The sequence below is a fragment of the Zingiber officinale genome, chromosome 1A, assembly GCF_018446385.1.
Source record: "Zingiber officinale cultivar Zhangliang chromosome 1A, Zo_v1.1, whole genome shotgun sequence".
Classification (NCBI taxonomy): Eukaryota; Viridiplantae; Streptophyta; class Magnoliopsida; order Zingiberales; family Zingiberaceae; genus Zingiber; species Zingiber officinale.
Genome location: NC_055987.1, coordinates 192,159,642 through 192,222,080, shown reverse-complemented (window position 1 = coordinate 192,222,080; position 62,439 = coordinate 192,159,642). Strand labels below are relative to the sequence as shown.

The following is a 62,439-nucleotide window of genomic DNA, read 5'->3' as shown; positions in this document are numbered from 1 at the left end:
AATAAAATAACAACAAATAGATTTCTCAATAAAATTAAACTGTGCTTTAGTTATAACTTCTAACAACTATAATTCTACTAAATTCTAGAAAAAGAATATTTTGGAAGATTGTGCATGGAATTTTCATGCCGTTTTCTGAATAATAGTTAGGACTCGATCGATAACCAAATGTGAACACATCCACTGGTTTTATGATTATTGAAATGCTGTGCGCCACTAATGATATTGAGAGTAACCACGTCAATTATTCTATGTAAAAAAATTTATCATAAAATTTAGATAAAATAATTAAAAAAATCTTTACATCACATATTCTATTCATTCCTTAAACTTATATTTGATAAGTGACCCGATGATAAGGACGTGGGATCACTCATTACCGGGAGGTCAACGATACATGGATGTCAAGGGTCAACACCAAGATCATACCGAGCGGACTGGCGGACCATCCCCGGACATCCGGCCAACCGGGTCTCCCAGACGGCCGGACGAAAGACAACCTGACCATGGGGCGGGTTTCCGATGCTCAAGGTAAAAGAGTCTTTAGGCCGAGCGGCCAGGACGCTCGGCCGAGCTGCAGGACAGTAATCCGCAATCCCAGCCGAGCACGTGAATAGAGCTTTTTGGAGGACATGAGCGCCAAGCGGCCGTTCCGCTCGGCCCGGGAACAGATAAGAGCGCTAGGGGACAAAAAGGACAGCTGGTAGCTTCATCCTCGAGACACATGCCGCCGACAAACAGCATGGTCGGCGGCCGGAGCGGACAGAGTATTGTATGGTAGAAGCTTCCACGGTCACATCTGGGATATGCTCGGACGATTGCGGAATGGCGTCATGCGTGCTTTTCAGACACAACTCTACTGAGGTATATTTGGGGAAGTGTGCATGCATCGGGAAGCGTGCATGCATCGGAAAGCATGCACGCATCGAGAAGCGTGGCCACGCCTCCCCGGGGTCTTATATAAGGACCCCCAGACTTCGACGAAGGTATGCAATCTAGATCACTGTAGCCACAGTAACGTTACTCTGCTTCTTCGTTGCCTGACTTGAGCGTCGGAGGGTCATCGCCGGGAAACCCCTCCCGACTCGGCTTCTTTGCAGGTCCGCCAAAGATCCACACCACCAGTCGAAGACAGCGGAGAGTGTCACGTTCCCCAGCGTCCGTCGACTCAGCGCTCTGACATTATCAATAAGTAATGATTCTTTAAATTTAGGGAATAAAATCTCTATCCTAAAAATAAAATAAGATTTTTTAAAAAATTTATCTCGTTCCACTCACTTTTCCAATCTCTCTTTCCACTCATTCTATAAATATAATAATTAAGAAAAAGAAGAAAATAATAAAAACATTAAAAGTGATAGAAATTTTATGATAGTTAATATAGTGTGTAGTGAAAAATGATTATCTAAATTTAATAAAAAGAATTATTTATTTTAAATTTTAAATATAGTGATAGAAAAATTGACGTGGATCTCTGATAATTTCAGTTGAGCCAATAAGTGAATCTTTAGAAATGATCCAGATCCAATTTAAGTGAGAGAAATGAAAATGATTTTTCAAAACTTATTATATATTTTCTATATCATATAATTAAATTTATTTTTTAGGAGTTGATTTGCCTAATAATTTGTGTTACAATATGATAATAATTGTAATTTTAATATTTTTTTAGTTTATATTTTAATATAATTATTGTAAATTATAGGTTTGTATTCAGTTAGAAGATTTGTAAGGAGAGTTTTAACAAAATAACTGTAAATGTTGGTTGATATATTTTTCTCCTTTTTGAATATATCTATTTATAAAATGTTCAGACCATCGTTCATCAGTTGAGATGGCCGAGTTGGTCTAAGGCGCCAGATTAAGGTTCTGGTCCGAAAGGGCGTGGGTTCAAATCCCACTCTCAACAAGAATATTGAATCATTAATTTTTTTTTCTGTTTTAGAAATTTAAAATATAATAAAAAACTCATGCTTGGCTACGGTTGGTTACTCTCAATAACCAATTAATTACCGTTGATCCGTTTACTATCTGAATACCCAATTACACTAGGGCCGCTTTGTGGATTATGACATAATTAATAAATTGTGTATATATATATATAAGAATAAATAATTTATTTTCAAGTCTGTAACCTTGGTCTATACCACTGCGATTTAAAAATGAGAAGAATTGAGCCGGACCGGTTGTAAAGAAGACAGTGGTCGGATCTACCGATGGGCTGTGCGTAATTCCCATAAAAGTTTTTTTATTTTATAATGCCATATTAAAAATCTATCAAAAAAAATAAAATAATTTTTTCAACAATTTACTTTAGGGGCATCCAAATGGGTGCTTAAAGAGCTATTATTTATAGGGGTGTAAATGAGTCAAGCCGCTCGTGAGCTATTCGAAGCTCGATTCGATAAAAACTCGTTTGAGCTCGTTTAATGAGGCTCGTTAAGATAAACAAACCAAGCTCAAGCTTCATAATATTCGGCTCGTTAGCTCGTGAACATGTTCGTTAAGCTCATAAATCAACTTTTAAATAAAAAAAATAATAGTTTTGATATTGAATTTATAGATTTTACACTCTACTTATGAAAAACATAGATAAATATATTAAATTTATTTATTAGAATAAAATTATAAATTTTAACAAGAATATTATAATTTTTTAAAAATATATAATTTAATTTTTAATGAATATTTAAATTTATAATTTATATTTATTAAGTTCGTTTAGGCTCGATAAAAACTCGAATAAGTTCGTGAGCCATGAATATATTCGTTAAATAAAGCTCAAGTTCGGTTCGATTATAAACGAGCCAAACTCAAACATCCAAGAGTTCGGCTCGGCTCGGCTCGATTACACCCCTAATTATTTGATGATGTTTATTATATAAAAGAAAATAAAAACAAATATATTTCTCAATAAAATTAATGATAAATCTATTTAGTCAAAATTTAATCGGTCAGAATTGAATTATAATACATACATATAAGAACGGAGACACATAATAAGGTGTCCGGGATTTTAAAAGTCTAGATGTATTCAATCTAGACTTTTATAAATTATATAGAAATCTAATGGTATCCAAATTAGATTTTTATAAAGTTTTAAAAATTAATGTGGTATTCAAACTCGATTTTTTAAAACTCTATGAAAGTCTTTGGGTATCCAAAATTTTAATAGATTTTCATGGATTCTTTTTGAATTTATTGGATATAAATTTTAACCAATGAGAGCTTTCCAAAATACTTGGTACAAGTTTAAATATAAAATAAAAAGTCTTCTCCTCACCCTTGAGATTTCTATAGACTTCAAATCATTTTAATTTTTTACGAATAAATCCTTTCTCTTTCCGCTTCTCGATTTTGATTATTTCTTTGAGCTCCGTCCAGAGCCTACCAATACAATAGTACACAGTCTAACTTGACACATATTCAACAAAAAATCTTTACCACCTTGATCAAATTTAACACTATTTTCGATGTCATTCCTTCACCACCTTGATCACATTGGTAGTCTATCATAGAGATTACTTTAGGGGTGTGTTACCCACGGTTACAAAACTAATTATACATATTTTTTTTAACTTTATTATTATTTTTTTTGAATTTTATGCTTTTCTCTTTTTTTTTTAGTTTAAGTTTTTTTTTCAAATTTATGTTCTTTTTTAGTTTAGGTTTTTTTTTTAAGTTTTTACTTTACGTCTTTTTAGTTTATGTTTTTTTTTACTTTTATATTTTTTACTTTATGGTTTTTTTTAGTTTAAGTTTTTTTTTTAAAGTTTATATTTTCTTCTTTATAATTTTTTTAAAGTTTATGATTTTTTTTAGTTTACCGTTTTTTTTTTAGTTTATGTTTTTTTACTTGACCGTTTTTTAATTTTTTTTAAATTTTTTTTAAAGTTTGTGGTCTTTTTTTAAAATAAACTTTTTATTATAAAAAGTTTGACTTATGCCGGATTTCATAATTTTCTTCGCAAGGAGTATCATTCTGATAAATTTATAGTTGAATCAAATAACGAAGTTTCATCATCCTTATCAGAACAAGTTCATGGTGTCGATTACTTTGATCAATTATCTAATACTCAAGAACAACAACGAACAAATGCCAACACATGGAGAGATACAATAGTGAATTGAATGTGGAGCGATGTTTATCATATTTACAATAACAAAACGAATTTTTCTTTCATATAAATCCACAAGTTTTCATGAAAAAGTTTATAAATGTCGGTAAAAGTTTTACAAAAAATTCTATATAACTCCATAGAATTCTTTTCACAACTACGCAAGATTCTGTACAATTCAATAAAAATCAATCAACTCCACAAAAGTCTATCATTAAAAAAAAATCAATGAAAGTCATTCAATCTCTTATTTTGTATATTAGTGTAGTTTTTAGTCCAGTAGCCCCTGCCTAATTTTAACTCATAACTCATGCCCTGTTTAATTTCTATCCAAATTCTCTTGTCCTGTTGTAGATGGCGGACAAAATAAGATTTGCCACCCAATTTATTTTCATATGACATTTTATTTTTTAAATAAATTTGAAAGGAAACTTAAAAAAAAATAAATTGCAATTAATGTCCCTAATCCCTCTACTCTTCGTCTATTTCTTTTTTCTCCTCATGTCTTTCTTGCCGCCGACTTATTGCTCTTACAATTCTCACGATTGCTCTTCCGTGACTCCAATTTCTTTTGAGTTTCATTGATCCCTCTTTTCCTCTTCGATGATTGCTAGTTTGCTTCGTGATTCTTGTTGCTCTCTCTCTCTTGATTGCTGCACAAATACGACATTGCAATTGCTCCACCGATCCTTATCCCTCCTTTTCTCTTCCGCTATTGCTTCACGATTACTACTTCTCTACAACTTCTGTAAGTATAAATAACTATTATCTCTATTTTAATCTTCAATTAAAATATCTCATATTTTGCTTTGATAGTTGATCCCAAGATTTTTTTTTATCACATCTAATTGAAATGCATGCCTAATCAATAACCTAATTATAAGATTAAAATGCATTCCTAAATCCATCACAGTTAAATGTTTAAGCGAATCAAACAACTAGTTTCAAATGTTACAACAAACACAAAACTGTTTGCTTTTATTTGTTTGCTTTTTTTCACTTTTTAATTTTTATTCTATTAATTATTTACTACCTACAATGGCAAAAAATAATAGTAATGAAATGCATACATATGCATGATTAAATGCTTAATCAAAGTTTTTAATACAATGTTGAAATTAATTAAAGATTCTTTTACTAGATATACGACCAAGTTTTAATTTTTAATATGTAGTTACACTTAGCAGAAAGGGACAACATATTTCTACTTCTTTTTATTAATCTTTTTCTTATATAGAATTTAAACTAATTGATTTCTTAAATGTTTTTTACTTTAAATAATGTTGAATTTTTAGCTATATATTGCGGTAAATTAGAGAAAAATCTCCAATGGTAATCATAACTTTGCATGCAATCCCCATGCCTAAAAAACTTTGTTTCCACTCCCTGTATGCAAAGTATTACTTGTTTCAACTCCCTCATGCAAATATTGATACCTAAATTGCCCCTCAGATTTTTTAGGTACAAAAAGTTCAAAATTGAGTACAAAAAGTATGAAAATGAGTATAATTCTTCTTAAAGTCAGTACTTTATATTAAAAATCGAGTATATTTTCTATCAAAATTGTCCCTCTTATTTTTTAGGTATAAAAAGTCTAAAAATAAGTATAATTCTTGTTAAATTCAACACTTTACACTATAATCTAGTACTCTATACTAGGATCGAGTATATTTTCTATTGAAATTAACCCATATTTTTTAGGTACAAAAAGTCAAAAATTGAGTACAAAAAGTCCGAAAATGAGTATAATTCTTCTTAAAATTAGTACTTTATATTAAAAATCGAGTATATTTTCTATTAAATTCAGCACATTAAACTAAAACAAGTATATTTTGAGGTGAAAAAAAGAATCGTACTCAATTTAATAGAAAATATACTTGATTCTAATTTAATATACTGAATTTAAGAGGATTTATACTGATTTTTGGACTTTTTGTACCTAAAAATATCATGGCAATTAGGTAAATATGTTTGAATGGAGAGTGAAAAGGAAGTTTTTCATGGATGGGGACTGCATGCAAAGTTGAGTTTATCAATGGGGAGTGCATGCAAATTTACCCATATTGAATCTATGTAAGAGAAAGTGAGATTTATATTAGAAATTGTATTAGAAATCATTATTTAAAATTCATAAGATTTTATCATGTCAAAATGTGTTTGTCCTAGGCTATTTTAATGTCAAATCAAGAGAGAAAAGGGGAAAAATAATATTCTATCATTCTTTAAGCCAATAATTGATAATTCTTCATCCTCCGAGAGGACCAAGACTAATACATCAATTTCTAACGAAGAGTTCGAACCTCCTAAATCTCAAAGAGTTGAGTTTGAAGAAACTTCACTTGAACGAGATTCTAGATTACGTATTTCCATGTTGAGACATCCTATTAATCATTGTGATGAAATTAGACAAGCTTATATCAAAATAGGGCCATATCAACCTAAATTTTAGAAGTACCCACTGTCTGAATCAGGAAAGCAACATCATTGATTTCAATATACATAGTTTAAAAATTTTCCATGGTTAGAGTACTCTCCTTCAAAGGATGCAGTATTTTGTTTTTCATGCTATCTTTTTGAATTAAGTGATGCACAATAATCTGCATTTACAATTGAAGGGTTTAAAAGTTGAAAGCGTGTTAATGAGGGAGATAATTGTGCCTTTTTGTCTCATATGGGAAGTTATAACTCAGTGCATAATAAATCTGCAAAATCTGTTATTGATGTGATGAATGTAACTCGACATATAGATAAAGTTATGAATCAAGAATTTTCTGAACAGATTCAAACGAATCGATTAAGACTTGCGGCAACAATTGAGAGCGTCCGTTGGCTTAGTTTGCAAGCATGTGGATTGAGAGGTCTTGATGAATCTTCAGCTTCCCAAAATTGTGATAATTTCATTGAGATGCTAAAACTTTTGGGAAAATGGAATGCTAGTATTGGCGATGTAATCTTAGAGAAAGCACCGAGAAATGCAAAATATACCTCACCAGAAGTTAAAAAAAAAGGAATCTTGCATATTATTAGTAATAGAGTCAGAAACAAAATTCGTGATGAAGGTGGATGAAGCGAAGGATATATCTAACAAAGAACATATGACTATAATTTTTAGATTTGTTGATACTCATGGTTTTTTTGCGGGAGCATTTTTTCCAAATTGTACATGTTCATGACACCACAGTTGCAACACTTAAGAAAGAAATATGTGATGTCCTCACCAAATATAATCTAGAAATACACAATATGCAGGGGTCAAGGGTATGATGGTGTTAGCAACATGTGTGATGCTTTTAATGGATTGCAAGCTTTATTTCTTAAAGATTGCCCCTATGCATATTATGTACATTGTTTTATCCATCGACTCCAGCTAGCGTTAGTTGCAACTGCTGAAAATGAGATCTCTATATGACTTTTCTTTTCAAATATGACAACTATTGTTAATCTTGTTACATCTTCATCCAAACGTAATGCCGAGTTACAATATGCTCAAGTTAATGAAATTGCATGTTCTGTTGTTGCTAGTGAATGCGAGACTAGACAAGGAGCTAATCAGATTGGCACTTTACATCGAGTAGAAACTACTCGTTGGAGCTCTCATTTTGACTCTATTTGCGACTTAATAGATAAGTATAATGCAACTCTTAATGTGTTTGAAAATATTATCACTGATAGTTCCTCTACTTCGATGCGTGGGGAAGCTGGTGGTTCCTTAATAGTGATGAAATCTTTTGATTTTATTTTTATTTTGCATTTGATGCATGAAATTATGGCGATCATAGGTTTACTTTGTCGTGCCTTACAACAAAAATCTCTTGATATCGTAAATGCAATTGATTTGGTCTCTACAACTAAAGCACTTCTTCTAACATTGAGAAATGATGATTTTGATATTCTTCTTTCATATGTCAAATCATTTTGCACAAGATTATATGTTGACATACCGGAGATGAGTGCTCGTTATAAGCATTCTAGTCGTTCATGCCAGCAAAAGGATGTCATTACAGTTGAGCATCACTTTCATTATGATATATTTAATGTTGCAATAAATTTTCAATTGGAAGAGTTAAACTCTAGATTCAATGATGTGACAGTAGAACTTCTTATGCTTAGCTCTGCTTTGGATCCAAAAGATAATTTTAATTGATTCAACATTGATAAGATTTGTACTCTCGCTGAGAAGTATTATCTTGAAAACTTCACTTAACAGGAAATGCATAATTTGAGGTGTCAGCTACAACATTATGAGCTCGATGTGGTTTGCCATGAAAATTTTCAAAAAATGTCCACTATCTCAGAATTGTGTCAAGGGTTATTTGAAACAAAAAAAAATTACAGTACTATAATTTGATCGACAAGTTGATTCGTCTAATTTTAACTTTGGCTGTTTCTACGACAACTACAAAGCGTGCATTTTCAGCTATGAAGCATGTTAAAATAGTTATTCGTAATAGAATGGGAGAGGATTTTCTAACAGATTCTATGATTATCTACATTGAAAGAGAGTTTGCTTCAAGTATTGATCAGATTCTATCATTGATGAATATTATACTTTGAAGAATCGTAGAGCACAACTTCGATAATGTGTATGTATATATGGATCATAAAATAATTTTTGTACTTTGTGAGTTATCTGTGCTAATTATTTTTTTTCTATTTTTATTTAAGAAGTTAATGGTGTGAAAGTTCTTCAACTGGAGCACAATTCAAGTAGTTGATTGATTAGAGACATTTTCATGTTTATCCCATTACCTGCTATATATTTCATTGGCCACTCAACCTTTCAAGACTTCTTATTTGTTTGTGTTTGCTACACTCCTAATATTTTGAATTAATGAGATGAGATTAGTTTTCCTTTTTATGTTATTGAACTTTATACCGCTACATTTTATACTTGCCCTCTCGTATTTTCCAGGATTCAACCTACAAATACTTCAAGGTTATCATTGTTGATGTAGCCTACAAATACTTCGAGGTCATCACTGTTGATGTAACTCATAGTATCATTACCGCAATGACCCAAGGATCAACTCCAGAGTTACCAACTTGCTTTTATAGTTACCTTTTGTCTATAATTTGATGTGATTTCAACTCAAAATTTTAGTTACCTATTTGATGTGCTTGTCTGGTCTATAAGTTTTGTGATTCTACTCAAACTTAGACTTCTATAAATCTTTTAATAATTTACATTATGTTATATTTTTAGTATCTATCATTTTTCTATCTAGTTGATGAATGAGACAATGAGTGTTTGTATGGATTTGGGTTAAAGTAATAGATACAAGTTATAGTTGTCCTATTGATCTTGTAAAAATTAGTTTCTAAAACATTTTTGTGGGAAAATATTACATGTTTTTCTTAATATTTGTTTTTTAAAAACTATTAAGAAAATTAATGACGGATATTAAATTTCATCGCTAAGCAACGAATATTAAATTTCACAACTAAATTTAGTGATGAAATCAAATTTCCTTCACAAAATACATTAATTATAAATTTTTTTACTACATATTAGTTTCTAATAATTATTTGTTCATGTATAATGCATATATAAAATTTTATTTTTCGTTAAAATGTTTTAGCCTGGATAGAGTATAAGTCCTGCTCTACCACTGCATACAATTAATATATAGAGATTATATTATTAAAATATTTTTAATAATAATTTATAAAATATATTTTAATTGATCAGATTGTAGCTATTTACTATTATCCTAAAATTAAACTGTGCTTTAGTTATAACTTCTAACCGCTATAATTCTAAATTCTAGCAAAAGAATATTTGGAAAGACTGTGAATGAATGAATTTTCGTGTCGTTTTCTGAATAGTAGTTAGGGCTCGATAACCGGAGGTGAACACGCTCGCCAATGTTATGATGCAGGTATACTGTGCGCCACTAATGACACTGACAATTTCAGTTGAGCCAAAAATTGAATCTATCGAAATGGTCCAGATTCAATTTAAGCGAGAGAGAAATGAAAATGATTTTTCAAAACTTATTATATATTTTTTCTATATCATATAATTAAATTTATTTTTTAGGTGTTGATTTGCCTAATAATTTGTGTTACAATATGATAATAAATTATTTAATATTTTTTTAGTTTATATTTTAATATAATTATTGTAAATTATAGGTTTGTATTCAGTTAGAAGATTTGTAAGGAGAGTTTTAACAAAATAACTATCTAAATGTTGATTGATATATTTTTCTCGTTTTTATATATATCATTTATAAAATGTTCAAACAATTGTTCATCAGTTGAGATGGCCGAGTTGGTCTAAGGCGCCAGATTAAGGTTCTGGTCCGAAAGGGCGTGGGTTCAAATCCCACTCTCAACAATAATATTTTATTATCACTTTTTAAAAAACGCATGCTTGGCTACGGTTGTTTACTATCTCAATAACGAATTGATTACCGTTGATCCGTTTTCAAGTCCGTACCCGTGCGATTTAAAAATGAGAAGATTTGAGCCGGACCAGTTTTAAACAGTGGTCGGATCTATCGATGGACCCTGTGCTATACCTAGAAGCACATAAACCCGTGGAAAGATTTACAATTGAGCCGGATCGGTTTGGACGTCGAACCGGCGATTTCGAATGGTCGGTTTCGAACTATGATAGGGTCTACCCGTGGGCTGTGTGTACCTGGAAGCAGGTAAACCCGCAGGGAGATTCACAGTTGAGCCGGTCCGGTTTGGAAGTTGAAATAACCAATTACTTATTTTTTTTAAAAAAAAAAACTCGGCTGAACAATAAATATAGGGACGCGATGACCGTGCCCGCTGCCTTGAGGAGAAGGAAGGCGGTAGCGTGGGCGACGCCGCCACCGCAAATCCCTCTCTCCTCTCCCCGTGTCTGCCGCTTCCGCCGATCGCTGACGCTCCCGTGTCCCTTCTCCTTTTGCTGGGGCCAGTACCTAGAATACGATCGCGAGCCGCCTGAATCTGGCCCAGTTCGTCACAGATCGAGACGGTTAATCGCCAGGTTAGGTGAGAGTTGACCCCCTTCGCCGCTGACTGTCGCTTCTTCCTGATATCGTGTTGTTGTTGCCGTCGTTGTTGTTTATCTGTTAAAATTAGTGTTGTTTTTTCGGACCGCACAATGGGGATCTTCGTGTTTATCTCCCTCGTTCTCAGGTTGAAAAAATATATTTATATTGTCCCAGAATTTGTGTATTCTCCGTCTTCTTGCTGTTTGGAAAACTGCGGTTGAAATTATTCCGCCCATCTTGTCAATTGTCGTCATAATTATCCAACCTCCTTATAAGCAATTCAGTGGTAAATACTCGTTCAGATTACAGTGGAGGGGCGTTCCCTGATACCATAAACCAGGGGAATGACTATTTTTTTCCCTTCAAAATTTGTATGCATTTTCACAAAAAAGTGAAAATTTTCTTTATATTCAGATGGCATTATTGCTGATTCTATTGTTTCAAGAACAGATCTTGCTGAGCACTGTTGTTCTCTTGGCATATGCTTTCATTATCTTGATATCTGACTTGTTACTTCATGCTTTGTTCTCCCAACTCAGCTACTTGAAAGGCTAATCAAATGTATTTTGTATGTCTTGCAGGAGGCAAACAAGATGGAGAGTCAGCCACTCAGACTCTCTGGGATTGGGCAGTTGTTTACTGAATTCTTGCCTGATGCAAGAGTTCCAAGAGTAGAAGTTATCTATCCTCAACCTCATCGAGCAGTGAAAGTACCTACCATGTTAGATTGCGTAGGCAGTTTGCCTTCCATGACGAAGTGGTGAGTTAAAGATTGCTGCATATGTTATTTTTTGCATGAAGATCATTTCATTATTTTCTTAAGCAATAATCATTTCTATAATTCTGTCATTCTTGATGGTTCTCATGCTTGTCATAACTTTGAACTGAGGACGAGTTTTACCTACGATGGCCATGCTTCTTTGTCGTGGTATCATTGGTAATAGGTTATGCAGGTGAAGATAGACTAGTTCTATTCTGTGTTTGTTAGTAGTGTCTCTTGATGAGACTTCCATTTATAAATGGATGAGATTGGCAAATATTTAAGCACAAAATCTGACAGATGACTGCACATCTCTAGAGCATCAAACGATATTAGACTATGCAGCATCAACTATCATGGGAATCCTTTCTACTAATGCGTATAACCACTGCGAATAACCACTTCTTTGTTGTAATGGTAGGCGATCTATATATATATATTTTTTTGCACAATATATGTAACTACATTGAATGTTATGTTTGTAGTTCTTATTTAATTTCCATGGAAACTATGGCTTATAATTATTCTGCCTTACTTTCACAGTGTTTTACCTGTTCAGCAAGGAGACCATAACAACCTTGATTTCTTCGATACATTTTTTGATAAGGTATGCTATCTACCTCCCTTTCTTTCTCTTCCCAATGCATTCTTCCAACTACAGTTACTCATAACAAAATTGATTGATTTATTCAGGATGAAACTGGAGACAATCAAACTGATTTTTTCTGCGGCTCGCCGCCTCTAAGAACCACTAATCCTGTGGTGTGGGATGCTTTCTTTACTAAAGAAAACATTGGATTTAGTCCAACAACAATCCATGAATCAAGGACTCAAGCTAGAGTAGAACAAAGCCCCCGATCATGCAGTTCGTCGTTTGACAAAAAACCAGGCACTAGTTCTGTTTCTGGTCTTGTGGTTTCCGCTCTGTAATGATCTATAGTTGGTCTTCACCGTAGCTTTCCTACTACCAGTGTACACAATTTTCCCCTCCCCCATCTTCATATCCTCAGAATTATCATACATTGAGCGTGTGATCCAAGGTTATAGTTCAAACATAGATCCACCTGAAACTTCTCCAATTGTTTGTGAATGATGTAAATATGTAAAAAGCATGTTTCCATAATATAATCTTATTCAGAGGGCAGCTAGCTGCTTGTTGTATCATGCTTGAAATTGATTGATGACGACTTTATTCATGTTATTATTTGCTTTGCTTGCCGACCTGAACAAGTGAACTTTCCTTTATGTCTATCTGCACGTAATCTATTGGTTACACAATGTGGTTTTGTGGAAATGTCTTGGATGATCGCAAGTCAATCAATAAATAAAAAGGACTTAAGTGACAGTTTTAGCCATGGGTCTCCTTCTGAATTAGAAACTGTCCAAATCTGTACAAGGATTGTGAGAGAAGCTTGATGGATTTTGCTGCAAGATCTTGTTTTGAAACGGTGAACTTAGAAAAATATATAAAATAGGAAAAATTTACTTCATCGTGACTTTATTGCGTGGAATTTTTTTTATATGGAATAATAGTGATTCTTATATTTGATTATAAAAACAAACTTTTCAATAACTTTACTATTAATCTATTGTATTTAAAGTAAAACGTATTTTTTTCACCTGAATTGATTGCCTTAAAGTTTATTCTAAATTTAGACCATTATTTTGTCCTTGGCGGTTGTTGTATACTATTCTGTTGATTTTTTTTCATTTTATTTTTCTTCTAAATTTAAATATCTAATGATAATATTTTTAAAGTATAACCATTTTAAATATACTTGTCAATATTTCTCTTGGTCAAATGTAATGCTTATGTGAATATTAAGGATGAAATTATAAAAGTTTTGAAAAGATTTGTGATTGTTTGGTGGGTGTCAAACTTAGATCATGCTAAATAATGTAAACTTTAGGGGGCAACGTGAGACGAAGAACTCATCTTGGCCGTTGGATTACGTCCACACTGTATACGTATGCTGTGTCCGTTCTGTTGCCCTAATCTAGCCGTCATCTCCTTCCGCTCGCCTTCCCTATAAATAGTCATTGCTCCGTCCTCCATACACTTCGCTCAAAAGCAGAAACCAACCTGCAGTTTCGGCGGCCGCAAAAATCTTCGGCTTTGAGATTACGGTGGTAATGCTATTCTCTACTATTATTCTCGTCTTGTTTCTTGGTCTCGAGGGTGTTTCATGGAGGATATGATGCGGTTTTATGAGATTATTATTTTACAGTATTTCGATGTGTGATCGGTATATTCTTCTGCTAGAGATATAACTTGATGGGTTGATCTGATTCCAGGCAGTTTTTTTTTTCTTTTTCTTTTTGATGCTAGGATACTTGAGGTTTATTTGATTTTTTGTTTATGATCTTTTATGTAAGATTTCTTTAATGGATTTGAATTGAGGAGTTAATGTTAAATGCCAATGCGCTTATGGACGGTCAGATGCTGATCCGAACTTGCACATCAGCACATAACACAATCATAAGCAAAAGGAACCATTGCCACTCACAATCCCTCCTTGAAAGCAATCAATTTCAAGGAGATTACACTTGGTGGCATTCATTTTAACTTGAGTTTATGGCTCTTGTTTTTTTTTTAAATTTTAATTTTGTAATGTGAGTAGAATTAAGTTGATCCTGATTGATTGGAGAAGGTTAGGGTGCATTTGGTACGCCCGTTTTTCATTTTCATTTTCTGAAAAACACATGCTTTTTTGAAAAATGATATTTGGTTTGTGTTTTTCGTGTTTGTTTTCTAAAAAAATAGATAACGTTTTTTAGAAAAATAGAGAATAAAAATGTGCGTTTTTCAGAAAATGCGTTTTAAGTTGTCATTCTCTGTTTTTCTAGAAAACGCGTGTTTTTCAGAAAATGAAAATGAAAAATGCGTGTACCAAACACACGTTTTCTTATTTTTGGTAGATGTTTATGTAACCTTTTATTTTTTAAAAAAAAAATGATGGATTTTGGGAAATCTAAAACAAGCACATAAAAAATGTAACACCACCATTAAATAAAGAAATGATTTACCACTCAAAAACCCTTTTTGAAACAAATCAATTTCTAAGGGAGTTCACCCTAAATCCTGGTCATTGGGAAATATTGCTTAAGTTAATTTAATTTTTATCTCTGCCATTTTTTTAACTCACAAAGATATTCGTTGTTCATATTTAATATTTTTCATTTTTAATCATTATGTTCATGTTAATGTTCTTTGTATTTGTTTTTTGGATACTCCAGATACTTATTCATTGGGAAGTAAAAGAGTGCCCTTATGGATGGTCAAGTGCTGATCTGAAAAAGACACATCAGTACAACACAATATCATAAGCTAAAGAAACCATCTGCCACTTATAATCCCTCCTTGAAAGCAATCAATTTCAATTGTGGCAAAAAGGCGAAACGCTCCCCCCAACGCTCCCGCCGTACTCGACCCAAGTCTATCACGAGGGAGATAAATCGCAGCATCCGAGCGAGCATGTGACGGACAAGGTATAATACGGGGATAGGGGATTTATTCCCCAGCTGCCCGAGGATCGACCCTGCGACCTCATTGTGGCAACACCCGCCACATACCAACTCGGATGACCCGCGGGGTCAAAAAAAAAAAAGCAATCAATTTCAAGAAGATACACTTGGTGGTGTTCATTTTAGTGTTACTTTATCTTATCATTGTGACTTTTTCCTGGATTTTGTACAGATAGGGTGGGTTTAAATCTTGTTGTGGTGCTTAGGAGATTGATTCCATTTTAATGACTAACTGTGAGATGAATTAACCATAGCTCATATCCTAGGCCTTTTTGGAAGAGCACCTAAGTTAATTCTGATCCCTGCCATTTTCCTTACTAAGATGTTTTGAACAATTTATTTCATTTTGTTTACTTTATATTAAATATTTATGCATTTTTTGATGGACTCCAAATAATTTTTTTTTTTTTTGGAAATGGTTGTGTGCTTAATTGCTCATGAATGATCAAATGTTGATACAAAATAGGCACACATTAACTCATAAACCTCACAACAACTTGCTAGCCCTTCAAGAAAGCAATAAATTTTGAAAGTGCACTGGTGGTAGTTATTTAAAATGGACTAAGGTTATTGGCAACATTGCTAAGTTGATTTTGATCCCTGTCATTTTTTTTCTTTTTCCTCCTAGTGTCACTTTTCATTTTTGACTTTTAATATTTTTTTTGTTAATCTCTTGGTCGTGTTTTTTATGCAAAAAAAGTTTCTAATGGTTCTTAATTTTTTGGATAATTAAAAAGGAATGTGCTTATGGACGGTCAAGTGTTGATCTGAAACAGGCTCATCAGCACACAACAATAGCATAAGCTAAAGAAACCATTGCCTCTCGCTATCCCTCTTTGAAAGCAATCAATTTCATGGAGGGTACACTAGATGGCATTCATTTTTATTTTTCATCTCCATCTTTTAAATATCTCTGGACAACCTATGTTTCTTGAATTTTGTATATATCAAGTTTCTAGTCATATATTATTGAGCAGTATTAATCATTCCACTTCAATTGATCTTGTTCAATGGCAATGGCAATGGCAATGGCAATGGCTTGGCATATAATTTTATGCAAGTTCTATTATCATATATTGATGATTACTAATATGCCGAATTTGATCACAACAATTTTTTTCTGTCTTCCACAATCTAACAGCATGTATTATTTCGTGTCTTGGTATTTGTTGCTTGTTATGAAATTTAATAGTCTTGAAATCGACCATTGAATCCTCCTATTTTCTCCAGCTAGTGGCTAGTATTTTTTTTTTTGCATCACAGTGAGTGGCTAGTTTTATAATCACATGCTGCTGCAGCTTTTAGTTTCTTCTGGTAATTTTTTCAGATAATACAACTTGTAATTTTCTTTTTGCAACTCTTTTTTGCTAGATACATTCTTTTAGCATAATGTTCCAGTGTGAAGTAGTGATTTCCACAACCTTGTCTTCTGGACTATTATTGTCTTAGATTTATGTACTAAACTTTGTTTACTCACTGCATGAAATTTTTCTGAAAGCTCAAGAACCCTGCAAGAAATAGCTATGGAATCAAAATACAAAGGGGATCGGGCACTTATCTTCTAAATTCTGCATCCTGAAGTGCTCCAGAACGTAGCTCTTTTAAGATCAGAAAGAAACCTTTTGATGTTTCAAGGCAGCTTCGACTATTTCTTTCTTCAATAATCGAGGGATAACTGTTCGTAAGATTAAGCGTTTTGTTCAGAGAATTTGAGTATGTTGTTTTAATTGTATGAATTATAACAAAATAAAGTTGCAGAAATTTGATACAATTTTAATGTCAAACTGTATGTTCTCCAGAATTAAGGATGTCACCAAGTTTGGATGGGAGTTTTTGAGTTGGTTTAGGGTTGGGTTGTCTTAAATTTAAGATTTAGAGATTTTTTTAAGTTAAATAAATTTTATTTTAAAAATTAAGATGTTTTAGTATATAAAACGTTAGTTTAATAATGGTAAAATATTTAAATAAAAGTGAAGAATTAAGGTAAATTGTAAAAAAAAATCTCGAATTACAATTTAAATTTTATTTTCAGTAAGTATTTGTTTGGTATAATTGTTTCTAAATTTAATATATTTAAATTAAAATATAGTATATTTTTTTTTTATCAAACTGTGTACAAATTATTTATTATTTAGTTTAGATTTTTTGTTTTGAAATCATGTGTCTCCATGTCGATCAGACATTTTTGAAATGTTTTGAAATGTGTACAACATCTTTGACATTTTTGAAATGTGTATAACATCTTTGAGATATATGATTTCAAAACAGAAGATCCAAACCTTATTCTTATTTTTTAGGTTTCGATGAAACTTCTTTATTTTTTCCTGTCAAATTGCTAAAATGTTATCAATATTTTCATTTCTTCTGAAAGATATTCTGTTATAAAACTTTGAAGATATTATTTTAAAAATAAATAACGGTCGGAGGATGAAAATTTCTCAATTCAAGGTTTCTTAAAAATAACCAAACAAAATTAATAAGGAAATTTAAAAAAAAAAACCTTAAGAATTTCCATTACAAATAGAAATTCAGATTTTAAAATTCTATATGTTAAAAACATATAGATATTCAAGAACATTTTGAAAAATAAACAAATAAATTGAGTTTGAGCTCTAGATGAACGGTGCGCTCGTCAGAGCGTCTTCTTCTCTCGCTTTTCACAAAATGAATTAAGAAAAAAAAATAATTAAAAACATTTTCGGCCACTTTATTTACCTGTATATTTTAAGTGTTCACAGGGTAACAAATATAACACCATAACACCATGGTCACCAACATATCATATAACACCAAAACATTATATAAAAAAAAAATTTCTCATAGGAATGTCACAATTTGATTGATGCCAGACAAAATTCTGAAAGATTAGTCAAGAAAAATAACTAGCATGTTCAATCCAAGTAGAAGAATGTTTTTAACAAAGCAAATTTGCTGGTTTACTTGTTTTTAACTGGTTCAGTAAATCTTACTAAAATGTTGGTCTTAACAAGGGCTAATTGTTGTCCGCTCTGTGGTTTACAACTTCAAACCAGAGTGAATGGCCACCACACCACCAACTAGATTCTCATACTCCACTGCCTGGAAGCCGGCATCGACGATCATCTGAGCAAATACATCCTGCACGAACAGGACTTTGGTGAATATCATCCATCAAACAAGACAAGTTTGATTATTCATTTTGATTTTGAACTCTTCTTTTCCTCAAAGCACATCTATGTTTATTTTAGTGTTACCTAGCACACACTCGACAATAGGATAGCCTATTGCATCATGGGGATTTCACACAATTTTCATGTGCAGTAGATTAAACTTGATGACCTTAATCATGCAATGCCTGAAGTTGAACTTAAAACTTGTCGTGCCAAACTCTTTTTCAAGCTCTTCTGGCTGCGGAAGGTTAGTTTTGATTGCCGTTTAAATGGTGAGATTATTCATCACCTAATTTTGATAAACCAAGAAAACTATGGCAGACCTAGTTTCAGTATGCCCAGTATGGACCTCGAGTTCAGCAGACAAGGGGGGAAAAATAAATGTTGTACCAAATAAGAAGTGCTTTCATAAGGATTGATCACAAAATTGAGTGGCTTAGAACTGATCTAAAATCATTCTCAACACAAATTCAATATAGTTCCAAGATTTCGAAGCAACACTATATAACTAGATACTGAGATTTGTTGTATAAGTGAGACAACAAATACACAAGGCATTTGTGAATATGAAGGAAAAAAAATCACCTGTTTCGGAAACTGTCGGATGCTCTCAACTAGGTACTGGTAAGACTCTTTGTCACCAGCTACAAGTTCTCCCATAGTGGGAATTATCGAAAAAGAATAATAGTCATATCTGCAAAAGGGGCTTCTTTGAGTCAAGCAAATAGTTTTATCTTCACTTTAACAAAGAAGACAACATACATTTTGGTAGTCCTTAACTTGATGCACAAAAGTAGATTGCATTTCAAAGGAAATCTACAACTTGTGGGGAAATTTGATAAAAGCAATTCAACAGTCTTTACTTACAGCTCTTTGAAGATGGGCAACTCAACATGGCTTAATTCCAGGCATAAGAACCTGCCTCCTTGTTTCAGTACCCTTGAGAGCATAGAAAAAATGTTATCAGCAAAATACTTCTACCGCAAGCAAACAGTCCATTTTAAATATCATCATAGATACAATTTTTTCATGCAAGCGATCATTTCATTATTCAACTAAATACTGACTTTTTTTATTTCATCAAAAAAACTAAGTACTGACTTTTAAGAACTACAGAAGAAATCCGTCTTTCTCCACCAAAAACTTGGATGTTTTAAAAGAAAGGCTTATATTGCGCACTATATGTAGCTTCAAAAATGCACCTATAGGCTTCTGCAAGAGCTTTCTCAATGTGTGTTACATTTCTAATACCAAACCCGATCGTGTAGCCATCCATTGACCCATCCTCAAAACTCAATGCTTCTGCGTCTCCTTCCACCCAATGCAGATAGCTGTTTTTTGTATATCCTACATAATTGAAAATAAGTACGTGGTAAAAAAGAGACAGTAACAAAGCAGTTTATAAAACAAGCTCCAACGACATGGTATACATACCTCTCTCAGTAGCACGCTTTTTGCCAATATTCAACATATTTGGGTTAATGTCACATATAAAGATTTGTGTTTGTCCTTCTGTTTCAGCAAAACTGTCATGCATGGCTTTATGACTGACACCTCTAATGCTTTCCAACACGCGGAAAGCTATATCCCCTGCGTAAGAAGCAATAAGCATACTAAGGCCTACAATTCTTCATGCCAACTAAAGAAGAGTTGAGATATACAGTTCCTAGATCAACATACATTAGTTAGGATGAAGAAATGACAATGTGAAATAACTGAAGAAAAGAAAAAGAAAAAAAGGACTCCTACTTAAGGAGGTGTTCATATTCTAAAATGAAGACAAATGCTAGTAATGTAAAATACAATATATATTATATAAAAAATTACAGTCATTGTTCGAGAACAATCTTTGCTTTAGTACTGTCATTGCCTCAGTGGTGGGAAAGGCTCAGGAGCACATGGTGGTAGTGTTTGTTAGTCATAAAGAATAGTTCCTTACTCCCTGCTCTAGCTGAATGCATTTATGTTGGTAACATCAGAAATTACCTGTGCCACCAGCTACATCAAGATGCTTCATCCCAGGAAAAGGACCCAGCTTTGAAATCAATCTTAATTTTCCTCAAAAGAATGCATTGCTCAGTTAAGAAGAATCTAATTGCAGGATCATAAATCAAATGAAAAGTTGTCCAAAGACCCCAACTTATCTTTCCACAATCTGTGCAATCCCACACTCATCAAATCATTCATCAGATCATAATTAGAAGCCACACTACTAAAGACATTGCCGACCAATTTTCTTTTTTCTTCTTCGTTGACTTCTGTAAATCCTGCATTAGATACCACATTATTAACAAAAGAATAAAAAATTCATAAGGTCAGGTTCATAAAAAAAAAATGAGTTATTTGCATTGACTAATATGACAAGTGGGAAAATTACAAAATTATGTATCTTTGAAATATGCTACTTCTAAAATGATTTCTTCCTGTTTCCATGGGCATGTGCCTTGGTAATTTTTGAGCTTCCAAGAAACAAAGAGGATGCATGAACCATTTATTTATTCCTTCCATCTTGAAAGAATAAATTCTTGCAAGTTGGATGAATTCAGACTTGGTGAAGCTAAAATCTTAAACAAATCCTATACATGAAGAGGTGGATATTGGAGGAAGCTTTAATGCCTTCAAGTCTGAAAAATTGAAGCAAATGATGGAAAAATGCTTACTACCATCAATGTAGATATCAGGACTAAGATGCATTTCTTTCAGTTTGTTTCCTATAATTGTAAATAGAATGCCACCTTAAATATCACATGAACTTGATTGTGTTAGTTTGATAAGATGGTGATCATTTCTTTTGCAGGTATGACATAACAGTACTAAAATCAGAATATGGATAAGGCAATAGTTGCTGCCAATATGCACATGCTTCATTACATGTCATGAAAACACTGATGTCTCAACTGATCAACATTACAGCAGATCATCTTTAGGCAGTCATGGCCTGGCCTCCCCTGTGCAAAGGGCAGTTGCACTAAGGCAAAATACTCCCCGTGATTTACCCCCTTTCAGAGTGTGGGGCCGCCCTAGAGGGGTCGCTAAGGTGACAACTTTACCTTTTGCTGCAATGTTTAAGCCGTTATGAAGACAAGTGGAATAGAGGATAGAATCAACTCATCTCCCTAAATAAATGTGCATACTTCTTGATAAACTTTGATGCCTCAGGCTTAGGCAATAGGGAATACATAAGAATAAGCACATAGATTGATGATATTAGGGGTCATTTGGATTCTTTTAAAACATGAGATAGTTTAAGACTGTAATATTGATTCATCAACTAGTACAGAGAAACATAGAGGTAGAAGAAGTTGATGGAATCATCTCAATTTCTTTCAAGACTAAAGCTCATTCAGAACCAGGAGATACAATCGGCTAGTACAATACCAGGTAGCATAAATAAAAAATGAAAATAAATTTAATAAACAATTAACTATGGACAACTAGTAGTGCCAAAGTGGTTGACATAAATTTGCCCACACAGCATTATAAGTTTGACTGTATTATATAAGTTATACCAAACAGCAAGATAAGGTTCAGATCGTTGGATTGATCATACAGATCCTACAGTTTCTTGTACCATTCTTCTGAACTACGCAGCATACTGAATATGTTTGCAGAAGGTCAACAGGTTCTAATTGACCAAGACTATAATTTGTTAAAATCTTCAAAGACTTGATCTTTTTTTTTTTTTAAATTTATAGCATGTAATATAATGTGACACATCTCATTGATTTACTGTATGTCTGTATCACACCAAGCATCAAAAGAGTGCAGATCAGCTAGAAGTAAATAAGAACAGAATAATTCAAGCGTTTCATAATTCCAACTTACTTTTTAATTACCATGGAAGGAGAGCAATCTCAAAAGAAAATTTTACAAGTCTATCCAGCAAAGTATCACAATGGACATTGTAAAATTCATCAGCCTCAGAAAGCATTTGTGAGAACACAATCAAGATAAGAACCTTTTTAAGTTGTTAGTGTCCCAGAATTGTCCATAAAGGTGTTGTATAGAAAATCTCTTCTGAATCGTCATGCTAGTTCTAATTGATAAATTAGAACAATTTGCTTAAAAAATCTTTCCAATGCTTTGGACCAGTATTTAGTTAGCTCTTAGTAAGGTTGTCAAAATCGAGATTCTACGTTGAAACGGAAGGGAGTTGTAGAATCGTAAACTCGTAGTATCGTAACACGAATCGTAAGTTTCTACCAAAATGTAAAATTATATATAAACATATATATACTCATAGAAAATAACATAGATAAGATTAATAACCTCAAAAACACATTAAACATTTGATTAAACTAAACATTTATAAGGTCTTCTACAATCCACACATAAAATGCCAAATCCACACATAAACATTTATAAGGTCTTCTACAATCCACACATAAAATGATTAAACTAAACATTTGTAGAAAAAAGAGGCAATCCCTTGGCAAGCTTCCGACAATCCCTTCGAAGTCAGTCACAGTGCCGGTCGACGCACACCGGACGCACAGGGAGGAGGAGACAGACGCGTACGTGAAGGAGACGATGGTTGCTGAAGAAGAACGAAGCACAGCAGTTGCGGCGACAATGGCTCGCAACGCGACTTAGGAAAGTTAGGGTTTCTTGAGATCAAATCTTCTGTCCCGAAACTCTCCCTGTCCCTCTGTCCCACGCAGAAAACGACAACCGACTCGTGAGAAACACGTGACGAAGGCGGAAATCAGGGCTCTGCAAGGGCCGATCGGCCTAGGGGCTGATCGGTCTGTGGACCGATCAGGCTATAGGTGGATCGGTCCACAGACCGATCTCCCTATTTTTCTGAAGGAGAAAAGTTTCTTGGACCCGTGTTTGATCGATCGCTGCGATCGACCTTCTGGTCTTGGAAAACCAGCGGACATTTCGCATAGAATCGCTGGACTCTTACGAGTCTACGATTTCCGCTACGCTTCCACGCAATTCTGCACGATTCCACCCGATTCCGCTTCCGCCTGGGCACGCAACGCGGAAGGCCACCAAAAATGCGTAGAATCGTGCGATTCTACATTCCGACTCGCGATTTTGACAACATTGGCTCTTACAGATTTGGCTCTTCGGTAATGAGAACCTTCTTTATTGTTTTTATTAGAAACATTGGCTAAGCCATTTCCATACTAAAAATTTGTACTTTTTACTAAAATTTTGAGTTAATCACAAAGAGGCCACCTACTCACCATAACCTTAAGGTCCTCAACAAAGATGAGTGGAGAGAATTTTTAATGAACACAGGAAAATACTGAACCCTTACCTCTTAGCACATCAAGCATTCAGCAATTGGATGACAAGCATCCATACTTTTAGACTTTGATTGTTACACTCACAACAAACCATCATTTTCCATAGACATTATTCTCAAATTAATCTCTTTTAATGTACAACATGAGTGAAGATCCTATAGCCGTGCAAAGTTTGAGGTTCAGAACTGTATGGTCACACAATAACTTAGCCACAATCCTGTCAGACAATACCCAAGGAAAAGAAGTCATGCTGTAAAGATTAAGAAACATGTGTCTCAAAACAAAAACAAATAAAAACTACCAAGATATCTTTGCAAAATTTTGTATTTTGTATTCATTGGAATTACAGAATTGAACATAAAATTTAAGCACATAAATTGAAATTAGGCATGGAAATAGAGAAGCATAATAAAAGTATGTTTGGTTGATACCAAAGCTGGTTGCATGTGAATGGAGAAATGCAGCCCCTCGAGGAAGGAGGTAATTTTGACTGTTGATTAGTTTTCTGATGGTCCTTTGCAATGCCATGATATGATTTGCCAATCTATTATCCCTTTTCAAATGATGAAACAAGAAAACAATGAAACAATTGTTCTCTCCAAAAATAGTAGATCTGTAAAGAAAGAAGTAGTCTTTTCAGTGATTCAAGGAACATGGAGAGAAAGCAGAGCTTTTGACAGAAGGAGAATCAGGAGAAGGCGCATCAAATGACCGAGAAGAAAAATACTGGAAGAAGAAAACGAAAACAAGAAAGACAGCTCCACCTGGGCTGCGGGCGCAAACTTCCTCAATACGGTATCCGATCGTCGGCGGCGGCGGCGGCGGCGGCGCGACAGTGATCAGGGAGACGGGATTACAGCATGGACCTAGGTAAAGGAACGAGTAGAATGTTTTAAAAAAAAGCCACCCAATATTATTTTCCTTTACTTAAAAATTGTATTTTTTTACTTTTCTACTTAGAACATCACAGATTTATTATTGATTTACAATTTAAATTTCACTTCCATATTTTTCACATTATACCCTAGAATAACTGTAAATTAATTTATAATTAAATTAAGTTATTTTTTAAAATAATTGAAAATCAATACAAATGATTATAATTATTTCAATTCTCAAATATGTGAATGGTATAAATTAGTTTGTCTTAATGATTAATATGCTATGTGATGAAATAACTACAAATTTATTTATCAAATATAATTAAATTAATATACATATATATTATATTATGCCCCTGTAATTCTCTTAAATATGAGAAAGGTATTAATTTAGAATTTTAGACTGAAAAAAATTGTAAAGGTGTATTATTTGGTTTAAAAAAAATCATACTTGAGGAGGGCCTTTTGGTAAAAACGAATTATTAATGGCGAATTTTAATAAAATGTCTTTGTTTTTCTGAAGCGCACCACGTCACGTTGACCCGGATTATTACCTGAGACGTGATCCCACCTCCATGTCTCCACGGAGGCGGCCCAAATCCGTTGCCCCATCTGCCGAGAATCAACGAAACTACGAAAGGAAGAAACCGATCAAGCGAACGAGGAACGGAATGCCATCGGCCGCAACGCAATCGAAGTGGATAACTCGGGGGACCGAGGGAGAAGAAAAGGACGGCGGAGGCAGGGCCCCAACTTTTCCGCCAAAGTGGGACCCGGCGGACAGTGAGGGGGCGTGGCGATGGTAGTCGCGAGGGAAGCGGTCTCCTGTACGTCATTCCCGTCGCCGATGCGAGATCTGACCCTTTGGGAGGGCTCCGATTTCTTCCTCTCGTCCGATGGGCGGTGGAAAAGGAAGTGGAACGAGGTAAAAAGGATTATCTAAGGTCGTTGCCGTGATTCTGTGTCCAATCCTCACCTCTTCTTTACCTTTGGCGTCATTCTGGAAAAGAAAGCGAGGACCTTTGTTGCTTCTGCCTCCCATTTCGCAAGGACTACCAGGGTAATGATAGCAAGCTTCTCACTTTGCTGCTGCCAATACGATTCCCTTTTGCTTTTTGCCTCCCACTTCTGCTGCTTCAAAGTCGTTCTTTTTGAGTTGTTGATCTCTTACTCCGCAGCTGTAAGAGAAATTTGTAGGCTTACCCTCCTCGAGGTTTTCAGAACCTTGTCGTTCATCATTTGCTATTTTCAATACTTGTTTCAGCTTTCCTCAGAGTTGATCTTTTGTATTAAAAATGTTTTTTTTGGTCACAGGCGTGTCCTTGAAACTGTAAACTGGAAAACACATATTTGGCTTCATCTTTGTTCCTTCTGTTTTGCTTTTGTTCCAGACCATGTCAAAATTTCTTAGATACTCGACTTTATCTCAAACCTTTTACCTCTATAGAAAGGATAATTACCGCAACTAGGAAAAGCAAAAGTTTTCTTTTCATATGGATGCTCTTCGTCTAGTCTTTGGGTTTACGGTAGGACATGGGAGTTTGGGTTTATTCTTGCTTCTTCTTCTTCTTTTTCTGCTTAGTTTTTTGTGGTTCCTTTCACAGGAGGATTTAACAAGGAACAAAGTTGTGTAAGAGGAAGAAGGTGGAGATGGGGAGAAAAGGAAAGTGGTTTGGAGCTGTCAAGAAAACCTTCACCCCCCACTGCTGTCAAGGAAATCCAAAGGCGAGTCTTGATAATTCAGTAGCTTCAGACTGACTTCCCTCAAAAACATAGTGGAAACCACTGCTGTGAGTGTTGTTCAACCTTTGCTTCTTGCTCAGGTTCAGGAGTCCAAGCTGATAGAGAAAGGGGACGAACAGAGGAAGCATGCCGACTCATCAGCACTTGCCAGTGCTGCTGATGCTGAAGCTGAAGCTGCAGCTGCAGCTATCACCGCTCAGGCTGCAGCAGAGGTCGCTGTCTCTCACCTTGCCACTTCTGCAACTAGGCACATAGGTGAATCAAGAGAAGAGATTGCAGCCGTCAAGATCCAGACTGCTTACCGAGGATATCAGGTATAGTTTACACCTTCATTTATTTTTCTGCTTTCCTTTTTATTGCTCTCAGTTTCTCCGTAGACATCTAGCATTTGTATGGTCAAAACAATTCTTGCTCAAAAAAATGCTTAAGCTCTGTTAATTGTCTTATCAACATTTGCCAATGCCCTCGTCTGAGTATGTTGTATCATCTAGGTTAATTTTAGTACAGTTTCGATACAAAATCTTACTCATCAAATTGTTGGCAAAACAACTTGATGGCTAAAATTTGTCAATTCTGCATTTTTTAGGGTTTGCACCCATATTTAAATGTATCGGTATCATTTAGGCCAGCACAATTTTGATAGTAAATGTTATTTATCAAGCTCTTTGCTGAAACAACTTGATGGATGGATCAAGATGTTTTGATGCAATGGGCATCATAAGCAAACGCTGTAATTTGTGCAAATAAACAAAGACAATACACCTTGCAACTTTTGCTTCGGAGGCTTAAATTCTCACATTCATGTAATAGTTTCTGAATAAACGGAGTCCTTGTGTTACTGTACTCTTTATCTCGGCATTTCTTCTATTGGTTGGTCTTATGTTGCCTATGGTTGATTGTATCATTTTCTTGAAAATTTTGCTAAGGCAAGAAGAAAATTGAGAACTTTGAGGGGACTGGTTAGGTTGAAGAGAATGCTTGATGGAAATGCTGTCAAATCTCAAACTACCAACACATTGAAATGCATGCAAACGTTGGCTCGACTGCAGACGGTCATACATTCAAGGCGGGTGAGAATGATTGAGGAAAACCAGGCTCTTCAGAGGCATCTGCAACGCAAGCACGGAAAGGAACTAGAGAATGTAAAGGTGTGCATCTTGTAACGATTTGAAGAAGAACTGCTATCTTAATTTGATACTGAAGATTTTTGAACCACATGACTTCAATTGAGTTTTGGCATCTTTTTCCATGACAGATTAGCGAGCAATGGGAGGTAAGTCTTCAGTCCAAAGAGAAATTCGAAGCGAACCTCTTGAATAAACAGGATGCTGCCATCAGAAGAGAACGAGCACTAGCTTATGCATTTACACATCAGGTGATGCATATTGCTGCTACTTTCTTTTGGCATTAGCATTGTGGACTATTTTGAAACTTGCCATTGTTATTGTTCCCTTTTTGCTTCTCAGTCAAGGAGCACTTCCAGATCCATAGTTCCAACATTCACTGACCCAAGCAATCCACAATGGGGTTGGAGCTGGTTGGAACGCCTGACGGCCACAAAGCCATGGGAGAAACAAAGCACAAAGGAAACTAAGGATCATGCTTCCATGAAGAGCAATAGCTGCACACCATCTGCAGCTTGGAAATCAAGGCGGCAGCAATCACCTACAGTAGTGTACTCCAGGACACCATCCGCCATGAGCAGAAAGAAATCAGAGAGCCCGAGAGGTCGTCGGGGCTCCATCGATTGTGACTCCAGGAGCACGTTCAGTGTCCAATCCGAACGACCAAGGAGGCGTAGCATTGCAGGATCATCAATCAGAGATGATGAAAGCCTAGTGAGCTCATTCACCCATCCCAACTACATGGCATCTACGGTGTCGTCTAGAGCCAAATCGCGGTCTCCCAGCCCAGCGTGCAATAAGGTTCAAACTCCTGAGAAGGGATGGGCTCGCACGGCTAAGAGACACCTCTCCTTTTCGTCAGTCGACTACAACAGCAGCACGTATGCTGCAAACGCTAGGCGCCTCTCAGGGCCTCCAGATGTAGGCATTTCACCGTTGAAGGATGAAGCTGCCGCTGGCGAAGAACAAGTAACAACCAGTATGAGCATGAACTAGCAATCAAAGAGGCAGTTGGCGATGTGCTTGAATAAAACTTAGCTACGAATTTTGTGTGGTTTGTGAGTTGTTTGTTGTGGCTTGTTTGCTGCGTTTGTGTGTTTGTTTGTTTATGTTTGTGGAGTGTGCTTGATCTTTGCGTCTCTTTCATAGCTAACCTTCCATGACCCTCAAGAGAATAAAAACAAGAAACGTTGTTAATTTAAATCTTTCCCCTAACAGCCATTTAGTCTTGCTAAAATTCTTTTATTAATTAAATCATGTGTTTTTTTTGTTGTTGATGATTTTAAGTATTAAAAGATTATTAAAATATTTTAATAATTTAAGTGTTTTAGAGAATAATAAAGATTTTTGAAGAATGAAGTGCACCGCTGGATCGGACCTGCGAAACATACCCAGAAAGATCAAAGATTGTTCGAGGGAACTACTGAATCTTAAATGTCAATAATGTTGGTGCAGCGGAGGCCGATAAAAGGGGATAAATTATTTGTGAAATTAAATTATATCCTCCTAAATTTTTCAACTAAAAAATACAGCAATAATAATAAAATTAAAACAGAAATAAAAGAGGAGACAGAAGTTTAACTTGGTTACAACCAAGACGGTTGTTAATCCAAGGCAGTCGAAGATCGCACTAGCAGAGTCTCCTTCACTGTAGGCGGAGAAGTCTTTTTACACACTTAGAATGCTCACTAGTTGCTAGGAATTGATTACAGAGTTTAGTTCTGAATTGATACCTATTTTCTAGCTCCAGCGTTCTTTATATAGCTCTTGGAAAGTCTATCCCGAGGGTCCAAGGCACCTCCAATAAGATTCAAGGTGCCTCCAACTCGGTGAGTGGATAGAATTCTATCCTGTGGTCGAACAATCATTTTGACCAGCTTAGAGGCGCCTCCAACAGTATTGAAGACGCCTCCATTGTTGAAGGTGCCTCCAAGGTGGAGGACTGCGTAAGCGCCTCCAGCACTTCTTTTAAGGCGCCTACAGCTCGTTCTTTAGCTCATTTTGACTTTGTTTCAGCCTCCGAAGCTCCGATAACTTGGGTGATTACGGTCAACCGGAATAAGGCTCACTCGAACCCAATTCCCGGCCTTTTCCTCGAGCAGCCTTCCTCCCCGGTTTAACGTCCCTCGAACGCTGCGCACGTTCTTCTCGCCCATCAATGTACTCTTCCACAGCTCTCTCGTCCTTTCGACGCACCGAGCCCGTCGGCTCCCTTCCCGTGTCGTCCTTCTCGCTAGCTGAGTCTTCCGCTCAACTTTCTGCACTCCTAAACTCCTGCACACTCAGACACAGAGATCAAACATAAGACAGAACCTAATTAACTTGGTTAATCACATCAAAATAATCATAGAGTTCAACAAATAAATTACTAGGTATAAATTTGTGTAAACTATTTGGTAACTAGATGTTTCATAATGTTGTGTGGATATTTTGTCTCATGCTGAAGAAGAAACGAAAAGTATATGAGAAAAAAGAGTTAATCGTTGCTTTCTTCGTCGATCCATCGTCGATTCGAGGAGGATGGCTAGAGGAAGCTCGCAGTCGCAGGCGACTTCGTCGGCGGGTGGTGCAGGACGGCCGACGACGGTTGGCCCGCGGGGGACACCAGCGGCTGCTGCCGGGATGCGGAGGCGGAGACTCGGCAGCGGGGGCGGGGGCGGCTCGGCTGGGGGGTTCGGCGGTGGTGGGAGCAACATGTTGCGCTTCTACACCGACGATGCGCCTGGGCTCAAGATGACTCCCACGGTCGTCCTGGCCATTAGCCTCTGCTTCATCGGCTTCGTCACCGCCCTCCACGTCTTCGGTAAGCTTTACCGCTTCCGATCCGCCGGCGTCTCTTGATCCATCATTGCTCGATCTAGGGAAGAAAGCTGGAAACGGGAAGATCAAGTAAAATTTCACGATCTCTCTCTCTCTCTCTTTTTTTTTTTTTTTTTTAACATGCTGTAATCGTTCTTTTGTTTCTTCTCTGATCGATCAAGTATGCTGTTGCTTTGAAATTAGGGTTTGAAGGCAGAGTAATTTGCAGAAATTCTAGGATAAGAATCTTGTACCCTTTAATCTTTCTTGCACTAGCACTTCTCTAATCAGTTCTTTATTCCTCGCAATTATTGAACTGAATCCAGTTTTACCACTCGATTTAAATGCCAATAACTCCTCCTTTTATTGGTTATGTTTGTTCTTCGATTATTTGGTGAAATTATGAAGGTTCCCAACGAAATGTTGCGCCTTGAATTGTTTGCCAAGCTATTTTTTTAGCTCAAACTATATGCTGAAACTTCATTCTACTTTTAAGATCAATTGATGCCATTGTTCATAAATTTGCTTTCTCATTCATAGGCTCTGAGCCAATTATCATATTCAATATGTATGATCAAACAATTGATAGAGGAATTATCAATTATTAGTGGTTTTTAAAATGGATGGTACGTAGGAAAAATGGATGAGGTTTAAGCTTACTGTCATTCTTGTCTACCTCAGAGGATGGAAAGTAATTGACATCGATGCAATAGGAATGCATAGATTATGGGTGAATGTAATTATAGGTTTGAATAATCAAATGACTTCATTTGTGAGAGAAAATTAGTAGTGTGGTTGAAGATCTATGAGAAACTGACATCTGTTGTTGTAATTCTTCATATATACAAATTTCATTGTTTCCATTTTCATTCAATTTGGAAAGTTATACAGTTTTCATTTTCATCTCCATTCTTGGTGTTTCCTCTCAAGTAAGCATCCGAAAGAAAATCTTATCAATAGTTTTCCACCCACTCCTTTCCATCTTTTCCCTTTTCATTTTTAACTCTTTTCAACGGTATTGCTGATTAGCTTCTTAGGAATTAGGATGCAACTAAAACAATTGAGTGCTTGAATGAAATTAGAGAGTTGCAATTAATTTAATACTACTAATATTCAACTGTTCAACATGTTCGACGTATACAAATACGTCACTCAACGTGTTCGACGTATAATTGTTATCTGTTGTAATTCGTCATATCGACAAATTTAACCGTTTCCATTTCGTTCAATTTGGAAAGTTATACAGTTTTCAATCTCATCTCCATCATTTTTCTTCTCAAGTAAGCATCAGAAAGAAAATCTCATCAATAGTTTTCAACCCACTCCTTTCCATCTTTTCCCTTTTCTGTCAAAGCAAACCAACCCTTGATATCTCTTCCTAAATTGTGATAATCCTATAAAAGTATGAGTTTTTTATTTCTCTAACCTTTCGAAGGTGCTAATTAGCTTAGTACCTTTTGCAATTTTTTATGTTTGTTCATAATAAATGACTGCACTGTTATATGGAAACTCATGTATAGACCAAACCTTTTGTTGGTTATATATCTAAATGTCCTCGAGTCATATGCTCAGTTACTAGCCTTATCAACCTTTGGACAAGATCAAGTGTGCCTTAACCTTGCCACACTCCAACAAATGGGTATCGATGCCTTGATTATTTGCATGCTGTTCATGGTATGTTGTGGCCTGTACCATTTTACATCAGATGATGTAAATATTCTGAAATTATCTTCTTCCATAGAACAGAGATAGCTAATCACACATCCTTGAGGATTTCATGTTGCTATTCATGCCACATTACCGACAATAACTCTATGATTGTTAACTAATACCTAATTCTTAATTGGAACTTCCTAATTATACTTAACGATACTCAGTTGTTGATTAAACTTGGGGAACCTTTTTCACTTGTCAATTAAAAGATTGTGCGTATGGTATTACTGTTATATAGTGAGAAAAAACATTTCACCTTTATTAATGATCTTCTTATCTAGATATCACTTTATTTTACTTTCCTCAACAGCATAGGCAGTCTGAATTAGCTAGATTTTAATATTCACCAGATGTTTGTGATAACACACAGCTTGGAAAGATGTTACAGTCAAATAACACGATTCAATGTTGGGAGGAAATATCTACTGAGAGAAAAAATGACAATGCCAATGAATTTAGGAATGGGGGAGCAATATATAAGTGTTAGAAGTTTTACTTAGGTAACATGAATTTGGGATGACTGGTCCAGTTTCACGGAAGTTTCCCATCGGTTGTCAGGATAAATCGGTAAACTCTCACGGTTAGCGCGCGCTCGATTTAGAGAAAAAACCATATAAATGCGGATATCTTGGTGATAATTTGGCCCCTTCTACTCAACCTTGGGGTATAAATGTCAGAAGTTCTGTTTGAGTTTAAAGATGGCAATTAAGTTTTATTTTGTCGGTTTCAACAAGGCTTGGTTATCTTTTTATTATTCATGATGATTCATTCACTGAAGATTTAAATGGGTAGAATATGTCAAATGGGATTGATCCGGTTGTAAGGACGGAGAATCGCATGAGCAGGGTCAACAACATGTGGAAGTCAAAGGTCGAGTATCAACTTTAAGGGTCGTCCGAGCGGAATACCAGATCTCCCAGTCGGACGGAATACAGCCCGATCAAGGGTCGGGTTTTCGACGCTCAAGGCCAAGGAATTCTCGTGCCGAGCGGTAGGGCCGCTCGGCTGAGGTGGGGGTTATAAGGCACAACTGAGGTCGTGCATGCCCGGGCGCTGGAAGCGCCGAGCGGCAGAGCCGCCCTGCCCGAGAACAGACGAGAGACGCAAACGGACGAATAGGACAGCTGGTAACATCATCCTCGAGACGCCTGTCGCCGACAACCAGCATGGTTGGCGGTCGGACCGGACAGAGTATCGTACGGCGAAAGTTTTTAGCGTCATGCCAGGAATATGCTCGGACAATGGCGAAATGAGGTCAGACATGCTTTTCTGACACACTCGTTTGAGGTATGTTTGGGGAAGCGTGCATACATCGAGAAACGTGTCCGCGGCTCCCCGGGAGCCTATATAAGGATCCCAAGCTTCGACGGAGGTATGCAATCTTGAGTACTGTAGCCACAGTAGTGTTACTTTGTTTCTTCCTCTTCTCTTCGCTGCCTGACTTGAGCGTCGGAGGGCCGTCGCCGGGAATCTCTTCCCGGCTCGGCTTCTTTGCAGGTTCGCCGGAGATCCACATCACCAGTCGAAGACAGTGGAGAGCGTCACGCCCCCAGTGTCCATCGACTCAGCGTTCGGACATGATCAGGGATTATAAACTAGAGTAAATTTAATGAGATTTTATTTCTTTCGTGATGAAAACCATCTAGCTTTGGCCCCTGAGAGATGCAGAAAGTTAAAAGTGTTTCTGCACTGAAAAACTTCAAAGCATGGCAGATGAAAAATATATCCTTGGAAGAATGACCAAGTAAAACGGTATGAAGGTCATTTTCTTCAACTGTATTGCTGATTAGCTTCTTAGGAATTAGGATGAAACTAAAACAATTGAGTGCTTAAATGAAATTAGAGAGTTGCAATTAATTCAATACTACTAATATTAGACAGCGTCCAACTCCACAAATATTAAAATAAAATAAAAAAACTTCAATGAATATTAAAATTACGAAAAAATAGATCGAGATGAGTTAAATATATTTAATTTTATATTTATTGATTTAGATCGAAAGGTATATGTTTAATTAATTTAAATTTTATGGGTAAATAAAATGCTCAAAAAATATATATATAAGATCCAGTTGGCCGACACTATCTTTCTGTTTTCTCAATTATTTCCATCTTGTCAAACATGCAGCAGATGAATTATTATCATAAGACTTGTCAAGTAGTTCAAGTAATATTATTATTTTAAACCGTCTTTTCTATGCGTTAAAAGATATCTTTAAAATGCAATATTATTCCTTTTCTTTTCTAAACATAAATAAATCAATTGATAGTTTATGATGGTAATTAGGGGAGTAAATTGAATCAAGTCGAATAGGTTGAAAAATTTAAGACGGACTCAAAATAGCTATATTCGAGTTCAAACTTTGATTCTTCAAAAATTTTTAAATTATTCATAAATTATTTGAATTGTTGTTCCAAATAAGTATTTAAAAGATTTAAAATTTATTTATTTAATATATATTTAATTTATATTAATAAAATATTAAATTTTGTGAGCAGCTCGTGAGATTTCAAATAATATAATTTGGACTCGAGTTCAGTTGGACAAAATTTGAATATGTTCAAATTTAATTCGAATTCAATAAATTTAAATACTAAATGAATATTTTTCAAGTCGGTTTAAAATGTTTACGAGCCGATTCAATTCATTTGCGGCTCTAGGTAAGATATTGTGTTTCTTAGTTAAAAAACAAAAACAGAAGATAAAATCAGATTTAGAGCATCCTACAACAATCGATTATTAAATTTCTCTATCTAAATTTGGCATTTATGCACGCTTTGGGCAATAATTAAATCAATTCATTAAATAATCATGAATAATTTATAAAGCATAATTATTTACAAACTTCTGCAAGGTAAAATTATAATTCTTATTTTTTAAATTTAAGTCACTCATTCAAGGAGTATAATATCATATATATTTATAGTATTATTTTTTTTTATTTTTATAATTTAAAATATTAATTAATAGTAATTATGCTATTTATGATTTTTTTTACTAAGCAAACCAAATTCACAAGATAGGTGTGCCTCGATTTCTGAACTGTGGGGGAATCCTCCTTCCTTTCCGCGTAAGTAAACAATCTCAAGTGAAAAGATATGGTAGGACGACGCCCACGTGGCGGTTCGGCCGACCGGGCTTAACACCGAAGAAACCTATTACCGGCCGACCAGGCCTAACAATCCCCCCTCCCTCTCTCTCTTTAATCTTTATCGCTCTCTTTCTCGAAACTCGATCGACGACGCGGTTTCGAGGTCGGAGATTGGTTCTCGTTGGATCCACCGATCGATCGCCATCTCTCTCGGCTGAACGTGGACAAGGCAACAGCGAGGGAGGTCGAGATGGAGGTGCGGAACGTGGACAACTCATCGCCGGCCGCGACGTCGCCGGCGGCCTCAGCTAAGCAGCCGAAGCCCCCGTCCAATCCTGTCGACACAGCCCCCGTCTCCCGGAGGTACAATCCGTCCTCCTTTCTTCCAAATTTCTGCCTCCTATTTGCTTTATTTTGGATCGCTCTGTGATTTGGTTGGATTGGGGATCCGCGTTTCTCGTTGTCTTGCAGGCTTCAAAAGGAGTTGATGGCTTTGATGGTGCGTTTCTTCTCTTACCCCGCTTTTGTCTAGGTCTAATGATTTCCGTGGGGCTTTTGCTCATTTTATTTGGAATTAAGCAAAATAGCGTTAAATCTTACAAGTCGCTGCTTGTTTCATTTGGATTTTTGTTCGTCATGGGTAATCAAGATTTCTATGCATTTATTTGTGATACTATTGATAGATTGAGAATTATTCTTTGGTAGTTACTTGTGAATTTTGCGATCAGTTTCCTCATGAATTAGGGGAATCGTCTACTCCTTCTGTGCGCAATCAAGTTAATTATCCATTACTCCATAATAGGTGGTTGTGTGCGAACAACAGTATTCTGTTGGGATTTGGGAATTCTTGTTGTCGTCTTTGTATATGCAAGAGTTGGCATATATCACCCCTTTGAATTCCCTATACATACAGAAAGATTACATGTCGTTTTCCATATACAAGTTATGCTATTCATGGAGAGAATTTGAAATGATATTTTGACTTTGAGATTGGTAATTTTTGAGGGGAAAATAAAAGACATTTTTATGAATCAATTTGGTTTCTTGTCATGAGATGCTATCGGTTCAACAATAATGATTTGTAAATGTTTTTTATCGAATTAAAAAGAATTTATAATTGATTCCCTAAAGAATATTGTGTTTAATTTTACAGAATAGATGTATATCTATTTATGACACTAATAATATAATAGGTGTAGACAATAATGTCACGATCAATGGTTGATCTTTTGGAGTGTGATAAATGGCTTTCCTAGCATTGTAGGTATAGATCAATGTCAACTCATTAAGTGGCTAGAGGGTGGCAGATTTGCTATATGCTGCAATGTCAACTCATTAAGTTATCTTTGTGCATGGTTATCATATGAAATAACAAAACAAATCATATTCAATGAGAGAAAACAACACAATTTAACCCGAATGAGAATGTTGTCATGTGGAGTTACTAGTATGGATAAAAAATTGTTTAGAGCGATTAGGTGTAGCGTTAATAAATAATAGAATTGGAGAAAATTGATTCAGATGGTGTGAGCTTGTTTAGTAATTTCTATAGTTAGAACTTAGAAGTGTTAAATCAAATTAGATTAAGGAAAAAAAAAGTGCTCTAAATTTCTTTTTCAATATTTAATCATTTGGATGAAAAGTTATTTCTTTTATTACATTTGAAAGTCATTGAACACATTTTTGCATTCTTGGTTGGCCCCACCGATAAGATCATTGTTTGCAACTTTTGTTTTTCCCATTTTTCTCTGTGTTTGATGATCCACAGATGAGTGGAGATACTGGAGTATCAGCCTTTCCAGAAGGTGAAAATATCTTCTCTTGGATAGGTACAATTGAGGGAAGCAAAGGGACTCCTTATGAAGGTCTGACATACAAACTTTCACTGAAGTTCCCGTTGGACTATCCATTTAAGCCACCACTAGTTAAGTTTGAAACTCCATGCTTCCATCCAAATATTGACCAATGTGGCAACATCTGTTTAGACATCCTTCAGGTACTCTACTTCTTGGTTTGATCACGTTATTGCATTACTATGTACTATTATTCATGTTATTCCCTATTCTCCAATCTAGGACATGTGGTCTTCGGCTTACGATTGCAGAACAATCTTATTATCTATCCAGAGCTTGTTAGGAGGTAATTTGATATATCTTACGCTATGTACTAAATAATGCTACTTATCTTTTACTTGACTGGTTTGTCACAGAACCCAATAACGAAAGCCCTCTCAATAGCTACGCTGCAACACTGTGGAACAATCAAGAAGGTATCATGTTCTCTCCATGACTAAATTTTGAGTTTGACATGACTAATTAGTGAGTGAGTTTGTTCACATAAGTAGGTTATGACAGTTTATCCATGTTTTTATGGGTTTGAAACAAGCACACTAATCTGAATTTTTTGTGGGTAAACAATTTTATATCAATTTTTCCTTAGGAAAGTAATGCTCCCCTTGTTTATGACGTGAACTTCAGTAGATTTCCTATTTCTTACACCTATTATCAATGGAATTCTGAGTTTCTTCCGCAGTAGTAACACTTTTGGCCCTTTTGTTGGATCGTCATCTATCACAGATTACAGGAAAATGATCCATAAGCAGTATGTGAGTTGACATATTTGACTGCCAAATGCCGACTCCATAAAAAAATGCATCATTTGCCGTCTCGCGGTATGCCATCCAATCCAATCCTCTGCCTTTTCGTTGATCTGTCTGTAAAATTTAGTTCACCTGAATTTGGTTATTACAACATGGGAGAAACCGAAGCATATTTGCCGGACTCCCTGTTACTCACGCCTGATAATCCTAAGGACAAGGAAATCTTACTACATTACACGGTCGGAGTAGTTGGAGTTTATGATGTTGTGCACATTAAGTCAGATACTAATGGTCATATGCTTGATTCTGGTTTCCATGACACTTTGCATTAGTTGCTTGAGATACATGTGTATTAAAGGAAGAAGATTACTTTTAATTTCTCTTGATCCTCTTACTCAATATGATTTCTTTCTTTTTGAATTTCTCTATGATTCTTTTGCTATATATTTATGATAATATGACATCATTGATGAATTTTCTATTTGTGTTATTTATTATTATCTCATGGTATTATGTTTATGAAAAGATGACTCGTATGTTATTACAAAATATACGATCGGATATGCTATTGAAGAGCTTTTGAGTACCTTGAAAATTTAGGACAATTTGGATATTTGCTTTATTTGAATTCTGATAATATCTCATGTCAACTCGGATAACATATCTCATCTCGTCAGATTCAAGAATTCTAAACCAATTTTTTTATTGTAATTTTTCTGAGGATAGATCAAATTTGGTTTTCAAACGATCATCTTAGATCATGATCTGCATACCACTTCTCTGTGTCAAAAAGGGAAAAATATCATAGTGGCGGCCGTGCTTTTTTTTTTAAAGGGTAAATCATGGGATTTCGTTTAGTAACACTATGTAGGGAGAGATGAGGCAACACCAAAATGTAAAAACATGAAGTTACCCTTTTTCAAATCTATATGAATTGAATATTACTTTTACGGATTGACAAAATAATTGCTCCTAATAAATTTGTGATCAACGGGGAGGTCTATCCTAGAAAGGCCACAATTTCACTTTATTGTCTTGTCTATATGAACTGAATATTGTGGTGCCGAATCGTTATATATATATATATATATATATAAACGAACGAACATGAATGCTTTAGAATGACGTATACCCCAAGCTTGAGACTCGAAATATATTAATATGAAACAATCATCAATAGATATTTGATGACATGAATGCTTTGGAGCAACAAATCTATGATTTCGATGTAAGAAAAAAAAATCAGAACAAATTACTTTTCTATTTGTTATTTTAAAGCACTCTCTAGTCTTTTAGAATAATCTTAGAAAAGCAGCGATATAAAAGCATAGAAATAAATATAGAATATAATTACAAACTATTCATTCGTTTTTTTTTCCTTTCCATATTTATCAAAATAGGTGAAATTTTTATTATTACTTGTGAACAAATTATATGATTTCTTACACTACTAAGAACATAAATTAACACTAGCAAAAACGAACGGCCGAAACGTTTGAATATACATCTTTCAAGACTACTTACTTAGACAAAGAGAGCCTTTATGGAACATCCTCCTCCGTCAAGAGAAGAAAGCAGCACCTGCGTCGTCGTCGGAGGGCTGCAAGGTGCCGATCCGGATCTTGTAGCGCCGGAAACTCCCGGAAGTGTTCTCCGCGTCATTGCTCTCCGACGAGGATCCGCCCGAGGGCGACGAAACGGCATCGGAGCCGTTGTCGTAGGTGCCGATGAGATGGCCGCACCCGCGGCAGAGCAGGCGGGTCCGGCGGCGGCGAAGGCCCCAGGACCGGGGCGAGCGGAAGAAGGGCAGGCAGAGGAGCTCGTCGGCATGGGTGAACCGGCTCTCGTCGATGGCGGCGAAGGAGACGACGCCCTTCCTGATGGACTTCCCGTATTCTGCGCCGATGTTAGCGGTGTCGCGATCCGACGAGCTCAGGTTCAACGCGTAGCCGCAGTGGCCGCAGCTGCCGAGAACAGAACCCACGTCATCAAATCCCTAAAATAATAATAAAAAAGAATCTGGGAACGGAGAATACAATCTCGATCAATCCTTTGAGGATAAATCGAGTGAGAGATCGGGATTGGTCACCAGTAGAGTACGTCCCTCCGGGAGGAGGAGGAGGTGAGGCGGCCTCTGTGGTGGGGAACCATCGGATTCCGGTGCAGAGCGGAGAGGAGGTGGAGGGAGGCGGTGGCAGCGGCGGAGACTGCAGCGTTTGATGGTCGCCGACCCGCCGTATGAGTGAGGCGATGTCTCGGTGCAATTAATTAGCAAGGAACTTTTCAATTTACCTCTCAAAATTTATATTTTATAAATACCCTTCTAGTTTGAGACTCAAGAAAACATTCACGTTTTTGTACTTTTGCTACTTACCTCCTAATCACTAATAAAATACCCTTGCCGTGTGATCTTTTCGTTAAGTCTATTGACAGAGTTTACAAAAAGTGATTTTTCAAAATAATTTTTGAACGGTCGAGAGTATTTTGAACGTAAAATAAATTTCGAAGGGGTTAAATGAAATTTTCCTCGATGAACGGCGTACCTGTAGACTATCTCAACCGTCAATCAACATCAACGCTGGAGATTTGATCGGGACTTGATCCTCTGACCTTTTATTTCGGTAATCTGAGTGTTTGGATACGTCAATTAGACAAATAAATAGCAATTTAAGTAAAATAATATTTCTATTCTGTCGGACATTGCGCAAGAGAGAAATCAAATAAAACATCTTCTTTCTCCATCAGAAACAATATCATTCATTAATCTGATGGAATTAAAGTTATTAATTTATTTAAAATTGGTAAGTGGATTGATCAAACAAGATGAATACTTAGGTGACGAGGCTGCATTAATAGATAGGTCGAGTCGACTGAGTCGAACATATCAAAGAATTGGACGACTGACAGGTCAAAAGGACAAGTAGGATTGCGAACAAAGGTACGAGAAGACAAGCATGGAAGAAGAAGATTATGTGCCCATGGCATGGTGAAATCATTATGCTGGATGCAAAGCATAAACCAAGTTCCTTTCTAAAGGGGGAAAATCAAAGTAAAAGTAAAGCATAGTATCAAGAAGGATTTTGTGTTCTCAAGATGGGTTAAAGTAAACAGTTTGACGAACTAGATCAAATATGAAGTGAAGATAGTCTCACCTTTGCAGGATAGAGCCAAAGCAATAACAGAAAAGCTCCACGAATCAGATGTCAGTCCAGCCTACAGAATTGGATGAGCTTCAATTGGTGAGTCAAAGAGAGGTGACTCGAGGCATACTGGGTTCTAGATCTAATATGAAGTGAAGATAGTGTTGTTACCTTTTCAGGATAGATCAGATGAGATTCAAGTGGCGAGTCAGAAGGGTTGCGTCTGACCTTCAGAACCTGCAATAGGCAAAAAAAGGATGCAAGTTTAATGAGCATCGGAACACTACATGAATGATTAAAATAGAATCCAAGAATTTCTTTGTTTCTAATGATGAGAGATGGTAGCCAACCTAATGACATGAAGGGTTCTAAATGGATCTAATTAAGAAGCTATTACTCACCAACATTAATGATCACAAGCTGCATCTTTCCCGGAAAGCATAACCAGCTGTCAGCTTTTCAAAGGTTGAGCTTTAATGAATTATTAGCCAAAAAAAAAGTTAGGCAAGGAATTAAAAAGAACATTAGGAGCAGCTTGAGTTTTAAAAACACAATCCTTCTGGTGAGTCCAAGCAGCACCATACAAACACATGATGCTAAAAACTTCATCATCATGCTAAAAACACAAAAGTTGCATTTTCCCCAGTCAGTGTGCATGCACTGCCAGCATGAACACAAAGCATACAACAGAATCAAGAATACAACTACCAGCATCCAGTGTAATCTGAGCATTTATTTGAACCGACACATGATTAAGTTGGCAAGTTAAAGATTCCTTCATACATATAAGCAACACACATAATGGGACTTAGTAGTACTCCATGGAAAAAAACTCTTCAATCTTCAATCTTCAATCTCCAATACCACGTTATCGTTCATCCTAAAATCATATGGTGTGTGATCCACAACCTGCATAAAGCCATCTTTCATCATCAAGAAATAAGCAAGACAAGGTTGGCAATGCCTCTTAACTGATTAGCAAAAAAGGAAGACCAACTTCTCAACTTGCATCGCTAATCCTAAAGCAAAAAAAGCAAAGAAACTTAAAAACCTTGGAATTTATTGGCAAGATTATGGGAACATGGCATATTTTTCATGCCAGTGCACAAAGATTATCTACAGTTAAATGAAGCGCACTAATTCAAGGCAATGGGCAACTAGCCATGAGGCAACTATTCCTAAAATATCAAAATTCACAATTCCTAACAGGAAGCATTTCATCATATAAAATCTATGTTGTTTTGCTTCTTGTGTTATTTTTCTTAAGAATTTGAATGTCAAACTAATAACATCTATGAAATTGGAATAAACGATCAGGTATCTGAGATAGTTTTGAAGACAAATATGATAATTTTGGTACCAGATAAGAATCTAATGGATTGAGATATTTTATGTACTTTGATATAATTTCAGATCTTAAACATACTTGAAAAACCTAAATCTGTAGCCTTGAAGGCTAAAAAGAATGTGCTAAGATATGCACTTGCTTCTCCAGTACATCAACAGTAGTTGTCTTCCCTCCTTTAATAGGTCCACTGAAAGTCTAAACTAATATTTATTTTGTTCTGATAGAAAGAATTTCATTTCCATCTCTGATAAACTACAAACTGGAGATGGATCGATAGGAAATGAGGAATTATGATCGCACAAACAGAGAGAAACACAGCATAAGAAGCACTTTTCACCATTGCAAAAGAAAACCTTCTATCCTTGTAGTAAGAATTGAACTAAACAAACAAAGAAAATATCAAGAAATTATCAAAATATAAGAATCTTCAGAATAGCTAATCGCACCATTTCATAAAACTTCAGTACAACCAAATACAGATACTCACATTTGTGTCACTTAGCTCAAGATTGTAAAAGTCCATTGACTTCTTCTTGAACAAGGGCCCTGCGTGCCATGTCCCAACATTAAGTTTCACAAATTTAGAACCAGAAAATCGGAAAACACAAACTTCATTAGGATTAGGGGGAATGTAGTAATGTCCACAGCAAGCCTTAATAGGTTTTCTTCCATCCTCATTTCCAATTTCACTTTCCTTCAGTACAGATGGCTTAGCAACACCTAGATACCACTCGTCACCACCAATTGAGCCAAGACACTGTGTGACGCTTGCATGATGAGTGATGGAAGGAAATTTAAGAGGTTGATCTTCTAGTTTCATGATGTATAACCTGTTACATTTAAGTTATCAATTTTAGTCAAATGAAAAAGAAAAGGGAGGAACAGTATGAAGATATTACTTTGAGTGGCTGGAAGATTGCTGATGTGTGATACCAATTATTTTCAGATAGATACAAAAGTAGTGTCAAGAAATAGAGCTTAAATTAAGTAATTCTCCCACTACCTCTAGTTGAGATCAACATAATCATACTGGTAGTGCATAAAATAGAGTTAGGTATAAAGGCAAGTGTGTTCTTGTACACATTAAAAATTTGAATCAAAACTCAAAGACAACAATATGGTATTAAACATAACATTTACAGGCTACTATTACTTTGATATTTAAGAAAAAGATAGTTTTATTCTTCAAAAACATGACTTAGCTTTATTCTCCCATCTTCACAATATTTTTTTTCTATACTATTATTACAAAATTACAAACTTAATGTACGTACAGGCACTAGTTTGTAACCAATATTAACCATCACTGCCAAGATCTTAAGACCTTTTTGTGTGCCGTTGTTAGGTTAACCAAATCACTGTTAACAGGCTTGATGAACTTTAGTTTTTTTTCCTCCTTTACATGATAATGCACTTCAGAATCATCATGATCTCCAGAACCTTGTCATAAGTTTTCTTTGATTTAGGTTAACACAAAATGATCACATGTCAAATATCCAGCTCAAGTCCATTGATGTACATTGAGGGTCTAGCCTGAGATTATACATAGCCAACTAGGTCCTTTAACACCAAATCACCTACTAAACACAATATATAGATGTTTTAAGTAGTCAGTCACATTTATGACAACACTCACAACTTCATCCATTGGGTAAGCATGATATTTCTTAAGCCAAAGCCTCAGTTACATGCTAGCAAATCAAATTCACTAATGTCAATCATCTTATGCCTGTTAGGAAACCACTCAATAAATGCATTTGAATCTCCGCCAATGGTATAGATCTGGACCTTAATATATTTAAATCATATCCCCTAGATGATTCATAGATCTAGATCTGCATTCATAAAGTTAATACATACCTTGACTCTCCACGAGTTGGAGGTTTTTGTTCAGCCATACAGCGAGTGCAAAGGACTCAAAATTGGCCCCTTTTCCTGATTGAGAATTGTATTGTGGATTTGTCTGCCTCATTATATTAACCAGATCCTCCCTCAACACAAGGTTGATAATTTGTGAACAAAAGCATCGAATGGATGAACATGATTCCTGAATAGCTGCTAGAGTTATAGGTGCATGGATTACAACTCATAGGATGTTCTCTATGAAGGGGCATAGACAGAGAAATAAAAACAGTTAAACAACAATAATTAGAATCTACTGGGTAGATTTTTTATTTCCTCCCTGAGTAGCAGAAATTGGACTGGATATGTAAGGTATCATAGTATTAAAAGAACTAGCAACCTGTTCATAAATTAGTTTAGAGGACAAAAGACATCAGAGAACCCTTATTTATGTCGGTATGAGGCTATCACGGAACATAGCCTGGGTTTTCAAATTTATTTTCTCAAGCTAATCCACTTATCTTCGTTTTCCTGTATTGTATGCCGGATCCAAAGAATGAACTTCTTGATCCGAAACTACAGTTATCAGCTGGTCACGTCAAACAATCATTCAAGGCTTCAAACTTCCATAAAAAATGTAAAAAATCAGAAAAATAAAAATCCACGGAAACAACCAGAAACGATCATCCAGCAGAAACTTTTAGCTCAAACAGCTATAAATCGGACGTACCTAGGAATGCCGCGATGGAGCTCCAACTGCGCGTCCTGAGGGCCGAATCTATCCTTATCGGATGAAGCGGGGATAACCTGGCCGAAGGGGGCGAAGTTCTCCGGAGTCGCCTCGACGGGCTTCAGCGTGATGATCGTGGGCGAAGACGGCGATAAAGTAGAATGCATCTGGAAGCCCATAAATCAGAATGATTTGCACAGATCGAACCGCATGAAACAAATCAAACCTCACAAGAGGAAAGCAATGAGACCTTCGATCTCTTGGAGCAGGAGCACAAGGAGGAGCGGAGGCTGAAGCGAGTGATGGGAGACGAGGAGATCCAAAAGCCAGCATTTATAGACAAAATAAATTATTTACTTCATTTTTTATTATTATTACTTGGTGTTGCGCGTGCTAGCACGTGGTATCCCATGCTGATATTTTTAATTTTTAAACATAAAATTTATACAATATCCGTACGAGATTTAATTAAATTAATAAAAATAATAAAATACTATTAACATTATATAATTTGTAAGAGTATAATCATTTGAGTAGTGTTAAATAGTCAAAATTTGATGAATAAATATATATATATATATATATATTAATAATATTATATTTATATATTAATTATATATATATATATATATATATATATATATATATATATATATATATATTATAATTATAGGTACTGGCATACAAATCACGACAATATTTCTATCACCAAGGGAAATTAATTTACCTGATCAACATCAGAATCTTCAAGACCAGCAGTAGTAAGGTCATTATGCGCTTTGTCTGCTCTATCATCATCATAATAATTGAAGGTATCTGTCAGCTCGGATAACATATCTCATCTCGTCAAATTCAAGAAACCTAAACAACTTTTTTTTTTTAATTTTTCTAAGGATAGATCGAATTTGGTTTTCAAACGAACATATTAGATCATGATATGCATGCCTCTTCTCTGTGGCACATAGGAAAATTGTCATCTTGACGGTCCTTCGAGACAAGGCCTCGTATTTTTGAAAAAAGAAAAAGTAGTATTCATTTTTTTTTTAATAATCTTCTCAGTCGCTCTGAATTTTAAAAATTTGGATCTTGATTATACTCTATTTCAACTCTTGCCCAAAATTGATCCTTTTTTTGGTTGATTCTTATGATTGGATTTTGAGAAATATGAAGATAAACATGACATAAATGTTTATCTTCTTCAACTGAGTAGGATGATGAACGAGAATTCGAACTCATTTTTTTCAAGAGTAAAAGTGCATTGTGATGACCATGTCTAGTATGCCATTATATAGGAAAAAATTATGTGCATTGTATAAGATTTGTGTGTGCATTGTGATGTCCCGTCACCTGCAAAAATAATAGTGTTGTGTGTGCATTGTGATGTCCCATCTTCTGAAATAATTATAATAGTGTGTGTGCATTGTGATGTCCCGTCATCTGCAAAAATAATAGTGTTGTGTGTTCATTGTAATGTCCCATCTCCTGAAATAATTATCATGGCGTGTGCATTGTGATGTCCCGTCGCCTGCAAAAATAATAATGTTGTGTGTGCATTGCGATGTCCCATCTCCTGAAATAATAATAATAGTGTGTGCATTGTGATGTCCCTTCATCTGCAAAAATAATAATGTTGTGTATGCATTGTGATGTCTCATCTCCTAAAAAAATAATAGTGTTGTGTGTTCATTGTAATGTCCCATCTTCTGAAATAATTATAATAGTGTGTGCATTGTGATGCCCGTCATCTGCAAAAATAATAGTGTTGTGTGTTCATTGTAATGTCTCATCTCCTGAAATAATTATCATGATGTGTGCATTGTGATGTCCCGTCGCCTGCAAAAATAATAATGTTGTGTGTGCATTGTGATGTCTCATCTCCTGAAATAATAATAATGATGTGCGCATTGTGATGTCCCTTTATCTGCAAAAATAATAATGTTGTGTGTGCATTGTGATGTCCCATCTCTTAAAAAAATAATAGTGTTGTGTGTTCATTGTAATGTCCAATCTTCTGAAATAATTATAATAGTGTGTGTATTGTGATGTCCCATCACCTGCAAAAATAATAGTATTGTGTATACATTATAAATACATACCATAACTGAAAACAATTCAATCACATTCTTCATCTCAAAAAATGAGTGCTAGATATGAAGGTACATCAAATTTATCATCCTCAAGCTCTGAAGATGATGATATATTTGAAGCACACAGAAGACTTATCACTCAAGCGATCTACCGAAACAATCAAGTCATTTTGAAACATCTGAGTGAAGAAAGCAACAAAGGCAAACATCAAGGATCTATTCCTGGTCACATAGTGATCAATCGTAATAGAGAAGTTGCTGATCATAATCTATTCAATGACTACTTTGCCGAAAATCCTACATATAATGTTGCAATGTTTCAAAGAAGATTCCGGATGGGAAGAATTTATTTATGCGTATTTTTAACGAGATTAGTAATCATGATAATTATTTTGTGTAGAAAAGAAACGGAGTTGGAAAACTTGGTTTGTCAGGTTTACAAAAAATGGCAGCTGCATTTCGAATATTGACATATGGTGTACCGGCAGACGCTACTGATGAGTACATCAAAATAGGAGAATCAACTGCCATAGAAATGTAGGTGCAGCGGAGGCCGGCAAGAGGGGAGGGGGGGGGGGGGGGAATTGTTGCAAACAAAAATTAACTATACCCTCCTCGGATTTCAATTCAGAAAAGCAATAGTAAAATAAAACAAGCAAGAAAATAGAAATTAAGTAGTAGACAGGATTTAATCTCGTTACAACCAAGGAGGTTATTAATCCAAGACAGTAGAAAAAGCTCAGTAGAAAAATCTCCTTTGCTGAAGGCGGAGAAGCCTTTTACACTTTGGAAGCTTAGAACTATTGCTAGGAAAGAGTACACAGTTGATTGCTTGAGTTGTTGTGACTTTTCTAGCTCCAGGGGCCTTTATATAGGTCATGGAAATCTTATCCCGAGAGTCCAAGGCGCCTCCAACAAGGTTCAAGGCGCCTCCAGCTCGGTCAGCAGATAAAACTTTATCCGCAGCGCAAACGGTCAAACTGACTTGGCTCAAGGCGCCTTAAACAAGCCTTTCAAGGCGCCTTGAATATGTTTAAGGCGCCTTCAAGGTTCCTGATACAGTAATTTCAGCTACAGTAATTTCAGCCTCTTTTGATTTCTTTTCTTCTTCGCTTTGGCTTCTGAAGCTCCGTTCTTTTGGGTGATTATGGCCAACCGAAATAGGGCTCACCCGAACCCAATTCCCAGCCTTCTCCTCGAGCAGGCTTCCATCCGACTTCTCGTCCCTCGAACGCCGCGCATGTTCTTCTCGCTCCACCGGAGTACTCTTCCGCAGCTCTCTCGTCCATCGGACGCACCGAGCCCGTCGGCTCCCTTCCCGTGCCGTCCTTCTCGCTAGCTGCGTCTTCCGCTTGACTTCCTGCGATCCTAAGCTCCTACACACTCAGACACAGGGATCAAACACAAAGCAGGACCTAACCAACTTGGTTGATCACATCAAAACTATCACGGGGTCCAACAATCTCCCCCTTTTTGATGTGCATCAATCCAAGTTCAAGTTAAGGTAAATATAGACACAAAAAGTAATTTTAAAGAAAAAATTACCAAACTAGCATATTAAGCATAAGTTTGCAATAAATAAAATTGCAACACAGTTTTAAAAAAATATATAATTTTTAATTTTTAATTTTCCTAACTCCCCCTCAACTTGTACTTTTCTCTCCCCCTTTGATCACAGCAAAAATGGGGTCCTAATTAGAGGGAACTTTTAAAAAAAATTCTAAGTAAATGAATTTTCAAACAGAACTTTCCAAAAAAAATATTTCTACCCAAAATGAATTTTTTGAAAAAAAAAAATTCTAAGTTAAAAGACTTTTTGAATTTTCAAAAAAAAAATTCCAAGTAAATGAACTTTTAGAATTTTCCAGAAGAATATTTCGAAAAAAAAAATCTAAGGATTTTTCAAAAAAATTTCAAGTCAAAAAGCAAATTAAGTCTTTAGAATTTTTCCGAAAAAAATATTTCTAAAAATAAATTTATAAACAAAATTTTCAAAAATGTTTGAATAAACTTTCAAAACATTATTTAATTCTAATTTTTAAATGCTTTTTCAGAAAGTTAATTAAACCTTTCATTTCAATATTTCAACTTCCAGGTCGTGGTGAGGCACTAGACCTTCTTGGTTATTGGAGCAACAACCACTTCCTTGACAGAGCTTTATAAAGAAATTTACTGTCTAATTTTCTTCTCTGAAAGCGCTAAGTCTAATATTTCAACTAAGATCAAATATTATGAATTTTAAATTTCCATTTTAACTTCTCATAAGTTTTTAATTCACAGTTTTTTAGAATTATGGCAAAAAATATTAAGCATGCAAAAAGTTGTACATTTTCTATTGTTAGTTTGTCAAAATCTTTTAATTGACAAATTGTATCTTTTAACTCAATATTCTTTAATAGTTTTTCAATTTTTAATTTAAAATATTCTTTCGACGAAATAATTTGTAATTCACGAAAACCCTTCGGCAATATTTCAATTGAAACAATTAATTTGCCAAGAGGTGGAGACCTTACCTGACTTACCTTGTCGGCGGTTGATTCTCCCCCTGTTGAGTTATTTTCGTCTTCTGATGTTTCTCCCCTTCATCGATGCTCATTTGTGATGAGCATTCTAGGTCTTCAAGTTGGAGTTTGGTTACTGGTTCTGTCTCGGCACTTACCTCAGTTTCGGACTCTTCTGACGTCGGATCAGTGTCCATCGAGGAGTCGGATTCAACTTCAATTTGTTCTTCGTGGAGTTTTAAGAACTTTTCCCAAAGTTCTTTTGCGCTATTGTACTCTCCGACTTTGTCGAGATCTTCATTTGGTATTGTGGTTAGAAGATGAAATTCAGCCCGTGCATTTGCCATAAACTCGTCACGTTGCTTCTCGTTCCAGAGGTATTTCTCGAGCTCTTCTCCGTTTGCTTTCTTTGGTGCTTCATAACTAGATTTCATTATTAAATAAATAGAAAAATCAGAGTTAAGGTATACCTCCATCTTTTGCTTCCATGAAGCAAACTCCCCCTCGAATGCAGGTGGGTAGTCACTGTCTCCGGCCATCGTTTTGATCATTGTGCGTCAGTCGGCGGTTAGTCCTTCTGAGCGGTCTGGCTCTGATACCAATTATAGGTGCAGCGGAGGCCGGCAAGAGGGGGGGTGAATTGCTGCAAATAAAAATTAACTATAACCTCCTCGGATTTCAACTCAGAAAAGCAATAGTAAAATTAAAACAAGCAAGGAAATATAAATTAAGTAGTAGACAGGATTTAACCTGGTTATAACCAAGGAGGTTGTTAATCCAGGGCAGTAGAAAAAGCTCAGTAGAAAAATCTCCTTTGCTTAAGGCGGAGAAGCCTTTTACACTTTGGAAGCTTAGAACTATTGCTAGGAAAGAGTACACAGTTGATTGCTTGAGTTGTTGTGACTTTCCTAGCTCCAGGGTTCTTTATATAGGTCCTGGAAATCTTATCCCGAGAGTTCAAGGCGCCTCCAACAAGGTTTAAGGCGCCTCCAGCTCGGTCAGCGGATAAAACTTTATCCGCAGCGCAAACGGTCAAACTGACCTGGCTCAAGGCGCCTTAAATAAGCCTTTCAAGGCGCATTCAATGTTGAAGGCGCCTTGAATATGTTTAAGGCGTCTTCAATATGTTTAAGGCGCCTTCAAGGTTCCTGCTACAGTAATTTCTGCTACAGTAATTTCAGCCTCTTTTGACTCCTTTTCTTCTTCGTTTTGGCTTCTGAAGCCCCGTTCTTTTGGGTGATTGCGGCCAACCGAAATAGGGCTCACCCGAACCTAATTTCCGGCCTTCTCCTGGAGCAGGCTTCCGTCCGGCTTCTCGTCCCTCGAACGTCGCGCACGTTCTTCTCGCTCCACCGGAGTACTCTTCCACAGCTCTCTTGTCCTTCAGACGCACCGAGTCCGTCGGCTCCCTTCCCGTGCCGTCCTTCTCGCTAGCTGCGTCTTCCGCTCGACTTCCTGCGATCCTAAACTCCTGCACACTCAGACATAGGGATCAAACACAAAGCATGACCTAACCTACTTGGTTGATCACATCAAAACTACCACGGGGTCCAACAAAAAAGTGTGAAAAAATTTTGCCGTGTTGTTGTTGAAGTATTTGGAGGACAGTACCTGCGATCACCCAATGCTAATGATGTTGCCAGGCTTCTTCATATTGGTGAGCAGCGTGGCTTTCCTGGTATGTTGGGTAGTCTAGATTGCATACAATGGAAGTGAAAAAATTGCCCAACAGCATGGGTTGGGTAATATTCTGGTCGCAGTGGAAATCCAACAATTATTCTAGAAGTTGTAGCTGATTATGATCTTTGGATATGACATGCATATTTCGGTTTACCTGGATCTAACAATGACATTAATGTATTGGAGTCTTCTCATCTCTTTTCTAACCTTGCTCAAGGTATTGCTCCACCTGCTCGTTATGTCATTCAAGAAAAGAGTACAATATGAGTTACTATTTAGCTGATGGTATATACCCAAAATGGTCTACACTTGTTCAAACAATTTAAGATCCACGCGGTACAAAGAATAAGTTGTTTGCAATGAAACAAGAGGCATGTAGAAAAGATGTTGAGCGAGCATTTGGAGTGCTCCAATCACGCTTTGCAATTGTTGCATGACCTTCACGTTTTTGGCAGAAAAATATTTTACATGATATAATGACTTCATGTATTATTATGCATAATATGATAATTGAAGATGTGCGTGATATGAATACCTCAATTGTTGATCAAGGTGAAGTCTCGTCAACTACAGATGTTGATACAACAGTAGATGACAATACCGATTTCATGAGTTTCTTGCTAGATATGAAGGAATCAAAAATAAAAATGCTCACTTTGCCCTTAATACAGTCTGACCTCGCTGTTGTTTTGATGTTGACACTGATTTAAGTTTGTATCGGATATTAATTAAACTCAGACTGATTAATGATCGAGGTTGATCATGTGGAGAGGAAAAGTCCAAGTACGGATACTTGGCACGCGAGGTCGGAGAGGGCTCGGTAGCTCGTTCTCTGACCCGGACGTGGAAGTCGGAGAGGGCTCGGTAGCTCGTTCTTCGGACTAGGTCAGAGAGGGCTCGGTAGCTCGTTCTCTGGACCGGACGAAGTCGGAGAGGGCTCGGCAGCTCGTTCTCCGGACTAGGTCAGAGAGGGCTCCGTAGCTCGTTCTCTGACCCGGACGTGGAAGTCGGAGAGGGCTCGGTAGATTATTCTCCAGGCTAGGTCAGAGAGGGCTATGTAACTCGTTCTCTGGACCAGGAAGACATTAGGGTTCAGGGCTGGGAAGCTCTAAAATCAACAGAGGCATTGGATCGGTCTGTTGACCGATCTAGTGATACTTTGGCCGTCTGGATCGGTCACAGACCGATCTAGTGATACTTTGGCCGTCTGGATCGGTCTGTCGACCGATCCAGTGATACCTGTTAGGATCCTTCGTACGGCTAGAGAGGGGGGTGTGAATAGCCGACCCCAATCTTTCGCGTTTCTTCCTACGATTAGGTTAGTGCAGCGGAAATACAACGTAGAAAGAAAACAGGAGAAGAAAGACAAACCATATAACGAGGTTCGGAGATGAACTCCTACTCCTCGGCGTGTCCGTAAGGTGGACGAAGCCTACCAATCCGTCGGTGGATGAGTCCCCGAAAACCCGGCTAATAGATACTCCTTGTGGGTGGAGAAACCTCACCACAAACTTTGCAACAGCAATAGGAGTACAAATAGGAACAAGAAAACAAGAACAGAAATGTAAACAACACTTGCTTGCCTTCTTGAAGTCAGCAGGAACCCTGGTGAAGCAGCAGCTTCTCGGATCCAAGCCTAGCTAGAAAACCAGCAACAGGAAGAAGCTCACGCGAAGCTTTAGCACCCAACGAGCTCAACGAAGCTCAGTAGGAAGAAGAAGCAGAAGCTTCGGGCAGGAGAGAACTTCCAGAAGGAAGAAGAAGTAGCAGCAGCGACATTCACCGAAGTCCTGTAGCCCTCTTTTATACCTGCGAAGAAGAAGAGTAGAGAACTAGCCGTTGCTACGCAACGGCTAGAACCTGGACCGATCAGGCTTCAGCCTGATCGGTCTGGGGCTTGCCTAATCGGTCCCCAGACCGATCAGAAGGCTTCACAGAGAGTTGCCCAACTCTCTGTGTGGAATCTGATCGGTCCTCGGACCGATCCCAGCGTCCCTGATCGGTCCCGGGGACCGATCAGGCTCCATGCTGATCGGTCCCCAGACCGATCAGTAAGCCCACAGCGTTCTGTTTGTTATCTGATCGGTCACCAGACCGATCAGATACACAAACGTATCACTGGATCGGTCTGCAGACCGATCCAGAGCTTGGTTTTTGCCCAAACCAAGTCCCAAACCTTCCAAACCAATATCCGGTCAACCTTGACCTATTGGTACTTCATCCCTAGCATCTGGTCACTCCCTTGACCTGCTAGAATTCCTCGCCAAGTGTCCGGTCAATCCCTTTGACCTACTTGGACTTTCCTCAACACCAGATGTCCGATCATCCTTGATCTATCTGGATTTTCCCTTGCCCGGCTTCACTCACCAGGACTTTCCACACTGCCTAACATCCCAGTTAGGACTTTCTCACTGCCTGGCTTCACTCACCAGGACTTTCCAACTGCCTAACATCCCAGTTAGGACTTTCTCACTGCCTGGCTTCACTCACCAGGACTTTCCACACTGCCTAACATCCCAGTTAGGACTTTCTCTCGTGCCAAGCTCCCTGCTTGGACTTCTCCGTGCCAAGTCTCCATACTTGGACTTCTCCGTGCCAAGTCTCCATACTTGGACTTTTCCAGTGCCAAGTCTCCATACTTGGACTTTTCGCGTGCCAAGCTCCCTGCTTGGGCTTTTCCAGTGCCGAGTCTCCATACTTGGACTTTTCGCGTGCCAAGCTCCCTGCTTGGACTTTTCCAGTGCCAAGTCTCCATACTTGGACTTTTCAGGTCAACCAGGTCAACCTTGACCTAGGGTTGCACCAATAATCTCCCAACTATCTATTCTTGTCTCATATCAAGAATAGAACTCTCTCACGAGTGTCAAACATCAACATGCAACTCAACTAGGTCAACCTCGACCTAAGGTTGCACCGACAATCTTCCCAAGTCAAACATCAAAATACAACTCGAGTCAAGTCACCTCGAGTCGGGTCAACCAGGTCAACCTTGACCTAAGGTTGCACCAACAATCTCCCCCTTTTTGATGTTTGACAAAACCCATAATCAAGTTAGGTTAACCCGATAACCTAACTTAGGTTTTCCAACCATCTTCCAATGTCCAATGTTCTTTCCTTGAACATTCTCTGGACATTCTCTCCTTAGGTTAACCCGATAACCTAACTTGGGTTCTCCAATAATTCTCCCCCTTTTTGACACACATCAAAAAGACTTCCAATGTTCTTCCTTGAACATTCCTTGACATTCTTCCCCTAGCTTAGGTTAACCCGATAACCTAACTTGGGTTTCTCCAATAATTCTCCAATGAACACTCTCCCCTTTTTGACACACATCAAAAAGAAAAAGGAGGGTATCAAGGTCAAGAGTTTCTTCCTAATGAAAGTCCCATACCTTTCATTGAAACTCTTAATTTCCCCCTTGATACTAAACTCAACAATCAACTTAGTGATAATCCCATATCACTAATCCTCAAAAGTCTTAAGGAGTAAAAACTCCCCCTAAAAGTCAACTCCCCCTTGACAATTAGGTAAAACTCCCCCTTAAAGGTCAACTCCCCCTTGACCATTGCACCAACAATGTCTTGGAGAGTTTCAAACCTTTAGAAATCCACAAAACCCAACTTCCAGCTGAAATTTCAGACCAACAGCTGAAAATCAGAAACTGGCACGCTCTGATCGGTCACCAGACCGATCAGGATCCCATTGGATCGGTCCCCAGACCGATCCACATTCACTGGGATCGGACTGCCTCACTGCCTCTTACTGGATCGGTCTCCGGACCGATCCACACTTCCCTGGATCGGTCCAGTGACCGATCCACTCCATTCTGGATCGGTCCAGTGACCGATCCAAGCTCCCTTGTCAGAATTCCTGAATTTCTTTTACCCGAAATTCAGAAACCCATAAACAATTCCAGAAAATTCAAAAAATTGTGAAATTTTGAGGATACATTCCTCATAACATATACTATCATGGAAAAATAATTTTCTATGAAAATAGTTTCCATTTTCAAATCTTGATACAAAATTCGAAAACTTTGAAATAGTTCAAAGTTAAGTCAATTTTGTATCACAATGTTCAATGATGAATGCTATCACTAGGAAAGCTTCATCAAGGTTTTTCAAATCAATTTTAAAATGCTTTTAAAACCATTTGAATTTAGGACCATAATCTTAGGGTTAGATGTACATGACTTGTACACAAGCTTTCCCTATGCTCCTTAATTTCTTGAATTAGGGTCATCTAGGTACAAGGACTATGCACCTTGATCCTAACTCATGATCCTAATATCTCACACACATCTAAGGTGTATCAAACCACATTCAAGTCAATTTGATGTGAGATATGGGTTAAGGTCAACTTAGGCTAAGTTCTCATGCATTTTCTAAACACCAATTTGATCTCAATATCAAATTATATGTTTGTCCTTAAATCAATTTCATTGATTATAATGCAAGAGATGATGACATGACATAAAATGGTATCATAAATGAAAACATGTGCCAATGTCATGATGTCATGGCATAAAGTTTGAAACTTAAATAAACATGACATAAAAACTAGCCTAAGCATTATCATGACATTTCAAATGATAATAAAACTAAACATGATGTCATGACATGTGAGGGCAAACAATCATGGCAAGATTTAGCATAAATAAATATACCTAGATTACCTATCTAAGTATCCTTAACCACTTGGCTAACTTCAAATTTAATCCTAGTTTGCCCCAAAATGCCAAAATCCTAATTTTGACACTTCTTGAACTCTAGATTAATTCATGCCACTTAAAGATCAAATTTATCCTCAAAACTTGGCATGTTTCATTTTTCCTCAAGAGTTCTCTAGATTTTCCCAAATTGTGCCAATTGAGATTAAAAATGAAATTTCCAATCTTTAGGCACATTTAACTCTTCAAAGGAGTAAATGAAAATTCCATTTCATTTTCAAAAGTTCTCAAAACCTTGAAAATGCTCCTTGAGTGTCAATTTCCTCAAAGTTGGGTTAACTACCCTTCTAATCGGAGTTGACACTCTTTAACCCATCTATGGGGTAGAGAAGATGCTCCTAGGAACCCAATACCTATTTGAGCTCATTGGGTTCACTAAATATTCACTAGGGATGACTTCCCTAGCAACCCTCCTAATGACCCTCTTAGGCTTTGAAGCCTTGGTCATTTGGGTCTCATCAAGGTCAACTCTAGGGGTGACTCCCCTTGTGACCTTGGTGATGGTCTTCCTAGCCCTAGTTTTTGTTCCATAATCGAATGGAACATTATGGTAAGTGGGCTTGACCACTTGGGACTTAGGTTTGTGACCCAAACATTTCTTGTCCTTGAACATTGGTTTTTGACCCTTAGAGCCTAGAGATGACTTCTCCAAATTCTTAAGAGCCTTTTCCAAAGTATCAAGTCTTGACCTCAAGACTTGATTTTCCTTCTCTAATACCTCAATTTTTGATTTATCACTCTTCCTTGAGGTATTCCTAGGCATATGTCTAGTTGATTTGGGATTCCTACCTAGGTTATCCTTAGCCTTAGATGGGTTGATCCTAGAGTTAGCCTTTCTAGAATTATCCTTATCTAGACTCACATGTTTAGCTCCTAAGCACATGTATTGATTCCTAAGGTTATCATGCTTGTCATTATCGACAAGTGCAATAAAATTCCTAGCATGCATTTTATTAGAATTGCAAAAATGAACCTTAGAGGTTACCTTAGAGTTTGCCTTAGCTCCTCCTATCGATGTGCTCATCTTCTTGTCCTTGTGAGGTTGCCTCCCCCTCGGACAATGGCTCCTATAGTGTCCCCTTTTCTTGCATTGGAAGCACACGATGTGCTCCTTGCCCTTGCGTTTCGGGACTTCTGCTTCCTTGACCTTTGGCGCCGGTGGAGTCTTTCTTACCCTCTTTGGACACTTACTCTTGTAATGTCCATGTTCCCTACACTCAAAGCACATAATGTGTAATTTAATTGAGCTTAAATTGCTTGAGTTACCTAGGGTTGAGGGTGGATGCGAGCTCTCTTCTTCATCCCTTTCGGAGGTAGAAGCTTCTTCTTCTTGCTCCGAACTTGAAGAAGAACTCTCCTCCTCTTCGTCCTTAGATGTTGAGTAACCCTCAACTTCTAATTCCTCTCCTCCATGATGTGAGCTACTTGATGAATCACTTGTCTCCTCTTCATGGCTTGAAGTGGAGCTCTCCTCATGGTACTTGGCCAAGTTATCCCATAATTCCTTGGCATTGTTGTAACCTATCTTACACAAGATGTTAGTAGGCAATGAAAATTCAATTATTCTCGTTACCTCTTCGTTGATTTCGGATTTGTGAATTTGTTCCCTTGTCCACTCCTTCTTCTCAAGTGGTTTTCCTTCCTTATCCACCGGAGGAATAAAACCTTCTTGTACACAAAACCAATTTATTATGTTAGTCATAAGAAAGTACTTCATCCTTACCTTCCAATACGCGAAGTCACCGCATTCGTAGAAGGGTGGAATGGTGACATCTTCTCCGAGTAGATCCATCCTCTAGCTCGTGCTCCCCGGGTGTTAATCCGATGAAGAGCAAACCTTGCTCTGATACCACTTGTTAGGATCCTTCGTACGGCTAGAGAGGGGGGTGTGAATAGCCGACCCCAATCTTTCGCGTTTCTTCCTACGATTAGGTTAGTGCAGCGGAAATACAACGTAGAAAGAAAACAGGAGAAGAAAGACAAACCATATAACGAGGTTCGGAGATGAACTCCTACTCCTCGGCGTGTCCGTAAGGTGGACGAAGCCTACCAATCCGTCGGTGGATGAGTCCCCGAAAACCCGGCTAATAGATACTCCTTGTGGGTGGAGAAACCTCACCACAATCTTTGCAACAGCAATAGGAGTACAAATAGGAACAAGAAAACAAGAACAGAAATGTAAACAACACTTGCTTGCCTTCTTGAAGTCAGCAGGAACCCTGGTGAAGCAGCAGCTTCTCGGATCCAAGCCTAGCTAGAAAACCAGCAACAGGAAGAAGCTCACGCGAAGCTTTAGCACCCAACGAGCTCAACGAAGCTCAGTAGGAAGAAGAAGCAGAAGCTTCGGGCAGGAGAGAACTTCCAGAAGGAAGAAGAAGTAGCAGCAGAGCTATTCACCGAAGTCCTGTAGCCCTCTTTTATACCTGCGAAGAAGAAGAGCAGAGAACTAGCCGTTGCTACGCAACGGCTAGAACCTGGACCGATCAGGCTTCACCGATCGGTTTGCGACGGCCGCGACCGATCAGAGGCCGATCGGGTCCCGCACCGATCGGAGGCTTCACGAGAGTTGCCCAACTCTGTGGAATCTGATCGGTCCTCGGACCGATCCAGCTCCTGATCGGTCCCGGACCGATCAGAGGTCGATCGTCTCACAGAACCCTTCTGTTTGTTATCCGATCGGTCACCGCACCGATCGATACACAACGTATCACCGATCGGTCTGCAGATCGATCCGAGCTTGGTTTTGCCCAAACCAAGTCCCAAACCTTCCAAACCAATATCCGTCAACCTCGACCTATTGGTACTTCATCCCTAGCATCCGGTCACCCTTGACCGCTAGAATTCCTCGCCAAGTGTCCGGTCAATCCTTTGACCTACTTGGACTTTCCTCAACACCGATGTCCGATCATCCTTGATCTATCTGGATTTTCCTTGCCCGGCTCACCAGGACTTTCCACACCGCCTAACATCCCGCTTAGGACTTTCTCACCGCTCGCTTCACTCACTGGACTTTCCAACCGCCTAACATCCAGTTAGGACTTTCTCCGCTCGCTTCACTCACCAGGACTTTCCAACTGCCTAACATCCCAGTTAGGACTTTCCCACTGCCTGGCTTCACTCACCAGGACTTTCCACACTGCCTAACATCCCAGTTAGGACTTTCTCTCGTGCTAAGCTCCCTGCTTGGACTTCTCCGTGCCAAGTCTCCATACTTGGACTTCTCCGTGCCAAGTCTCCATACTTGGACTTTTCCAGTGCCAAGTCTCCATACTTGGACTTTTCGCGTGCCAAGCTCCCTGCTTGGGCTTTTCCAGTGCCAAGTCTCCATACTTGGACTTTTCGCGTGCCAAGCTCCCTGCTTGGACTTTTCCAGTGCCAAGTCTCCATACTTGGACTTTTCAGGTCAACCAGGTCAACCTTGACCTAGGGTTGCACCAATAATCTCCCAACTATCTATTCTTGTCTCACATCAAGAATAGAACTCTCTCACGAGTGTCAAACATCAACATGCAACTCAACTAGGTCAACCTCGACCTAAGGTTGCACCGACAATCTTCCCAAGTCAAACATCAAAATACAACTCGAGTCAAGTCACCTCGAGTCGGGTCAACCAGGTCAACCTTGATCTAGTGATACTTTGGCCGTCTGGATCGGTCACAGACCGATCTAGTGATACTTTGGCCGTCTGGATCGGTCTGTCGACCGATCCAGTGATACCTGGGTTATCTGATCGGTCTCGTGACCGATCAGTAACCACACAGTAGCTCTCTGTGGGTTATCTGATCGGTCTCGTGACCGATATAGGGGGATCGGTCTGTGGACCGACCCACCTATAGGCTGATCGGTCCACAGACCGATCAGCATCATCCCAGACCGATCAGGATGTGTCCTGATCGGTCCAGAGAGCTATGGATCGGTCTGTTGACCGATCCACAACGATGTCGTTTGTCTTCTGCTGTTTCTTTGCGATTTCTGATTCATCTGATCTAACCATCCGCTGTAAGTTTTTTGAGTTACAGATTGCAGGTGTCGTGCCAATGCTTGAATTCAAATTAAGCTCCATCAAAAGAATAAGACCAAGTGCTCTTTCTGCTGTGTTTCGCTGTAAATTGTGCAATTGGAGCGTCAACGTTCACTGGCTGCGATCAGTTGGCAACAGCTTGACTCTTGCTTATTAGTTCAAGCTCAGAGACACCAGTGAAGACCATGGATGGTATTGGTGTGAATTTAGAGAACCATATGATGAGAAAGATTGATTGGCAACGCCTGAGTTGGTCGCAGTGATTCGATACAGGTGATAGTGATTCGGCTCTGGCTGAAGACAGTGAGAAAGCAGAGGAATAAGAAGAAGGAAGAAGAGAGGTTGGAGTAAGGATTTTGAAAAACTCTCTGTCGATCAAGCAAGAGTGTTGTGTGTTTGAGCTCTTGGCTGAGGAACTTCTTCTGTCTTTGCGCTTTGCTTTCATCGTGGCTGTAAGTTTATTGTTCATTCCTGTTAGCCACTAAACTCTGTAAGTCTTGTGCTTCATTTCAAATCTTGTCTGAAACTTTGTGGAGAGGTTACTCCACCGAGAAGGAGAAATACTTAGCCGGAATTTGTCTGGGGTGTGATCTACCGAAAGATCAAGGGATCGTCTACCTTACGGACACGCCGAGGAGTAGGGGCAAGTTATCCCCGAACCTCGTACATCCTTGTTGTGTTAGTGGTGGGTTGTTTCTTTTCCTTGCATCAGTTTTCCTTTTGCTTATTTTCGCTGTGCTAACAAATTTTTGTGAGGAATTAATTGAGTTTTTAGTGGAGGCTATTCACACCCCCCTCTCTCTAGCCATCCGAAGGTCCTAACAAGTGGTATCAGAGTAAGGCGCTCTTCATCCGGATTAACACCCTAAAGAGCAAGAAGATGGCTATGAAGGAAGGTTTTAGCACCAATCGTCCACCCTACTTCGACGGAGCGGACTTCCAATATTGGAAGAGCCGTATGGAGTATTATCTCAAGACCAACATCTCCATGTGGTTCTCGGTCAAGGAAGGGTTCACACCTCCGAAGGACGAAGAAGGTAAGGAACTAGAGTCGTCAAGGTGGTCCGCCGAGCAAACTCACAAAGGACAAGTCGATGCCAAGGCGGTGGTCACTCTACAATGTGGGATAGCCAAAGATCAACTTGTCAAGGTAGGTCCATTTGTGAGCGCAAAAGATTTGTGGAACAAGCTCATCGAGCTCCAAGAAGGAACCCGAGACTCTCGGATCGCCAAGAGAGACTTGTTCCTAAACCAACTACAAAATCTCACCATGAAGGAGAACGAAACGGTAAGTGAACTACACGGGAGGTTCAAAGAGATCATCAATGGTCTTCATTCCGTAGATGAACGCGTAGAGAATCGCGATCTTGTAAGGTACACTCTCAAAGTCTTTCCGAGGAATGCCTTGTGGTCATCTATGGTAGATGCCTACTAGGTCTCCAAGGACCTTTCAATTGTTAAATTAGATGAATTCTTTTGTGAAATGGAACTTCATGAACTTGCTAACAAGGGTCAAAAAGAGAAAGGTATTGCCTTAGTTGCAGGAGAAAAAAGCAAGGATGGAAGAAGAAAGAAAGAAAAGAAGAAGGAGAAAGAGATTCCTACATCTTCATCCTCCTCCGAGTCCGATGATGAAGGTGGATCATCATCAAGCGAGATGGCCAACTTCGTAAGGAGAATCATGAGAAGAAGCCGGAGATACAAAGGGAAAGGTAAGTCTATTGATCAAAATGTTGATAAGACTAATATTACGTGTTATGAGTGTAGCAAGAAAGGACACTATCGGAGCGAGTGTCCAAAACTCAAGAAGAAGGAGGAAAGGGCCAAGAAGAAGAAAGCTCTCAAAGCTACTTGGGATGAATCCTCCTCAAGCTCATCGGAGGAAGAGAAGAAGGAGAAAAGCACTCGTAAATTAGCGCTCATGGCAAGGGAGGAATCAGATTCCGGAAGTAATACATCAGCCGCGGCTTCATCATCTTCGGATGATGAAGAGGTAACTTCTCCTCACTTAGAAAAATGCTATAAAACTATTGCACATTTATCTACTTTGCTTAAGAAATCAAAAACTGAAATCAAATCATTAAAAGCTGAAGTAGAACACTTGAAGACTCTTAGGGAAGATGAGGTTGATGACCTACATCAAGAACTTCTTGAGGATGAAAACAAAGCCTTAAAGAGTGAAGTTGAGAAACTCAAGAAAATGCTTGAGAAATTCTCAACTAACTCTAAGACCTTAGATATGATTCTAAATGCCCAAAGGGCGGTCTACAACAAGGCTAGGTTAGGATATCAACCTAAGGAGTCTAGTTTCATTTCCCTAGTGTCTAGAATCCAATTTCATAGATCACATGCTTCTAGGGTTCATGAGACTAGGAAGGGTGTGACCAAGGCATGGGTTCCTAGGTCCTTCATTGTAGATGCATTAGGTCCCAAGATTTGGGTACCTAAAACATCTATCTTTCGTGTCTTGTAGGCATTTGTCAAGGGGGAGCATCTATCAACTTGGTTTGTTGATAGTGGATGTTCTGCTAAGTGTTTCATGTCAAAAGAAGAAGAATCATGGCTGTGGCATAGGAGGTTGGCCCATGTGAACATGAAGAATATTCGA

General features: G+C 37.5%; 7 protein-coding genes, 1 long non-coding RNA gene and 2 other non-coding genes across 17 annotated transcripts; 7 read left to right on the top strand and 3 right to left on the bottom strand.

Moving 5' to 3' along the window:
- The first annotated feature begins 1,828 nt into the window (after window positions 1-1,828).
- TRNAL-AAG lies at window positions 1,829-1,909 on the top strand. The gene has a single exon. It is a non-coding gene; the product is annotated as a tRNA-Leu (tRNA).
- Window positions 1,910-10,377: 8,468 nt separating this feature from the next.
- On the top strand, window positions 10,378-10,458 carry TRNAL-AAG. Its single transcript has one exon. It is a non-coding gene; the product is annotated as a tRNA-Leu (tRNA).
- Window positions 10,459-10,907: 449 nt separating this feature from the next.
- LOC122013885 lies at window positions 10,908-13,034 on the top strand. Of its 2 annotated transcripts, none has more exons than XM_042570106.1 (4): window positions 10,908-11,103; window positions 11,692-11,870; window positions 12,414-12,477; window positions 12,564-13,034. In XM_042570106.1, exons 2-4 carry the CDS (start codon window positions 11,704-11,706, stop codon window positions 12,798-12,800), a joined length of 468 nt encoding a protein of 155 aa, XP_042426040.1. In that variant the 5' UTR covers window positions 10,908-11,103; window positions 11,692-11,703; the 3' UTR covers window positions 12,801-13,034. The 2 variants fall into 2 exon arrangements, with proteins under 2 accessions (XP_042426040.1, XP_042426034.1); XM_042570100.1 differs by having other exon boundaries at window positions 10,908-11,108.
- An 842-nt stretch (window positions 13,035-13,876) lies between these two features.
- Window positions 13,877-17,166, top strand: LOC122038933. 2 transcript variants are annotated; one of them, XR_006127969.1, is made up of 3 exons: window positions 13,877-14,000; window positions 15,108-15,359; window positions 16,894-17,166. It is a non-coding gene; the product is annotated as an uncharacterized LOC122038933 (long non-coding RNA). The 2 variants fall into 2 exon arrangements; XR_006127968.1 differs by having other exon boundaries at window positions 15,108-17,166.
- Window positions 17,167-18,172: 1,006 nt separating this feature from the next.
- On the bottom strand, window positions 18,173-24,709 carry LOC122038932 (2-methoxy-6-polyprenyl-1,4-benzoquinol methylase, mitochondrial-like). The gene is made up of 9 exons (XM_042598911.1): window positions 24,567-24,709; window positions 24,234-24,415; window positions 20,685-20,811; window positions 20,531-20,592; window positions 19,979-20,134; window positions 19,747-19,891; window positions 19,412-19,483; window positions 19,130-19,238; window positions 18,173-18,512 (listed from the first exon to the last, which is right to left on the bottom strand). Exons 2-9 carry the CDS (start codon window positions 24,328-24,330, stop codon window positions 18,411-18,413), a joined length of 870 nt encoding a protein of 289 aa, XP_042454845.1. The 5' UTR covers window positions 24,331-24,415; window positions 24,567-24,709; the 3' UTR covers window positions 18,173-18,410.
- A 605-nt stretch (window positions 24,710-25,314) lies between these two features.
- Window positions 25,315-28,804, top strand: LOC122038931 (protein IQ-DOMAIN 2-like). Of its 6 annotated transcripts, XM_042598906.1 has the most exons (7): window positions 25,315-25,608; window positions 25,693-25,743; window positions 26,288-26,408; window positions 26,507-26,740; window positions 27,353-27,574; window positions 27,682-27,801; window positions 27,893-28,804. In XM_042598906.1, the coding sequence occupies exons 3-7, from the start codon at window positions 26,334-26,336 to the stop codon at window positions 28,544-28,546; spliced, it is 1,305 nt and encodes a 434-aa protein (XP_042454840.1). In that variant the 5' UTR covers window positions 25,315-25,608; window positions 25,693-25,743; window positions 26,288-26,333; the 3' UTR covers window positions 28,547-28,804. The 6 variants fall into 6 exon arrangements, with proteins under 6 accessions (XP_042454840.1, XP_042454841.1, XP_042454839.1 ...); XM_042598907.1 differs by lacking the exon at window positions 25,693-25,743; XM_042598905.1 differs by having other exon boundaries at window positions 25,315-25,743.
- Window positions 28,805-29,969: 1,165 nt separating this feature from the next.
- Window positions 29,970-32,295, top strand: LOC122038930 (protein transport protein Sec61 subunit beta-like). The gene has a single exon (XM_042598904.1). The coding sequence runs from the start codon at window positions 30,071-30,073 to the stop codon at window positions 30,389-30,391; it is 321 nt and encodes a 106-aa protein (XP_042454838.1). The 5' UTR covers window positions 29,970-30,070; the 3' UTR covers window positions 30,392-32,295.
- A 2,943-nt stretch (window positions 32,296-35,238) lies between these two features.
- Window positions 35,239-38,129, top strand: LOC122038928 (probable ubiquitin-conjugating enzyme E2 C). The gene is made up of 6 exons (XM_042598901.1): window positions 35,239-35,517; window positions 35,626-35,653; window positions 36,923-37,150; window positions 37,230-37,293; window positions 37,364-37,423; window positions 37,731-38,129. The coding sequence occupies exons 1-6, from the start codon at window positions 35,405-35,407 to the stop codon at window positions 37,766-37,768; spliced, it is 531 nt and encodes a 176-aa protein (XP_042454835.1). The 5' UTR covers window positions 35,239-35,404; the 3' UTR covers window positions 37,769-38,129.
- Window positions 38,130-39,140: 1,011 nt separating this feature from the next.
- Window positions 39,141-41,437, bottom strand: LOC122038929 (uncharacterized protein At4g08330, chloroplastic-like). Its single transcript, XM_042598903.1, has 5 exons — window positions 41,295-41,437; window positions 41,065-41,130; window positions 40,906-40,966; window positions 39,843-40,379; window positions 39,141-39,717 (listed from the first exon to the last, which is right to left on the bottom strand). Exons 4-5 carry the CDS (start codon window positions 39,902-39,904, stop codon window positions 39,315-39,317), a joined length of 465 nt encoding a protein of 154 aa, XP_042454837.1. The 5' UTR covers window positions 39,905-40,379; window positions 40,906-40,966; window positions 41,065-41,130; window positions 41,295-41,437; the 3' UTR covers window positions 39,141-39,314.
- A 70-nt stretch (window positions 41,438-41,507) lies between these two features.
- On the bottom strand, window positions 41,508-45,148 carry LOC122038927. The gene is made up of 4 exons (XM_042598900.1): window positions 45,064-45,148; window positions 44,814-44,980; window positions 42,729-43,071; window positions 41,508-41,802 (listed from the first exon to the last, which is right to left on the bottom strand). The coding sequence occupies exons 2-4, from the start codon at window positions 44,978-44,980 to the stop codon at window positions 41,737-41,739; spliced, it is 576 nt and encodes a 191-aa protein (XP_042454834.1). The 5' UTR covers window positions 45,064-45,148; the 3' UTR covers window positions 41,508-41,736.
- Between the last annotated feature and the right edge of the window lie 17,291 nt (window positions 45,149-62,439).

Coding starts and splice junctions, on each gene's coding strand:
- LOC122013885 (XM_042570106.1), top strand. CDS start 11,704: ATGGAGAGTCAGCCACTCAGACTCTCTGGGATTGGGCAGTTGTTTACT. Junction 11,871..12,413: donor TTGCCTTCCATGACGAAGTG/GTGAGTTAAAGA, acceptor TTACTTTCACAG/TGTTTTACCTGTTCAGCAAG. Junction 12,478..12,563: donor TCGATACATTTTTTGATAAG/GTATGCTATCTA, acceptor TGATTTATTCAG/GATGAAACTGGAGACAATCA.
- LOC122038932 (XM_042598911.1), bottom strand. CDS start 24,330: ATGGCATTGCAAAGGACCATCAGAAAACTAATCAACAGTCAAAATTAC. Junction 20,812..24,233: donor TTCACATGCAACCAGCTTTG/GTATCAACCAAA, acceptor TATCTAATGCAG/GATTTACAGAAGTCAACGAA. Junction 19,484..19,746: donor GCTCTTGCAGAAGCCTATAG/GTGCATTTTTGA, acceptor TATGCTCTCAAG/GGTACTGAAACAAGGAGGCA.
- LOC122038931 (XM_042598907.1), top strand. CDS start 26,334: ATGGGGAGAAAAGGAAAGTGGTTTGGAGCTGTCAAGAAAACCTTCACC. Junction 26,409..26,506: donor GCTGTCAAGGAAATCCAAAG/GCGAGTCTTGAT, acceptor CTTCTTGCTCAG/GTTCAGGAGTCCAAGCTGAT. Junction 27,802..27,892: donor CTTATGCATTTACACATCAG/GTGATGCATATT, acceptor TTTGCTTCTCAG/TCAAGGAGCACTTCCAGATC.
- LOC122038930 (XM_042598904.1), top strand. CDS start 30,071: ATGGCTAGAGGAAGCTCGCAGTCGCAGGCGACTTCGTCGGCGGGTGGT.
- LOC122038928 (XM_042598901.1), top strand. CDS start 35,405: ATGGAGGTGCGGAACGTGGACAACTCATCGCCGGCCGCGACGTCGCCG. Junction 35,518..35,625: donor ACAGCCCCCGTCTCCCGGAG/GTACAATCCGTC, acceptor GTTGTCTTGCAG/GCTTCAAAAGGAGTTGATGG. Junction 35,654..36,922: donor AGGAGTTGATGGCTTTGATG/GTGCGTTTCTTC, acceptor GATGATCCACAG/ATGAGTGGAGATACTGGAGT.
- LOC122038929 (XM_042598903.1), bottom strand. CDS start 39,904: ATGGTTCCCCACCACAGAGGCCGCCTCACCTCCTCCTCCTCCCGGAGG. Junction 39,718..39,842: donor CGGAGGGACGTACTCTACTG/GTGACCAATCCC, acceptor TGTTCTCGGCAG/CTGCGGCCACTGCGGCTACG.
- LOC122038927 (XM_042598900.1), bottom strand. CDS start 44,980: ATGCATTCTACTTTATCGCCGTCTTCGCCCACGATCATCACGCTGAAG. Junction 43,072..44,813: donor CTCCATCGCGGCATTCCTAG/GTACGTCCGATT, acceptor TAAATGTAACAG/GTTATACATCATGAAACTAG. Junction 41,803..42,728: donor TTGAGCTAAGTGACACAAAT/GTGAGTATCTGT, acceptor GGCTTTATGCAG/GTTGTGGATCACACACCATA.